We start from the raw sequence: 60948 nt of genomic DNA, 5'->3' as shown, positions 1-60948 counted from the left end.
AAACACAATATAATATGAGATATGAATCAAATAATGTGCAAAAACACGTTGCTTGTACACAGGTAGTCAGCCGATATCAAATATGTGTAAAGCTCATTATTCTTCAGGCGTCAGAAAAGCATTATCACTGGTGTCAAGGTTTCCAGCATCAAACAATGTCGACGGTTGGCGAGCTTGGCGCTGAATAATCGGCGCTCGGAAGCGCGCGGACTCCAGGCACGCGTCGCTACGCGCGCACCTGACGACAACCGCCGCGCTCTGACGTCACCACAGCGTTGACAGCAGAAATGAGTTCGCACGCGCTCACTCTCTCGGCATCAGTTCGTCATCATGCAGACCTGCTTCTACCCTCACGTGTCTTATCTTGCGGTAAACCAGTTCTGCTTTAATAAATACGGATTAGGGATTTTCAGAGGAGTTGCTTGATTCATTTGTTTAATTTTATCAGCAGAATGACGGAGAAGACCCAGTCGACCAATCGTCTTCTGAAGATCTGCTGGACTTCACAGCAGGTGGGACACACTTTATATTTATTATATGTATAGCCTATACAGTACAGGCTACGATAGTTTGGTGCTACACGCCAAAAAATTATTCTGAAAACTGATCACATTTTTCCTGTTAAAGGGATAGTTCATAAAAACAAAAATTCCAGGTTTACTGTAAATAAATACCACGTGGTTCGGCTATTTGCACTGGTTTAAGTATAAAAACCATCGTTTTTGTTGTAGTAAAACTATATTATTACGGTCATTCGAGCTCAAACATGATTCCTTCTTGTTTACAGAGGAATGTCCATCCACAGACACACATTCACTTACATTTGATATTCCAGACCACAGAGACTTGGATTCTTCTCTAGAGCTGAACAGACAGGTGAGCGCACATGAGTTATCAGATAACAGAGTTTTATCATGTTTTTATTGTGTCAGTTAGCAGTATTTTAAGTTATTACAGCGTAATCAAAAACACATTGTAGTTTTATTGATATGGATTGAAAGCACAATAGACAAACATGAATTTCGAGTTATCTCATTTTGAAACCAAACTCTTCATATTACTCCTTAATACTTTATTTATTGTAATTTCTTCCATGTTAAAATGACATCATTCCAGCTCAATGGAAGACGAGTGACCGAAACGTTTTGAAGGCCACAATGGTTTCGAATCTGTATATATTTCTTTGTTCTGATAAACACAGAGAAAGACATTTAAAAGACATGTTCTTGGCCCCCATTGACCCACACAATTGTAGCCAAAGGTGGCCCAGAACTGTTTGGTTACAAGCATTCTTTCGAATATCTTTCTCTGTTCCAAAAATTTGAAAAACGTTATTTTGAACTGTTCCTTTAAATATTTATTGGCATACATGGGAACTGCAAAATCATGAGAAAATCCACATGCCGCAGCTGCTGACTTTTACACTGAAAAATTTCAGATATGACACAACCGACCACAACTTCTGTTTTTATCGATGACTCCCAGCTGAGAAATGATTATTATCTTGACATTGCAAGAGCCCTCAGACACACCGTATCACTGAATCCATATATTTGTTATTTAAATGACCGAGAAATCTGTTCGGATTTATTTCTTGACAATGAGTCACAACATGCCGGAGTAAAGTGCATTACTGAAAACAAGCGGTTTTGTTTCTCCACAGCTTCACGCTCGACTCAGGAGAAAGCAGGAGGAAATCTCGTCCTTGAGGGATGCGAACGCCCAGCTGAGAAAGCTAACTGAACAGGCTGAGCATTACTCCGCCATACTTGATGTAAAGCATCTTTTTCAACAAATTCACTTTGCATGAATTCTGCATAAAAATAAATGTCCAGGTTTTTAACGATCGCAAGTTATGTTCACCCATCCAGGACGTAAACCTGTGAAACTTCAGCATCATTATGGCAACATGATCTCCATATTTTGGTCGATGTCACACCCACCCGTGACGTTTGTTGTATCTATTTCCTCTCTAGATCTTCACAACAGCCCACCAGAGTGAATCAGTCTCAACATCGACACCAAAAACAAATACCGAGACAACAGAGGGTCATTCTACTGGGTCACAACATGCCTGGATCTCTCTGCGGACACAAGAGGACCGATCCGAGCCGTCTTATACATCTTTAACTGACTCGACCAGCACTTACCTGCCATCGGGAGTCAAGCGGCAGCTGTGGTCCAGCTGGAGTGATCTACTCTGTGAAGAAGCTGGAGGAGATGATGCTGAAGAGACAATACCGGACTATGAGACAGACTGCAAGCGGCTCAGACTCGATGATGAACTTGTGGAGCTGGACTTGGAGCAGCTTGAGGCTCAGCTGGACCAAAATGAATGTACTCCTCAACCGCTGGGAGAAGAGTCAGATCTGACACCTGATGAGAGTTTGGAGGTTTATTTGAAGCAGCAGGTCACAGAGAGGGTGAACGTGTTTGGGGCTTTCCGAGGGCTTCGGGTGGTTACAGAAACCCCTTTCGTCAAATCAGATCTTGGGGAGACGAATGGTGTTTGCTTTAAGATCTCAATAAGAGAACACAATACTGTGAAGACTAAGGTTTTCCCTCAAGGAAAGGCATTTACATCCCACACGCCAAGTGGTTCTTGTAGGTTCCTTTGGGTTCCTCATGAGGACTGAACGGTCCTGTGTTCTAAATCACCATCCCTTCAGAGTTCACCTAATATAAAGGATATTTTGAGAAATGTCTCATGTGGATTCGTGAACGTATAATGGTTATCGACAAGGGCCAATGTTGTTTGGTTACCAACATTCTTCAAAACATCTTTTTGTGTTTGGCATGACACGAGGGTCCATTAAATGATTTATGGGTGAACCATTCCTTTAACATTGACTCATATGACACTCTCCAACATGAAGAATAGACTAATAATGATGACATACCTCACGGTTTTTACATGACAACAAGTTTAAATAATACATTTATTAAGGCAATGGATCCAGTGGTGCAAGACTGTAATGACACTATAAATAAATTACATTTTGTAGCCTTTGTAAAGTTGCTGTGTGTAATTTCTGTGCCACTAGCAGCACCAAACTGTCAAAAAAAAAAAGACAATTCCTACATTCTCCATAGGAAGTCCCGAACTAAACTCACAACCTAAAGCCAAAGTCTGTTTCAGGAAGTCGTGCCACTCTGCGGCCATGTTTGCAACGCCTCCGGGCAGCTATTTCAGTCATAGCAAGACCACAGTCCTATCTACTTGAATGGGGAGACAAATATTTCAGAAACGCTGACAAGAATCACAGTTAAATATCATCTTGATGAAAAACTGTTCAGTTTGGTTCCACCAGTGGTGCAGAAATCACACACTTCGGTCTCATTTAATGTCAAACTGTAGATAAAGACAGCAATTTATACAACATTGTTGTTGTGATGTCATCAATGTAGTGAGAACATTCAGTCTTAAGAGAAACTTCGAAACATATTTACACAAGTTTTTTTCATCCAGGGTTAGGCACACCCCTTCATACCAGACTGAAGTATGTTTTTACCACCAGACATAAGGATGCTGGTTTCAACATTACTCATGTGCTCTGTAAGCTCTCTGTGAAATATTGAAGCCTTTACTGTATCCATACCGAGCTGTAGACGGGTTTACGACGCTGTTTTAAAAAAACAAAAATGATTAAAGTGCACTGAATATTTCCTCAAGGAAATCACTGTATTACACTTGACACACAATTTACAAACAATGAAATAAATTGGACCAACATGACATTCCTCCGGCATTCTTACCAGGTTGTGCTCCCATTAGTATCGTATTAGGCTGTAGCCAGGCTCTACACTTGAATATAACGGATCGTCTGGAGGACGACAGACACAATACTCATATAATATGAATTGACTAAACATGCAGAAAAGAATTGAGTTGATATGCTGAAAATGTATTTCATACCTCCTGCAGTTGGTGGTGGCGGTACGCCCGCCCTCCTGGAATAAAAAAACACGGTATGAGGTCACGTTAAAGGTTTATAACGAAGTAAGAAATTCAAATAACATTCGAAGCAGATGTGTGGGTCCGAGCTGGAGCGTGAGGGGCGAGGGGGTCACCTGATAGCTGTTGAAGCCGATCGGGCAGGAGCTGTTCTCTGATTGTTGTAGAAGTTCTCATATGCAATGGGTGCTGCGAAAAGATGAGCGTAAAAACATCAAAGGGCTGACACAGCATTGAAAAAAACGCTCACTTGAAAAAGATATCGTCGTATACGGACCCTCATGTCGTTTCAAACCTGCATGAAGAAAGTCTTACAGTTTAATAACAATGTGAGGGTGAGTAAATAATGACTGAGGAGAGAATATATTTCTATACACAAAAATAAAGTATGATTGTGACTATTACTATTTTTATTTTAGGCTTTTACTGGTTTAGGTTCTCTTCAGGCTTAGCTTTGTAAATTTAGATTTATTTCCAAAACATTCTGGAACAATTTTCTATCTTTCGGTTTATTATTTTTATGAATATTGTGATACTATCTTAACCGTTAGCCAAGTGTCATGTATTGCAATGTATCAGTACGCCCCATGAGTTTTACTATTTGGGTGAACTGTTCTTTTAAAACCAGGGATTAAAGTCACAATAGGCTTTGTCGAATGTCACATTCAGAAGCATGAAAACAAGTCTCAGAGTATCCATCAAATATGCGGACTGAAATCGAATCCAACTATCCAAGTCATCTGATTATCTTAAAAATCATGTTTGTTCGTAGCACTTTTTCCAAAAAGAGAACAAAGATTTCCGTTCTGGTAATGGCACGCTCAACATACAACCCCTAACAAAACACATTGATGGCAATGAGCGGTCGTGATAGGTTCATGCAACAGTACCTGGTGGTTTGTCGCCGGTTCTTCTGAGGTTGACAAAATGCTCGATGTCTTCTTGAATGTTACACTGTTCCAGTGACTTCCTCACTTCCTCATAGATCTGTGTCAGATAAACACACACAGTCAAATGAGCGCCGTAAAGTTAGATTTGGTGTTCAGAAAATGGGGAGTTGAAGTACCTCATCGCTGCTGACGCACTGCTGAGAGAGATGGTTGAGATGAATCCACACTACATTCCTCAAGCTGTTGATCCTCTCTACTTCCTGTTTTTCAAAAAACTGAGAGAACAGAAAAACATTCACTCTCACATATGACTAAGTGGTACAGAAGTGTGGTCTCATAAAGATCACCTGCTTCATATTATAGACAATAAATGACATTTTTCATTTAAATCAGTTAACTTTTTTTAAATGGTCTTTCAACATTCTAAACATTACTGAAATTTCAGACAAAATATGATTGTAATTCAATTTGAGGAAATGAGCCACTTTGTAAATGCAGGATTTTTACTAAAGGAGTTGTGTGATTTCTGTTTGACCTCTAATGAGTTCATATCAGTTTTAAAAGAGCTTGCAGGACGTAAAAAACATGACATGATCTGACATGAGCGTGTATCATGTGTTGCTGGCTGGGGCTTGCTTACCTCGCATGCTTTGACATGCTCGTTCAACCATTCTTCTCTAATCTTCCCCAACATAGACACATTCTGACTATATATTCTGTCTATTATTTAAACAAACAAAAAACATAACATTTTCAATACTTCAAGTCAGCCTTTCAACTATATCCTGTTTGTCTTCTGGCTTGTAAGTTTGTATTTTTTACAAAAAGAAAATACATATATACATTAATAAATGTATATGGGAATATTTCTACCTGATTCCTCTGCGGCCTGCTTGGCTTGTTGCGTTTTGGCATACAGCTGAAAGTATGAGAGAGTGACAACATTACAGCACAACATCACTGTACGGTCATTCACATCAACAGCATACCATCAGAATGTAGGTACTTTTACGGTTGGCCTTGTTCTAAATACAGCGGTTTCCAGGTCCCTATTTTTGTCCTCTGAACAGAATGACTGATGGTTGACTCATTGAAAAGGTTTCTAGTCTTTCAGCAGCTCAAGAGTCTTGTCCTCAGGGCATCACAAATGCAACATTGCCGACATGTTTTACAATGATTCATAGTGTTGTGCATTCTCTGGCAGTCACCCGGACACATAAGTGGCTTGAATGATTTGTTTTGCTGTGATAACTCATTAGCAATGAAAGTCTTGCTCTCTCCAGAGACATTGGGGCCCATTTGACTTTCTGTCCATGTATAATAGTAACTGTTGGAAGTAAACAGCTAAATCTAGGTCAAACCTTAATAATAGTCTTTAAAAAGCTAAAATGCAGATGCATAAAGCCAACGGATACGGCAATATGAATATAGCAACACTGGGGGCGTGAAGGCAAACAAGTAAAATGAGTATAGTTACTCTTTCAGTGGGGAAAATACAGTGAAATATGCATTTTAATGTGCATGTACTGTACATATCTGCAATTGATGGTTGCATGTTCATATACCTTTTCTAAAATAGTAATAATGTTTTTCTTTCTAAAACTTCCACAATCTTCTGGGTATATTTTCCCCATAAAAAAGATTTGTAGCTTTAGTAAAAGATGGGTGGGGCCTTCTTGCTAGCTGTCTGTATATCAGAGAAAAAGCAAACTGAAGCGAGATTTTTGTAACGGTCACACTGGACAAAAACACAAGTCATACTGTTTGATATGTGCACCTTCTCCTGCTGCTTGGAACTGCTGGTGGTGGCGTTTCTGTTCATGTTCTGTTCTGCTTCCTCTTTATCTCGACACTTTTGCTCGTAAGTCTTCTTCGCCTTAAAAAAGCACAGTTGAACATGTCACATTACTTGAGATTTATTACTAAACTAAACTATGTCAGTACACAACAAACATTGTGTATGCACCATAAATACACATTGCAAATGTTTGGCGAATGTACGTTTCTGTTGAGCTCAAAGACTTATTATAAGCGTCAAGTTAAAAGACTTAAGTGTTTGAAAACAGCTTTGTAGACAAACATAAAGTCAAATATAACAAGTTTATAAATGTCCATAAAATTGGGCAGAACTGCGATCTAGTCACAAATTTGCTACTTTTATCTTTAACCCTTTCCCAGGCACTACGTAACTCCCCTTCTTCCATTTCAACTATTTTATAACTTGATGACTTTATTCTTTTACGTAACCTTTCAGGTCGTAAAATAATAAATAATAAATGAACAGGAGTCTCCAATGATTTAACTCAAGAGCTCATTTTTCAATACATGTATCCGTCATGAACTCATCTTGGATCTTATTAAGGGCAAACAATACAGAAACACTAAAACTGCATTAGACAGCAGTACAAAGTATCAATGGAGTTCAATAAAATCCATCTTGAAGTTTCTAGTATTCATTCAAATACACGATTAGCTTATTAACCTGAAAGCGTCGCTATCAAAACTGTTTCTTACGTTTGAATGAGAAGCTTCCATTTTAATGAACAAAGCCATTTAACAACTTACTTCCCATTTAGTAGATCTAAAATCAGGTGCTCATATTCACTTCCCTCATGGCACTGCTTCGGGACATATATACTTCCCTCTAAGGATATAATGTAGCAATGCACTCTTTTATGAATACTTACTTCAGTGGTTTTCTTGTATTGGGCCACCTTCTGCTTGTGAAGAGCATCCATTTGTTGCTCTACCTGGTAAAAAAAAAACATCCTATTAAACATCTATTGGTTAATAGAAATCGGCCAGAGAACACGCTAGCTGTACGTCTTACCTTCTTTCGGGCCTCCTTTTGTTTCTCTCGGAAATCTTCTAATTTTTTGGCTTCTTCTCGCATGGTTTGGGCCAAATGGAGATGAGACAAACTCACATTTTCTGTTTCTGCAAAGATATGCATTTAAAACGTAAATGAGGTGATAGGATAACACACGACAAAGTTGAAATGCTCAAACACATCTGTACTTACGTAGCTTTAAAACGTCGAGCGATCGTTTCAAGGTGCTAAAAGAAACAAAACATTGTTGAGTCACTGACTTCCCGCTTTTGTGTGAACACAGTATGGTCAAATTGCTGACATCAGTCATCAGTTCTTTTATAAGAGAACAAGCACATAACCAACCAACTACAAACATGTCACCAGCACAAAGACTGAGTGGGGTTTCATTGGATAAGAGCTGTTTTTGGCAAGAGCATCTCAGTGCGAAATGATCTCATATGTACACTATACTAATAACTATTAATATATCACAAGGTGTTCTGTCATGTTGCCTTTGTCGGATGTCAGTGCGAGAAAAGGATGTCAGTTCGAAGTGCCTCAGTTTCAGTCAAGAAAACCGAAAGTCCTAAATAATTTCTAAAATCGCTAATAAAATCAGGTTTACAACCAACATTTGTTTCTTAAGCTTAAATCGCACTAAAAACACATTTTTCATGACTGTCCAGTACCTCACAAGACAAAGACCCTTGCCAGAGAATCGTTTTTATCTATTGACGAATGTCGATCTGGTCTTTTTTTCTGAAAAGTGAGACTTCCTATGTTGCAGCATTTCAATTCCCCTTATTTATAGAAACAGCAGTGCCGCATCTTGTTAATATCTCTTATCTGTGGTTATGTGGTTGCTGACATACTGAAGAAAATGGATGGATAGATGGCGGTTCACATGGAAAAGTCATACTGCTCAATGTAACCATGCAAGACGTTATGACATTTGATTTATTCTATAACCTAAATAAGTAGTTTTCACTAAATATGAAAATGATGACAACTCTCTTATATAACTGCATCTAATAATAATAATAATACGTAATACTTACTTCATTTCACTATGTCCACACACTTTCTTGGACAAACCCAGGAGCTCCTTGGCATATTTCTCCTCTATAACAGCTCTGAAAGTCATGTAGTGAACATTTAGTGGCAGTTTCCTGGACAAAGAGTAGCTGAAGACAAGACTATTAAAAAAACATATTATATCCTAATTTAACTACGGCAGTTTCCAAAAACACATTACTGGTGTGCATCTTGAGACAAAACAATTGCACCGATATATTTTAAGATATCTTAGTGAAAGTTATTTTTGATCAAGACACATTTAAGACTGAGACTAGTCTTCAGCCTTGTCTGGGAAACCCCCTCTTAATGTTTAACGGAATGCTAAAAGCTAATTGTCAATGCATATGTATTCACATTCTCAATTTGAGCAAGCTTTTTAGAAAAGATCACGAAGACAAACATTAAAGGAGTCATATGGCATGAATATGTGTTTTCTGTGTCTTTGGTGTTAAAAGTTGCCCATGCATGTATTAGACACGTAAAATTGCAAAAATTAAAGTGTCGGAAAACAAAAAATGCATTGAATCTAAAAGCGAATGCTCACCCAGACCTGCCCGAAACGGCTCGTGTAGCCACACCCCCACAAATCTACATCAGTTCGTGGTATGATTCGACTAAGACCGCCCAAACCTATACGCAAGTAAGGTGGGCATATCCGTCAGTACAATTTCTATTGAACCGGATGTTGCAAACATGGTAAGAGGCGTTACATTTCCGTCACACCCTTGCAAAATTCGACCAATCGCTACGCACTGGGACTGGCCAATCATAGCACAGCTAGCTTTTCATAGCGCACCTAGCTTTTCAGTGCGATGAGCTTTGTAAAAATTCTTTGCAGCGGGGCATAGAGGAGATACAAACTTGCACACGATGTAGAAAATACAGCGTTTTTGAACCTTAAATCGTGTTTACACGTTGCATTACATCTAAAACAAACAACAATATTTGTTTAAGCCGTGTCATTTGACCCCTTTAAAGAAATACTGGAATACCATGCACTAGTGAATCATGTGAATGTTTTAAATGTTTTAAATGTTTTAACTCCGGTATTTGTGGTAGTCAATAAACTGTCACATGCAGTCATTTTCACATGAAAAAATGAAATCTTGCAACAAACACCTTTCTACAGTAGCAAAGATAACGGATTTGATATTGAATCAATGTTAAATTGGTCATTCTCAACACTGATACAACATTGAATCAATTATTTGCTGTTTGGCCAGTTTTTAAGTTGACGTCCAACTTCCTGCGACTTGCAAATACTCATGTCAAAATGCAGTTGTCATTATATCTGCGAGGATATCAACGTTGAGCTGTGAAGAAACTGGACAACATCTCACCTGGCTTTCATAAAGTCCTCGAGTTCTTTGCACGTCCTTTTTCCATCATTTAGGTGCTGGATAATGCTGTCGTATCCTGCCGTGCTGGTAATATCAACATTCTGCAAAGACAATCGTGTGATCCCAGACTAAACACAGTTGTTACAAAACGTGTGACGTTTTTTCTGACCGTGCAACTCTTTGGACTGTTTACTGTCATTATCTGTCATATTTATAGGTCTGAGGAGCAGACATGGCATCATAGGCAAAGCCTCAGTCAACATGAAACATGTCCCAAAATCAAAGTTAAGAAAACTTGCACTTTACTGCGTCCTATGTCAACTAAGGTATTAAACATGTTTCAACATTCCCAGTAATATTGTCTGTAATTCAGTCTGGCACATTAAAAACAAAACATCTGGTTTGTCAGTTTGGGAGCTGTTGATGTTTTTCTTGTGAAACGTGTTGGCAGTTTCCTTTAAGGAAATTAACGCCGTTTCGAAATGTGACAGAAAAACACAAAGAGCTGAATTTCAAGATCAAAACAGATTGTTTATGTTTTTTTATGATACAAATCAACAATAAAACACACGTTCAGCTCTATTCCAAGCAACGAGGGCATATGGCTAAGTAAGAAAAAAGAAGCCCATCTTACCCAAAAGCTGTCTTTAAAATGTAGTTCTCTCATTGCGTCGGTTCAAGTGTTAGTGAAAGTGTCTGTGTAGTTCCGTTTTTGCCTTTAATGAAGATGCTAGCGGCGTTCTTCAAAACTGTCATTATGGTCTGCTGCATGTCATGCTTTATAAAGACACGCCTCTCGGTCTGATCACGTATCGCTTCGCCTCTGTGTTGTCTCATTGGCTAGTGGGCGTGGACATGTTTGGGGCGTATGGAATATGGAAGGCCATTTAGGCAGAAATGTCTTTAGACGTAACGTGGACAGGCGTTATAGCGCCTAAAGACGTAATTTCGTGTACAGACGTTAGACGCGTCGATGCGTTATTGCGTGTAGACGCATAAACCCACAACTTACGCTGTCAAACTAAAATTCACATCAAGAAATGTAGCCCTTACCATATTTCATTTTAGCTACACTTTCCCTTTGACTCTTTTTATTTTGCTTAAAAGCATGGCGAAAATACAGTTTAATATTATTATATAAATAATTAAATTTAGAATTACTAAACATAGCATTTTGTGGAAAAAACTCTGTTTTGTGTACTGGTTAACCAATATCATATGCTGCATTTAGTTTGCATTTCAAAACATATATTTTAACAAAACATATTATTCACACGGCAAAACTGCGTACTGAGCCCCTTTCTCTACTCCCTTTTCACACTCGACTGCAGGCCTGTGAACGGGTCTAACTCCTTCATCAAGTTTGCAGACGATACAACGGTGATTGGTCTCATCAGCAACAACGATGAGACTGTATACAGGGAGGAGGTCCGACACCTGGCCACATGGTGCTCAGACAACAACCTGCTCCTTAACACCTCCAAGACAAAGGAGATCATCGTGGACTTCAGGAAGGCGAAAGGAGGCACACACGGGTCCACATTAATGGGATGGCTGTTGAACGTGTTTCCAGTTTTAAGTTCCTGGGGACTCTGGGGATATTTCAGAGGACCTGTCCTGGACCCCCAACACCTCATGCCTGGTCAAGAAGGCTCACCAGCGTCTCTTCTTTCGGAGGACACTGAAGAAGAACCAACTGTCTTCAACTATCCTGGTGAACTTCTATCGCTTGCCCGTTAGAGAGCATCCTGACCAACTGTGTCACAGTCTGGTAGGGGAACTGTTCTGTTGGTGAGCTCAAGGCACTGCAGCGGGTGGTGAAAACAGCCCAGCGCATCACAGGGACTACACTTTCACCCATTGAGGACATCCAGAAGAAACGCTGTCTGCGTCGAGCTCGCAGCATTCTCAAGGACTCCTCTCACCCTGCTCATAGACTGTTTACTCTCCTGCCTTCCGGTAGGCGCTTCCGGTGCCTCCGGACAAGAACCAGCAGACTTAGAAACAGCTTTTTTCCCAGAGCATTATTGAACTCTGCCCCCCACTGATTCCACTACCTCTCTTACCTTGAACTCCAAGCTGCTATAACATTGTTTACATTGCACTACAGGGCTGCATGCATGACTGAATTGTACACACCAGTACTTCATGTTATCTGCTCTACTGGACTGTTTACACGAGCACAGCCTCATTTGCACTCTATACTGCTCACTTGCACATCTGAAATATGCTCATTTGCACTAATGGACCACTTTCATAACTGCACTAACTTATCTACTGCACTGTAATTCCATTAACTGCATCTACTCATCTATTGCACTGTAACTTCAATAACTACATAACTACATTAACTAATCTACTGCACTGTAACCTAATTAACTGCATTAACTCATCTTCTGGACTGCAACCTATTAACTGCATTAACTAATCTACTGCACTGTAACCTAATTAACTGCATTAACTCATCTTCTGGACTGCAACCTATTATTAACTCTTATACTGCACCGTATCTTTAATAACCGCATTAACTCATCCACTGCACTGTTACTTCAACAATTGCATTAACTCACCTATTGCACTGCAACTTTAACAGCTAATGTCAATAATCTATGCACACTTAAATCACTTGCACTATTGTTTAGTCTAAATTATTATCTGCTCATATCCACCTGTACATTAATGTTCATAGTATATAGTCATCTGTATATATTGTTCATAGTACATACCTACTGTCATATTTTCATAGAACATACCTACTGTAAAATATTTTCATAATCCATGCCCACTGTATAATATTTTCTCAATATTGTATTCTGTATTTATTCAAACTGTATATCCTGCACTTGCTAATTGCACTTCTGGTTAGACCTAAACTACATTTCGTTACACTGTACTTGTATATGTGTAATGACAATAAAGTTGAATCTAAGAAATTTTGGCAAAGACATTGCTTTTCCTTGTCTACTTCTACCGCTTTTATTTTGAAATGCTCTCTTTTTCCTTGTCCTAAAATTACGTATTGCTGACTCATCCGGAACGTATCCAGAACTAGGACCATATGCACTAGGCTTGTTTGAGATGAGCAAAATCTGCGCAGAACCGATCACCGGTGATCACTGCGAGCTGCATGCCGGTTAGAAAAGTGTCCGAGTTACGTCCGCCTTGCTCTGATGTCATGCTGACGTGTGCCAAAAAACTCTCGCAACAGCGAGGCGGCTGTGTCGGATTGAGCAGTCGAGCGCAGTTGCTCTCCTCCGACTGCGCTATTCAAAAGCATGATGGGAAATGACTGACTGACGACACAACTTCAAGCTCATTGGTTGAGAATGTTAACTGATACATTTTCTCTTCATTCTAAGAATTAGATTACCCATCTATTTATTTATATTTACATGCAAACAAAAACAAAACACGGCTGAAGTTAAGAATTAGGACATGCGTTTATTTTATATTTCTCTTCATTAGAATTCTTCCTTGTTGTAATTTTCTCTTCATTCTATTGTATGTTTGTGTGAATTAATAAATCAATCCATTAAAAATATACATGCACGCATACATATCTAAATGGACTGTTTAGTCATTATGCCTCATCTTTGTGTGGTTTCATCTGAGAAGTGTCTGGGTCTTAAAACAAGGGAAGAAATTCTGAAGAATTTTTGCTACAATACAGCTTTGACTTGCATGGTATGGAAAAATACTATGGACGTGAAATGGTGGCAGAAACCTGCTTGTTATTAAATATGATAAACATTTGTTATGACCTCTGTCTCTCAAAAGCAACTTGTTTTTTATTTCATTTACCATTTGTTTATACAATCCTTGAAAATGTCTTACATGTTGTTGTGTAAGCTGTTTATTTGGACATTATTTGACAGTACATTCTGTGATTATTATTGTAACCATCTTCATGTAAAAATTTTATTTCGATTACATCCACTTCGTCTGCGATAAAAAACGCGAACACGATCTCCTCCACTGTTCACGTTTACAAGCGACAAAACAGCGAGATTCACGAAGTGTCCGACTTCAAAGGTCTTTTTTGACCCCTCCCCTTACTGCAGCCGCCTACTCTCACCTACATTTCAGGCGAGGCAAGGCGCATCTCAAACAAGCCGAATGCCACGCATAAGGGCACGTCACGTTTAAATGCATTATTCATGAATGACACGTGGCTACGTTAACGATGACGTCACGGCAATATGTTTAATCAATTTTATGCAAATCCTTCCGTTTTGGGGCTCACCATTGGCTAAACCAAAACGTCTGTACGCGAAATTACGTCTTTGTTATAACGTCTGTACACGTTACGTCTAAAGACATTTCTGCCTAAATGGCCTTCCATATACATAGGGGTGGGGCGTACTGTGTGGTTCCGCCCATGCCCCGTCTGGTTAACGGCTAGTGATGACGTCTAGGGGTCACCATGTTGCCGTTTCCGCTGTTTATCGTGCATGTTGAGAAGACGTGTGGGTTTTGCATCTTAGGTGCAGATTGTAGAATCACATTTGTCGACCGATTATCAAAGGAGATTTATAAATCAGCACGTGAAACTTCGCCATTGCTCGATTCAAGAGACAGAATAAACCCTGATGTCTGAAGGCTTCTCTCTTTGCATTGCTAGCCTTGAGCATTTCACCGGTTTCCTTTTTAGGTGTTTTGTTTTATCAGTGTTTTTATTCTCTATACCTTTCGTTTATTTCTTTTTTTGTCCTGTTCATTTTGTAATGAATTGTTACGTTGCCCCATGCAACAATGCATACAACGGTGTTAACCAAGGGAAAGTGTGACAACTTGTTGAAAGAACCCACTAGTAAGTGCCCATTCTGCAAGTACACCAGCATGCCACCGATGGTGCATTATCATATTAAAAATCACTTGCAGTTGGCAGTGACACATCTAGGTAAGTTTCTTTTTAATGTAATGCACTTATTTTATTATTTCTGAATTTGTAAAGAATGTATGTGTGTATTGAAGATTTGTTGATCTTTTCAGATTTCACCATCGTAAAATGCAACTTGCACTGTCGACCAAAATCCCACTTTCACTGCTGCTATTGTTCAGAGACTGTGATACAGCGGTCACAGTTGCTGCTGCACATCGCTAACCATTCTATTAAGTTTTCACCAAACCAGCCACAGACGCCCGCCACCCTGCAGCCACGGACGCCCGCCACCCTGCAGCCTCTGACACCCGCCACCCTGCAGCCTCTGACACCCGCCACCCTGCAGCCTCTGACACCCGCCACCCTGCAGCCTCTGACACCCGCCACCCTGCAGCCACAGACGCCCGCCACCCTGCAGCCACAGACGCCCGCCACCCTGCAGCCTCTGACACCCGCCACCCTGCAGCCTCTGACACCCGCCACCCTGCAGCCACAGACGCCCGCCACCCTGCAGCCACGGACGCCCGCCACCCTGCAGCCTCTGACACCCGCCACCCTGCAGCCACGGACGCCCGCCACCCTGCAGCCTCTGACACCCGCCACCCTGCAGCCTCTGACACCCGCCACCCTGCAGCCACGGACGTCCACCGCCCTGCAGCCTCTGACACCCGCCATCCTGCAGCCACGGACGCCTGCCGACCTACAGCCACGGACGTCCACCACCCTGCAGCCTCTGACACCCGCCATCCTGCAGCCTCTGACGCCCGCCATCCTGCAGCCACGGACGCCTTCCGACCTGCAGCCACGGACGTCCACCGCCCTGCAGCCTCTAACACCCGCCACCCTGCAGCCACGAACGCCTGCCGACCTGCAGACACGGACATCCACCGCCCTGCAGCCTCTGACACCGGCCACCCTGCAGCCTTTGACGCCCGCCAACCGGCAGCCACGGATGCCCGCCACCCTGCAGCCTCCGAAGCCCACCACCCTGCAGCCTCTGACAACCGCCACCCTGCAGCTTCAGATGGCTGGGACGGCCGCTGCCCCACAGCCTCAGATCCAGCAGCCCGAGACGCCCCCCACCCAGCTCTCACAGTTACCAGATGCACTGCAGCCTGATTGGCTCACTGTCCCGCAACCTCAGTCGCTCGCCGTCCTCCCAAAACACTCTGCAAAAAGGACTGTCAGTTGCAGCCAATGCAATTTAACATTGCTGGCAAAAAATCTAAGAGTTCACATTGCAAGGCATCACACTGACATTGAAAAGCACTTTCAGTCTCAGTGCATTGACTGTAACATCGGTATTTTTGCAGTTCAGAAAGCTTTTCACAGCCAGGCAACACCCATACATGTGATCAAAAATACCCAGGGCCGGAACCAGCGCACGGAATGCGAACTCGAGGAGTGCAATTTAAGTTCACAGTTTGCCCCTAACAGTGGAATACCGCCTTCCGAGTGCAGTCACGTAAAATCACTGTCATTTTGTGCCGAAGTAGACCACCCTAATGTTACACTGACTGAAAACAGTCTCTCTCAGCTGGTGCAGCAGAAGTGGTTTGGCGAGGCGAGGAAAGCCCAGCTGTTACTGCTACAGCAACATGCGAATACTGCAGACACACATTTGTCTGTTCACGTCACTGTTGGAGGGCCGTCATCAAAGTACTTCATTTCTGTTTTTGAACCGGAGAAGTCTTGTTACAGTAGGATGGGAAGGGTGATGGTGACTTTTGAAAAAAATAAAAATAGTTGGTACTGTCCATGTGCAAAAGCTCGCCAATCTTGTATGCATAAAGACACAGCTAAGTGGCATCTTTTCCAAATGCTACCAGGACTCTTCATGAATGTCTCGAGTTCAGAGGAGGTTTTGAACGCGGGCATGTAATGATTCAGAAAAGCGCCTTAATGACTTTCTATGGACTTTTTTTTGCCATCTGGTGGTCAAAGCGTATAACTGCACGTCCTGTCATAATTGTTGGAAAATGTTCACAGCCCCATAACATGTATTGAAATTACGAAAATAGTCCATATCTTAGTAACATTGTTTTTCAATTAGTCATTTAACAAAAACGTAATTAAGTAAAAGTATTGGTTCAAGTAACCTGAATCCTCTAATTTAGTGACATTTTTAAGCTTTAAGTCATAAGTATTCAATCTCTGTAGACCGTACATAAAATGTTAAGTAAAATTTGACATTACATGTTCTTATCTCTGGAGCTAACAACGCCATGAACCAGAATTGGAATTTAACATTTTCATTTACAACAGCCAATGAAATGTAAGCCACCTACAAAACCACAACCTTCTCTGAAATTCATTTAAAATATGTTCATCTTATAGATGTTTATAGCATGAGACAGAGAGATAAATACAGCTGTTGCGTTAAATAGTCCTTTGCGAGAAAGTTCAAAATAAACCACAACGTTGTAATCCATTTCTATGACCTTTATTGAAAATGAAAAGCACAAATTCACTCCCCATCTCTTCCAAGCCAACCCCAACCATGAAATATTAAAACAATACAGTTACCAATTATTTCAATACGCCCTAATCTAAAATATACACACAGAATGTCCTGGTGTACACATTTGCTTTGCAGAACACAGGCGAGGTGCAGAATGAGAATGTTTAAAAAAGATGCAACACATCCTTGTGCAATGCAAACAGGTCTTATATTCTTCTCACAGCCTCATCGATGTCACTCATCTGCTCTTTTAGCTGGTTCCACTGCTCTGGGTTCAGTGAAATACCTGAGAGAATGCAAAAACACCATTTAAAATTAAGCATGATGTGACCTACACGTCTGAATATGCCATCTTCCCAATTCTGCATTAGTTGTTAGTGCATCTTTTAGATGTTATGCACACTGTAAGTTATATGAATTGTTTTTCAGCAGAAGTATGTTATACATTATGTCATCATTTTGTGTCAATAGGCTTTGACTATCCATTTGTTTGTTGTGACGCATGATATATTTAAAAGAATTAACAGGTTACCTTTTCTCCCAGGCTTCATTTCACCCTCCTGGTCCATCCAGTATTCTCTGATATCAATCAGCACTTTTCCTTTGAAATCTCGGACGCTCACATACCTCATCTTTCCTATCTTAACCAAAACAGATTTTCATTATGTGTTCGTTCTGTCAAAGTATCAGGTTAACAGATCATTATGTCATTATACATCTGTTTAACTATTTACCTGAAACATATTATCACTTTTATCACTTTTATTGCTGCTGCTGCTTTTGGAGGCTGCTGACACCTTTGAGGTTTCTCCACCCTTTAGTTTCTTTGAGGGCTTCTCGGGAGTCGTCGGCTTCTTTCTCTTGGCCTGAAACGGGTTTTATTACACCGAGCACACTTCACTTTTTAAGTTTAGAGGTTGCAAAATAAGATGATTGCAAATAAGGTTCTTTTAAAGGGAGGTGATGGATCCAACAACGACATTTGCTCAACTTGTAAAATGGTTATTCTGAGCAGAAATACAAATTTGCAGACACTACTATGGGATACCATGTGCTTGTATTACCAAGTAAGTACCAAATGTGACCCAGAGGTTATTTGCATACCTTGGTGTCAACGTCACTATCAGAATCACTGTTTGACGTAGAGGACAACACTTCCTTGGACTTGGGCATTCTGAAAAGCACAACAAAGCAACTCATAAATAACATAACATACATAAATAAACATAACTATAAAGAGTATACACTGCATACATATTGTTGCTCTTTAATGATTTGTAATGATGCTCTAACATGCAACATCACCCAATATTGCCTCGCTTTGCCGAAATTGTTATTTTCCAAAGCAGCACTTTTTGCAGGAATCTCATACGAGTAACAGAAAAGTATTAAGATCGCCAGTTTGAACTGGTTATGAACTCAGTCGTGATGCTCAGGAAGGCCCGAATATAAAACGCGCAGTAGGGAGCGCTAACAGTTTCGTTTCAATGCAGGAAAAATGTTATTTGAACATGTTTGCTGTTATTACAGTCGTACTCTGCTGCACGTATCAAAGACTTACGTGATGTTGAAAGGTAAAATGATCAGTCTATCCGATGAGCGTTTCTGCAAAAACCTGTACTGATCGCGCTTGACGCTGTAACAGGAAGCGGACTTTAATACGGAATTGTGGGAAATGTAGTTTAGACGGCGCACGAAACCCTATAAACCGTTACTGTATCCGGTTGTACTTTATAGCATTTGTAAATGCATTGGCTGACATGAGCTGACTTACAATGAGCAACATTGTTTTTTTCAGCATTTATTAATCTTTGTCAATGTTAGTTAAAGTCCCAGTGATGTTAAAATGACGGTTCTTACTTTTTCATGAAATTTTGCAGCGTTTATAGTGAATAGCTCATCAATGTGGGTCATTTTCGTTTTAAACTTCACGTACCCTCATAATCTTCAGTTAGAATCTGAAAATACACTTCCACCCTGACTATCCATCTCAAATGACGTCAATTTGACGGCTTGGGCGGAGCACCGGTTAACTCCTCCCTTTCAACTGTCAGTCTGCTGCCAGTTTCGTTTTAAAACACTATTCAATTTTCGTTTACACATCCTATCAATTCGCAGGGGAAAACGCAAGCCGCGCCTCCATGCGTGAGCAGAGCGAGAGCAGCGCGGTTTTTTTCGGCGTGCATGTTGAGGTATATCCAGCTGCAGAAAAATTGGTGTTGTGAAAAATTATCGCATATTTTAAGTTCAGCGTTTATCTGCTAAATATTTAAATTGTGCCAGGCTTTATCATCTTATTGAAGCTTTATTATGTTGTCATACTTTATTGTATTAAAAACAAAATGTATGGATGGTTCGATACATTTTTGCGTGTTGTAAATGGGCCTTGCGGTGACATGGATATTAGAACATAAACATGGTTTATAAGGACATCTGTGTGTCCTCATAAGCCAAAATAAAAAATCTAAAAAATGCAGCGGTCCACTGGCTGAATATCAAAAATATGAACACCACACAAGGGTTAAAGAAGTTTATCTTGTGAAAGTGTTAAAGTGTTTGTTCCAGGTTCCTCTGTTATATCTATTGTTTGTGAGGTAATGTTACCTTTATAGTTGAGTATTTATTTAGACCCGCAGCACCACCAGAGCCCCGCCGCCAGCACCGGAAGTGAGGGGGGAGATATAATTGTCACAGACACCGTAAAAACCAACAAGGGTCGGAGTTTACCGCCGAGTAGCGCCACTTACAGTTTTTGAGCTTTTATTACACACGAAACGTCACACTTTATACATGTTATAATGATACAGTTACAGTACAATAAGCATTTTAACATATTATCTTGTGTAATATAATTGTATAGTTATCAATTGTATTATGAGAGTAACTTCCTGATCACGCTGTTAAAAATAATGCTTGAAACTTATGGGAATTTTATATAAAATATCATGTATTGTACAAGAACATGTGCAGCATGGATTTTTTATTTTAAAAAGCCGACAATTACTTTTTTATTGTTTTAAAAGAAAGAAAAATGTAAATAAAATTGTCAAACGAAGAATTAACTCTGACGCCCATTTTGTCGGCGGGGCTCTGGCGGTGCTGCGGGTCTGCAGCTGGATACGATTGTGCATGTTATCAAATGTGTGCTTTCATACCGGGAGCAGGAGCAGCGCGTCAGCGTCAAGCAGGGGCGTCGCGTGAGAAGCACTGATGCGATGGTTTCAGCGCCGAGTCTATTTTTGCTGCACTGCTCAAGCTCAGTTAAAGTGACAGTACACTTTTAGATGGACAAAACTAATTGTTGCACAGTAAAGATCCTCAAATTGCACAGAATACGCAAGCCTGTTGTGTTTTTTTTGCAAGATGGTAAAAACAAGCACACATTTATATTTCATTTAGGCATACCACTTCATTTGTCTTTAAATATTTCTGTATAAATATAGTCTGTATTCAGGTAGTCTAGGTCTGTCCTATTTTGACTGAAACAACATGAATTGGCCTGTTTATAGTTTACCATTTACGTGGGTGTTGCACACTTGCTAACATAAGTTTATGTGTATCACGTTCACAAATGTTTAAACTTAGAGAACAAATGCATTCTGTGTGGTTGGTTTGCTCACCTTGCACATTTGATGCAGCTGCTGTCACGCTGTGCACAAGAGTCCGGTGTGAATAATACCCTCGCGAGTCTGTAGGTGCAGTGATGATGAAGTTACGTTGACGGCGCTGCTCTCGCTCTGCGGACGCATGCAGTGTGAACTGGGGGTTAAGCGCGAGTGATTTACATGTTAAGTCAATGCAAAAACGCGATTACCTACTTGTGGTGCGATCACGCGAGTTAAAAAATCTGAACTTTGGCGAAAATTCACGCCGCATTAACCAATCAGCAGCTTGCTCTAGTAGGGCCGTGAGCGAGCGGCAGAAGCCCCTCCCATGACGCGCCTGGAAGCAAATTTCACGCGCGAATGAAGTGAGTAAACTCAAAACGTTCAAGCGTCCAACTACACGCGAATAGCGCGATTTACCGCGTTTGGTGTGAACAATCCGAATACGGAAGTTAAAATAATCGCAATTTCCGGTTCACGGGGACTTTAATTTCAACAAATGTGTTCGTTGTTAGTGCATTAACTAATGTTCACAGTTACAACTTTTGTTTTAGTAATACAGCAAATGCTGTCTTCTTTAGTTATAGGCCTAATGTTACTCTGACCCTGTTTTTATTCACTCTTTCATTTGGCAAACTTAGATGGGTGTAAAGTAAGCTTAAAATGAATGTTTATAAATGTCTCTGAGATGTTCCTGTATTAGCAAGATTATTCGTGAGCGTCTGACACTTACCACTGCGGTTTCCAAGTTTAGACTTCTTTAAGGGTGGTGTCTAACCCAGACACACGTACACTATTGACCCACGGTATTGATCAACTGTTAGATCAGACATGTCTGAGGTTATTTATGATGTTATCGGAACTGAGTCTCTGGACGGAGGAGAGAGTTGACATGAGGGTGAACATCTATGAAAGTTTAGATTCTGTAAGAAATCATGAAGCCGTGATAAACTGGGAGAGACAGCAAGCGCTTCATCACACAGGTACTGACACTCATTTCTCACTTGATTTATTGAAGGAAAGAAAGAAAAGACAAATGTAATGTGATGTTGGTTATTTTCAGGAAGTGTTTCAGCAGAGAACAGAAGATACAGATCAGTTCAAGTGTGTTTGTGGTTGTTGTGTGTTCTTCTGTTGACTGCAGTAATGGTGCTCTGTGTGTATTTCACCACGGACAGAAACCGCTTACTAACACACAACTATAACTTGACCAAAGAAAGAGAGAAATTACTTTCAGAATATAATGAGATATTGAATCAGAACAGAATCTTGACTGAAGAAAGAGAGCAGTCACGCAGAGAAATAAAAAAACTACACGGATGTCTTAAAAAACAAGGTAATCTTGCGTTTACTCTCTTTCAATCTTTTTAAACGTAGTGTTTCCATCTTATATTATATAAGCATCCAGCTTCATAAACTAAACAATCATTTTTATTTAAGCAAATTTTACAGTAAAAATATTCAAAATGATGCTGTACTGTAGATTTTGATAATACATCGAATTCGATTTGAACTAACATTAACTAGTAGTTTATCTAGTAGTAATTGTGTGTCAGACCTAACAAAGCTGGTATCGCGCCAAAGCGTGTAACAGACACACTCGAAAATATGTGTCAGTAGCCAGTTTTCCATCACCCTTCTAAATTGTTTTAGTCGACATTTAGAAAACATCGCTTAAATTTTTGCGCAAATCTATAATGGAAACCTTGCTTCTGACATGCATTTTAGAAAACTTAGTTAAATATGTAAACGAGACTAACAACATGTAACCGTGTACAGTCTACATGTTAATATGGGTATATGTGACATTTATGTTCCCTCATGTAGGAATGTATGCAGAACGCTACAGCCGGATATGGATATGATCCATTTTGGATTGGTAAGAGGAAAGAGGAAGGCTTGTGGAAATGGATTGATGAGACCACATTGACAACAAGGTGAGAGATCATTAAATGCAACTGAAGATTTTAAAGCTCATAAACTCTTGTGCTTCATTTGTGTTTTAGTTTCTGGATTCGTGGATACCCCAGATCACACGATCATTATTGTGCTCGAACATCTTCAGCGGGATGGAGCCATTTTCCATGTAATAACACAAATAGATGGATCTGTGAGGAGAGAATGTGAAAATCACTCACCATATAATACAGACGATGGGCTACTTATATGTTTGATCGTTTTGTTTATGGTTATGCAGCAGGTTGAACAAAAAGCAGTTGAAAATAGCCTCCATACATACACAAATACATTCTGTTGTCTATTGAATAGTGTCCAACATCCTTATCATGTTTATGGACAAATCCCATTTATGCTGATATACAGATCTATGATACGACTTAAAGGCACCACATGTAAATTTGGACCACCAGATGGTACACTTTCGAAATAACAACAAGGCTTTCCTCATTTGGCCTACATTTAAGGTTTTTACGATTGTCTTTACTCGCCAACGAGTAATCGTGATCCATAACTGAACCACTAAACAGCTGCGTCCCAGATGCTGTCACAGCGTGTTGCCGTAGTTTCTACAACCGGAAACTGAGGATAGTGCGGATATAAACTCACTGATATGCGACAATTACAAGGGAGACAAGGGACGAGCCAGTATTTAAAAAAGGAATTTCTCTGGATTTGCATTCTTGGGAACATTTGGGATAATGTAAGTACACAACTGCATGAAATATATCACACTGTGGAAGTGGTTTTGGGAACAAAAGGATTACATATTGTGCCTTCAGTAAAAATGGGATTATGAAATGAATATAAAAGTAGCGGTTTGATTTAGTTCTACTTCTGGAAATTTATATTAGCCATGTTACAGTTGTTATGAGAACAAATCATCATTATTTCTAAATAATCAAACAACACAATTTTATAAGTTTAAACATTAAAATGTTAATATTTTAATATACGTTTTTCCTGCTATGTGAGTCAGTTTAATGTTAATGCCTCATTGCACAGAATTAGAAATGACGTCATATAGCCACCCAATGGATGAATGTGGTACTACCTGGAAACTTCCCGAACGTGCTGGTCCTGATGAACAGTCAGTATAAAGCTGAGAGACTCACAGCACTCGAGTCAGATCTAAAAGCTCATCCAGAGAGAGAGAGAGAGAGAGAGAGACCGAGAGAGAGACCGAGATTGACAAGCAAAACAAGAACAGAGAAGCCACTGAAAATGTTGAGTCTGCATGGATACCAGCCTTCACTCAGTCCATTCATGACGATTCACTGGCCAGTGTGCAGTCTGTGTCCAGAGATCACATCTCTTTACAGACACGCAGACGTACAGCAGGAGGTGAAGAAACTTCAGCACCAGATCTCTGAGGACATCGAGCATATCTCAGAATCTAAGGAGATCCAGCCGGTCGCCTGCACGGTGAAGAAAGAGGGACGTGACTTTGTGTTGACACTGAACACTAAAGACTTTTCTCCAGAAGAACTGTCAGTCAAACAGGTGGGAAGAAAGCTGCAGGTCAGAGGAAAGACAGAGAAGAAGCAGGAGGATGGGAAAGGCTGGTACTCTTACAGAATCCAAGAGTTCAGACGTGTGTTTGATCTGCCTGAAGGAGTGAATCCTGAGACAGTGAGCTGCTTCATGACTGATGGAAAGCTCTACATACAGACATCTGAAGCACCTGAGAGGATGAAGATCATTGACTGCAGTGAAACTGAACACAACACAGACAGAGACTGAAAACATTCACAACAACACCACTGAAGACTGATCAGTCACCTGAAAATGTGATGTCTGGGTTGCAGGATATGTTGGAGCTCTTGATTTATTTGAATGTTTGGTCTATAAAAATTGTCCTGTGCACTGTCATTTTGTAAATGAGAATTATTTTAGCTTGTCACTAAATTGGATAAATAAAATATACTGTATTAAATATGACGTTTCACTTTGTTTTGAGTTTTTAATGACCTTGTAAGGAAAAAGATGCCATATGACTAGAGTTTCATGACATGCATTAGAAAAAATTATGAACATAAAGAGAGAATGTGTGAACACATTTGTTAGGTAAATAAGTCAGGGTTTAAATTCTAAAGTGTTGAATGTCATTTTAAACTTTACACCAAAGAAAGATTTCACCACACCAAACACCTTGTTTATTGTAAATGGGGGCGCAACGCTCCACGTGGGACTCGTGACTCAGGCTCTATGTTTGTTTGATCGTCTTGTTTTAAGTGTTTTTCATTTATTTGTAAATTTAGTCTGTTATACATGATGGCTGATTTTTTAATAATTCTGGGCCTGGGTGGTGTTTATTTTCCAACCAGTCTCGGCTTTACGGACAAAGCCGTTAAACACTTGTTGACCATCAGCCACGGAAAACTTGGTTTATTCGCGGAAGCTTTTAATGGACTTGCGTCCGTCTACTGTTCACCCACCTACGGACGTTTTTTTTAAAGATGTCCCAGAATGTCTTCGGGTTGATCTTGGCTGGAAAAAGTATAAAGGGAAACGGAGGAAAAGGGGATCAAGAGGAGGGATACATAGGCTGTAGGCTGCCCTTACCTGCCATCATCTTATCAAATCTCAGATCTTTGAGGAATAAAGGTGACGAGATGTCTGCGTTAAGAGACTTGGTTCTCCCAGGAAACAGAGGACTTTCATCTGGATGGTTTTACTTTGATTCGGTTTGACCGGGATATTCTTAAAACTCAGAAAACAGTTGGTGGGGGGCTTTGCATGGCCATAAATAATCGATTGGCGACGAACTTTACGCTAATGGGAAACAAAGTGTTCAAAACACTATGAAAAACACTATCGTCCACATTATCTTCCACGAGAATTTACCCAAATAACAGTGATACTGGTATATGTCCGGGGACCTGATTTTATGCTTGCTGCTGTGAACATTGCTGACACTTTTAATAAAGCCGTAAACAGAGTTGGTGATCAACCGGTATTTCTGCTTGAGGATTTTAATCGATGCAACGTTACCACATTTTTGCCGAACCTGGAGCAATATGTCACATTTGCAACTAGACAGGATAAAACCTTGAATGTCTGCTATGGAAATATACCTGGTGCTTATATCTCTAAGGTACGTCCCCCTTTGGGTCGATCTGATCATAATGCCGTTATTCTTTTGCCTCGGTATACGCAAAAGCTAAAGACTGAGAAAGTGCAAACCAGGTCTTTTCAGGTATGGGACTTTGATTCCCCTGAATCATTAAAAGGATGTTTCAAAGTAACAGATTGGAATGAATTTTTAAATGATTGTGGAAATGATGTTGATATGTTAAATGCTTCCATTTCCGGGTATGTAGATTTTTGTGTGCACAGTGTTAATCCTGTGAAACGTGTAAAATGTTACCCTAATAACAAACCTTGGGTTACAAAGGATTTCAAACACTGTTTGAACACATCTAAAAAAATAGCTTTTTGAAAATGGAGATAAACATGGTGTTAAAATCTGTTCAATGCTCGTTTTGATAAGAAGTCTGGCGAGAAATGGACTCCCACAGAGCTTCCTGTATGTCGCCTTCTATCAATAGAGGAAAACACAGTGGGAAAGGTTTTATTACGAGTTAAACCTAAAAAAACAACAGGGCCTGATGGAATAATGGGGAAGGTGCTGAGGGAATGTGCAACACAGCTGAAGGGAGTGTTAACACAGCTTTTTCAGCTGTTGTTAGATTGTAATGTCGTACCTCAGGCCTGGAAAGAGAGTACTAGTATACCACTGCCAAAAAAGGCACACGCTAAGGACCCTATTGACTAAATGTATGGAGAGAGTAGTTTGTCAACAACTCTGCCAGGGAATGATTGGGAAATTGGATCCGTCGCAGTTTGCCTATAGAGTTGGGCGTGGAGCTGAAGATGCCACCCTCACACTAATGGATCAATTGTGAAAGTACCCGGATGCGGCAGATTGTTGTGTTAGGATTTTATTTATGGATTTTCCCTCCGCTTTTAATACAGTGAACATAAATATTCTTATGAGGCGTGTGGAGGAGTTGCAGGTGCACCAAACTCTTTAATGGATTCAGAGTTTTTACGGGACCGTCCACAACATTTATTGGTAAATGGCAAAAAGTCTGAGAATGTGGTTTTAAACACGGGCCTTCCACAATTGGGCTTTTTGGTCACACGACCTTCATCAGGAATATTCAAATTCGTCTCTTTTATATTAAACACATGACCAATCAACAGAGCTCCATCTGTAAACAATTAAGCTCATTGAGAGGACATAACTACCACCATATCATAAACAATTACAAGATTTGATAGTTACGGACAAAAGATCAGCAAAAGATCCCCCTATAAGTTAACAAGATCATCAATAACACTTAATCAACATGTCGTCATCCAACATATTATCAAATTGTAATTCTAAACAGTTACAACAAACAGCAAGGTTTCATAGCCACTAAAACTCATTGAGAATATATAGTAGAAAAAAACGTCTTTCAAAACAGTTATAAAATATCACTATAACATTACATGAAATAATGCTTCATCGTTCATACCCCTAGGTGATAAAGTTTGAAGGGTGTAAATCCAAAAAAGGTGTGATTCAAAGTAAAAAAAATGTCCCCCACCTATTTCTTCTTCTAAAAGCTTTGACCCTAACTTTGAATCACGATGTGACCTCTTTACGCTTTTGTGGGATTGAAAAAGTTAGTTTGCCACCTAGAGAGGGTGACATTGAATTGCTCCTACATAGACGCGAACTTTTTTGGATTTACACCCTTAAAAAACTTTATCACCTAGGGGTATGAACGATGAAGCATTATTTCATGTAATGTTATAGTGATATTTTATAACTGTTTTGAAAGACGTTTTTTTCTACTATATATTCTCAATGAGTTTTAGTGGCTATGAAACCTTGCTGTTTGTTGTAACTGTTTAGAATTACAATTTGATAATATGTTGGATGACGACATGTTGATTAAGTGTTATTGATGATCTTGTTAACTTATAGGGGGATCTTTTGCTGATCTTTTGTCCGTAACTATCAAATCTTGTAATTGTTTATGATATGGTGGTAGTTATGTCCTCTCATTGAGCTTAATTGTTTACAGATGGAGCTCTGTTGATTGGTCATGTGTTTATTATAAAAGAGACGAATTTGAACATTTGTATATTCCTGATGAAGGTCGTGTGACCAAAAAGTTGAGTCAATAAATATTTATTTTATTTGCAAGTTACGATTGTGTGCGGGAGTTTCTTATCTGCCATTTATATAACTGAAATGACTTGTGATAATGATAATCTGACGCTTATAAAATATGCAGAATGTATTGCATTATTGGGACGTGTAAAGGATATTCAGTCTTTAGATACGTATCTTAATTTTGTTAACGTTTAGTTCATTGCAGCTTAATATTAGCAAAACTAAAGAAATGATGTGGGGCAAATAGTGTACTGGCACTTTGTGAACCGTTGTTAGTTGATGCAGAGGAAATCGAACAGGTGGGGGCTTTTAAATATTTAGGTACAGAAATGTATTCTCAATTTTCATTTGACAAGCATTCAAATAATGTTTTTTAAAAGGCTTATCAACGTTTAGGGTTATTGAGAAAACTGTTCTTACTTTTAATATTGTATCCTGGTTCAACTCTCTCTCTGTCAAAAGCAAAATAAAACTTCTGAGGATTAATAATATGGCGAGTAAGAGACAAACACCTCTTTCTGATCTTTCAACTGTGGCATTAAAAAGAAAAGCCTTAGCTATTGTGGGAGACTCTTCTCATCCTCTGTATAATTCTTTCCAGTTACCTCCTTCTGGCAGACGGTATAAAGTGCCTTTAGTGAAAAGGCCCAACTATAAGAAGACCTTTATCCCAACTGCAATTATTTTAAATAGAACCTTATTAATTTAATCTATGGTAGCAAATGGGTCTTGATGCGCAAGATAAAGCCTCTCAAAACCAAACGTCAACCTCACCTGCACGTGGTGCTGCTGCTTTGACCAAGAGGCTCTGGCGACAGCGATCAAGGGCGCTGTATAATAACCCACCAATCCAACATGGGCAACTTTGGGATCATGGATTATCAAAGACCTGGTCATGCTGGATGGGATACAGAAGGGTCTGTACAGTATCTGTCGCCTCCCTGTACCTACACTTCGACGACAATGCTGAAGTGGCACACATGCAGACTGGGGAAGAAGAGGAGAATTTTTATCCCCTGGGGTTGGCGCCCCCTCGGGGTATCTAGCCAATTAATCCTATGAAATGCACAACGTTAATGTATTTAGTCCTAATGCTACGGCATAACCGGGAGGCGACGCAAATGTTCCTTTAAATCTATTCAAAGATTGTACCATTGAACATGAGTGCTTTAAACATTCTAACTTTGTTACAAACTGGTAAACAGGCCTTATTAGCTACTATGTCAAGCAACTTGAACATTGATATTTGTTGCTTATCCAAACTTTGCATGCCAGAATCTGGCACATTTAAAATAGAAATACCTGGCAAAACAGACTTTTTCACCTTGTATTATAGTGGAGAAGAGGCCCCAACGACAGGGTCTCAATGGTTTTACAATTTCCAAAACCATCAACAATGCCTTAATGGAATGGAATCCTATTAATGACCGTATTGCCAAACTTCGCCTAAAGGCTAAACCTGCTAATATTACAATCATGTCAGCGTATGCTCCAACATATATAGCCTCAGACGATATTAAGGAAACTTTCTACGAAGCCCTTGACCTCGCAATTGAAGATACTCCAAAGAATGATTACATCATACTGGCAGGAGATTTCAATGCTCATCTTGGACCACCAGTTCAGGATCGCCAAGAGACTGGCCATAACTCCCTAGGAATGCTGACTGATAATGGGGAGCGCCTTCTGTTCCTAGCATCAAATCACCAGCTTATAGTGGCTAACACCCTTTTCAGCCATAAATGTCGCCAACTACAAACCTGGATTAGCCCAGATGGAAAGACCTGTTACCAAATTGACTTTATTCTAATCCGCAAACACTGGCGTCACACTCTATTAGATGCTCGTTCCCACTGGGCATAAATATTGTTACAGACCACGCTCTAGTATTGGCCAAGATAAAAGTGCGAAAAACTAAGAAAGCCACTCAAACAATTCGACATTACACAACTAAAACTCCCAGACAAGAAAACCGAGTTTGTCTCTAAGTATAGTAGTTCTAAACCGCAGCTCGTATCCCACTCAGTCGATGGGATATGGACACAAATCAAGCAAAGCCTCACCACCTCGGCAGAAGCTGTACTAGGACATACAAAAAAGAAGAATGAAGACTGGATTAGCACAAACACCATTTCCCTATCCAATCAAAGGAAGATTGCACGAAATAATAACAATCCCATCCTTGCAGCTGAATTAGCCAAGCAGATAAAACGCTCTGCCAAGCAGGACAGGCAAATCTTTTGGACAAATCAAGCCATAGAACTGGAGAATGCTCAAAATCGAGGAGATTGCAGGAAACTATTCCGATTGGCCAACAATCTGGCAAAAAAATATTCAAAACGTATAAGTGGAACCATACTGGACAAGCATGACCAGGTAATTAAAAGCAATGAACATGGTGCGAATATTTTGGAGAACTGCTAAATCGAAATCCTCCACAGGCAACCCAAGCCATACCCCAATGCAAACCGCCACTAAATTACAACGTAAGTGAAGAGCCGCCTTCCTTGGATGAAATTCAAAAGCCATTAAATGCCTTAAGAGCGGCCGTGCCCCTGGTGTAGATAGTCTACCTCCTGACCTCTTTAAAATCGACCACCCTAGCCTGTTACAGGACCTATACCACCTTTATACCAAAATATGGCCGGATGAAAAGATCCCTACAGATTGGCAAACTGCTATCATAATACCCATCTTCAAGAAAGGTGAAAAGATAAACTGCAAGAACTACCGCGGTATTTCCCTTCTAGCCATTGCCTATAAACTCATGGAACGAATTCTCCTAAATCGGATCCTGCCAATTCGTGAAATGTTTACAAGAGAAAACCAAGCTGGTTTCCGACCAGGTCGTAGCTGTACCGACCAAATATTTTCCCTTCGGAAAATAATAGAACTGTGACATGGATTTAGGCAACCAACTGTAGTCGCATTCCTGGATTTCACAGCAGCCTTTGATAGTCTCGACAGAGGAACTATTTGGTCTCTACTTAAAATGGAAGGAATACCCAAAGAGCTGGTAAATCTATGTGCATCAATGTATAAAAACACAAACTGCAAAGTCAGAGCCTATGGCGAATATGGCCATGCCTTTGCCACTAAAACAGGGGTGCTACAAGGGGGTATACTATCACCTTGCTTCTTTAACACCGGAATTGATCATGTGCTCAAAAAAGCGCTAGATGATAACCCTATTGGAATAGCCATTTAGCCATCAGAACAACTGATCACTGATCTGACATTTGCAGATGATATAGCAGTCCTTGCAGAATCAATGGATTCCATGCAAACTATGATCGACCATATTACCCAAATGGCAGCTTCTGTGGGCTTGAAGTTAAACTGCCAAAAATCTAAATACATGACTGCCAACACCGACCCTATAAACCCCAATAACAGCCTAACCATCGAAAATGAACCAATGGAACAAGTCACCTCATTTACATATCTAGGAAGCAACATTGCGCTTTCAGGAAGCATGGATAAAGAAGTTCAAACAAGAATACAAAGAACTTCCTCAATCTTTACAGAGAATGGGTAGAACATATTCAAACCTTGGCAATAGACCGAGTACAATGGTGGTGCATTACACAGGATATCGTCCAAACCATGCAAGGGTGTCAAGGACGTTAAAAATACATTTGACCCCCTTCACTGAACCCAGTTGAAGGGTTTTGCCTTAGAGGGCCCCCGCGGGCATATTAGGGTCTAAAGGATAGACCCCTACATAGGAAGTCAACTGGTTATCTACTATATGTTGTTTTGTATGTTCACATTTTGTGTATGTTCTGTATTAGTTATACTCTGCTGTTCTAATGCAGGGAAGGGAAGAGCAACGTTTCCATTTGACTGGTTAACCATTGACATATTTACATGTTTAATAGACATATAAAATTTGTATCATTTAACATAAATGGCATACTTAACCCAGTTAAGAGGTCAAAAATGGTACCATCCCAAAAAGGAAAAAAGTCACTCTCCCGTACCTTCACTGGATCTGTTCCACATTGGTGGAATGATCTACCAGCTGCTACAAGATCAGCAGACTCGGTTGCCATCTTTAAAAAACACCTAAAAACGCATCTCTTCCGTCAACACGTTGCTGATTGAGTTTTTCCTAATTCTCTTCCCTTTCCTTCTTTAAAAAAAAAAAAAAAAAAAAAAAAAAAAATTACTAACCTCGCTATTCTTAGCTTTTATACTGTGCTAGGCTTTAATGGACTAGTTTGATGCACTTATGTATTTTTCGTTGCCTATGTTGTTATAATTGCTTCCAATGTTTCCTCATCTGTAAGTCGCTTTGGATAAAAGCGTCTGCTAAATGACTAAATGTAAATGTAAATGTAAATGTTATCTCAACTGAAAAGGGACAAGGTCCAGATAGCATACATACAAGAATACAAGAATGAAAATGCTAAATTAAACAAAATGGGGTACACAAAAGTATATTTCTCCTCACATGAATCAGGTAAACGTAGAGGAGTGGCGATTTTGTTGTGCAGTGCGGTAAATTTCGAATTCATAGCCGAACACAAAGATAAAGAAGGGAGGTACATTATGATAATTGGTAAACTGGAAGGAACCTTAGTGAGTCTGTTCAATGTTTATATTCCACCAGGTAGTGACTGGCCATTTTACAAGCATGTACTTGAAACGATGACAACAAAGAGTCAGGGCGTTCTAATATGTGGGGGAGATTTTAACATTCGACTAATTCCAAAAAACTACAGTTCAAATGGCAAACCCGACACAAATTTTTTTTACAAAAAAGTAAATAATTTCATGAAAGAAGTAGGAATAATAGATATATGGACAGAAATGAACCCAACAGGACGAGATTACACTCACTACTCGAGGGCCCACAATGTTTAGTCCAGAATAGTCTGATTTTTTATGTTTAAAAATTATATGCAATTTCTTCTACGGTAAAGAAATTGAAAAAGCAAAAATTACTAGATCTCGAGATTAAATTTAAAGAATTACAAAAAGAACATTCATCTTCTCTAAAGGATTCAGTGAAAGTAAAAATGATCGAAGTAAAGAAGGAGATAGAAGAAATAAACACACAAGATATTCAAAAGAAGCTTCTTTTTACAAAACAACAATATTATGATACTGGAGGGAAAGCCCTTAAAGTTTTATCGTATAGATTAAGGAAACAACAGGCGGAGAGAACAATTTTCAAAATTAAACACCCTGAAACAAACCAAACCGAAACTAATTTAGAAAAAGATACAACAGTGTTTTGAGGAATACTATAAGAACCTATATTCTCAGCCTCATGTAAGAAGCTGTAGCAGGGGGAGAGATGACACATACACAGAAAGTCGTTTTACCGCCCCGGAGGGGACCTTTTATTTATATGTGTACGTGCAGGGTGCTCGGTGCAACGTCCAATGGGTCCGTGGGTGTGGCGTAGGCGTGTCCCGTGATTAATTCCCCCGCTGGTTCGTGCTCTCCGTGCCCAATGGCGTGTCCGTCCAGTGTGCCTGTGTTTCCTCTGTGCGTGCTTCCAAGCGCGGTGCCGATCGTCAGTCGTCCGAGCCTGCGAGACAGAAGACATAAACATTAATCCTGGCTTGCATGGGAGTGGTAGCTCACCGTGTCTTCTGGCTCGCTGGCTTTTATGCCAACTTGATTGGAGAGTTGACGATCGGCAGCTGTGGCTCGTCCGTTTCCCTGGCGACGCTGATTGCGCAAGGGGTGACTCGCCACATCCCCCCCCCCCTAGGCGTCGACGTGGGAAGTAGAGGCCTTCCGGAAACCTTCGACCTGGGTGGGTGTGGGGGGTGCGGGACTGTGCCTGACCGGGACGTCCAACCTGACCAGAGTCTCGACAGACCGTCGGCATTGCCGTGGGAGGCCCCAGCCCTGTGAGCCACGGTGAAGTGGAAGTCCTGGAGCGCCAGGAACCAACGGGTCACACGGGCGTTTGTGTCCTTGGCTCTTGCCATCCACTGCAAGGGGGCGTGATCCGTGACGAGGGTGAAGCTCCTCCCGAGCAGGTAATACCTGAGCTCCAGGACTGCCCACTTTATGGCTAGGGCTTCCTTCTCCACCGTTGCATACCGGGACTCGGCGGGGGTGAGCCTTCTGCTGATATACACAATGGGATGTTCCTCACCCTCCCGAGTCTGGGACAACACCGCCCCTACTCCCGCATCTGAGGCGTCGGTCTGGAGTGTAAAGGGGCAACCATAATCCGGGGCGTACAACACTGGAGACGATGTCAGGGCTGTCTTCAACGCTTGAAACGCCTTCTCCGTCTCCTGGGTCCAGATAACCTTCTCTGGCTGCCCCTTTCTGGTCAGGTCGGTCAGGGGACTGGCTATTGAGGAGAAGTTAGCGATGAAGCATCTATAATATCCCGCCAGCCCCATGAAAGCTCGTACCTGGGTCTTGGTCCGTGGCTGGGGGGCATCTTTCACTGCCTCCACCTTCCTACTCTGGGGCTGGATTAGTCCTCGTCCAACGCGGTACCCCAGGTACTGAGCTTCGTCGAGCCCTAGGTGACATTTCCGAGGGTTTGCTGTGAGTCCCGACTTCCGTAGGTCAATTAGCACCCTCCGCAACCGATCCAGGTGGTCGTCCCAGCTCTCCGAGTGGATGACTAGGTCGTCAATATAGGCCGCCGCATAGGCCTGATGGGGCCGCAAGAGGACATCCATCATCCTCTGGAAGGTAGCCGGAGCCCCATGCAGGCCGAAGGGGAGGACCCGGTACTGCCAATGACCGGAAGGGGTGCTGAATGCAGTCTTCTCCCGGGCGTCCGGCGCTAGGGGTACCTGCCAGTACCCCTTCGTCAGATCTAACGTACTGATGTACCGAGCCTTCCCCAGGCGGTCCAGAAGTTCATCCACTCGGGGCATGGGGTATCCGTCAAAGAGGGAGACTTCATTAAGGCGTCGAAAGTCATTGCAGAAGCGGAGGGTGCCATCCGGCTTTGGGACCATGACGATGGGGCTCGACCAGGGGCTGCGGGACGGCTCTATCACCCCTAATGTCTTCATGCGGGTGATTTCCTCCTCTATAGCCAGCCGACGAGCTTCAGGGACCCGGTAAGGACGCTGCCTAACGATGGTTCCTGGGGGGGTCCGGATCTCGTGTTTGATGATCCGGGTCTGCCCAGGCCTCTCGGAGAAGACATCCTTAAACTGACTGACCAGAGATCGAAGGTCTTGCTTTTGTATAGCTGCCAGTTGGTCGCCCATGGGGATTACAGCTGGCTCAGTGTCGGCGAAGGCGGCCATCTGGGCCGGCGAGGCTATCCACCTCTTTAGCAGGTTGATATGGTACAGGTTTTCCTCCTTTCGCCGCCCCGGCTGACGGACCCGGTAGTTGACCGGCCCTACCCTTTCCACAACGGTGTATGGTCCATTCCAGGAGGCCAGAAACTTGGATGTGGTTGTCGGAATGAGTACCATCACCCGGTCACCTGGCAGGAACTCTCGAGGTTGGGCAGGCCGATCATACAACCGTTTTTGGGCGCGCTGGGCCTCAAAGAGATGTTCCCTAACGAGGGGCATCACCCGGTCGATGCGGTCCTTCATCTGCCGTACGTGCTCGATGATGGTCCGATGGGGGGCCGGCTGTTGTTCCCATGCCTCCTTAGCAACATCTAGGAGTCCCCTGGGCTGTCGTCCGAAGAGGAGCTCGAAGGGCGTGAAGCCAGTAGAAGCCTGTGGTACCTCTCGGATGCCGAACAGCACGTACGGCAGCATGAGGTCCCAGTCACGCCCGTCCTCCGCCACCACCCGGCGCAACATCCGTTTCAGCGTCTGGTTGAACCTCTCGACCAGACCGTCTGTCTGGGGGTGGTAGACGGATGTGCGCAGCTGTTTCACCTGGAGGAGATGGCAGAGGTCCGCCATCAGCCGCGACATGAAAGGAGTTCCCTGGTCAGTCAGGATCTCCGAGGGGATTCCCACCCGGCTGAAGAGGAGGAAGAGCTCTTTGGCAATGGCCTTGGAGGTGGCCTTCCTCAGGGGGACTGCTTCTGGGTACCGGGTGGCGTAATCGACAATCACCAAGATATGTTCATGCCCCCGGGCAGACTTAGGCAATGGTCCTACCAGGTCCATCCCTATACGCTCGAAGGGCACCTCGATGATGGGCAGGGGGACAAGAGGGCTGGGGGGGGGCCGTTTCGGCGAGGTCTTCTGGCATGTGGGGCAACTCTGGCAGAACCTCCGAACTTCTCCGTCCAGACCAGGCCAATGGAATCGGTCTCGAATCCTCTGTATTGTGTTGGCCGCCCCAAGGTGTCCAGCCATAGGATGGGCGTGTGCCAACTCCAGGATGGAATCCGTCTTTCCCTTTGGGACCACTAGCAACTGTTTTTCCTCCCCCCGCCTCTGACCGACACAGTATAACAGACCCTTTTTAATGATGAAATGAGGGACCGGATGAGGCCCCGGTATCCTAACCTCATCCTCGACGATGCGTACCTGGTCCCAGCAGTTTCGCAACCGTTCATCTTCTCGTTGTTCTCTTCCAAAAGATCCCCCCCCCGTGATCTGTCGAAAGAGGTCAGAAAAGAGGTTAGGATTTTGACACTCACCCTCTGCCTCGCTTCCGGTGGCCATCCAGGCCCGACGCGGGGTCTGGTTCCTCCGAGGGTGGTGTCTCCGGGGTCGGCCCCCTCGGCCGGTTGACTGTAGAGCGGTTGCCAGGAGTTGGTCAAACCCTGGCCAGTCGCGACCCAGCAGCACGGGCACTGGTAGGTCATCCACAATCCCTACATCCAGAGGCCATGACCCCTGGGTGGCGGCCACAGTGACTCGACGGGCGGGGACTTCCCGGGTGTCCCCGTGGACGCAGGTAATGGGGATTGTGAACTTTCCCCCCACACAGGGGGCCACTATGCTGGGCTGGACCAGGGTGATAGCGCTACCGGAATCCAAGGTTGCTGTAACGGCCTGCCCATTTACCTTGATCGCCCGCTGGGGAGCTCCAGGGTGGGCTTGTCGATGTACCGCACAACCGGCCATCCAGGCTCGGGGAGCCGCAGGTCCGGGTTCCGTGGGCATGGGTTCATCCACTGGTGAGGGGGCCGCGGGTCTGTTACCTGGTCGGGAGATGCCCTCCGGTGGTCGCCAGGCTGGGTTCATCCTCCGGGGCGTCAGCACCACTCTCTCTCCCGCATCGCGGGCTGCGGATGCCTCGGCCAGCTCTGCCGACTCGATCACTTCACTCAGCGTGGTGGGACCCCTCATGCTGACCGCAGTGCGGTATCGGCGCGGTAAGGCCCGTAGGAGGCGGTCCACCACCACCCTTTCTGCCACTTGGGAGGCCGTGGGTCCGTCCGAGAGAAGCCACTGGTGTCCCAGGCGAGAGAGTTGTGCTGCCTGGGCTCGTACCGGAGTGTTCTCATCATATGTCCATTTGGAAAAAAGTTGAGCTGCGCTGATGGGGGACAACCCCAGTCTGGCGAGGATTTCCGTTTTCAGCACATCATACTTATCCATTGCAGCCGTGGGGAGAGCATAATAGGCCCGTTGGGCCTCCCCAGTCAGGAAGGGGGAAAGAATCTTTACCCACTCGGACTTGTCCCACACCTCCCTAGCGGCGACGACCTCGAAGGTGTGGAGGTATGCCTCCACGTCGTCCTGGTCCGTTAGCTTTGTTAGGAGGTGGTGGGCCGCCGATCGAGCTTCCGGAAGAGGACTCCGGGCCGTGATCGCCTCTCGCATCTGATCCATGGCTAAGTCTGCACGGTTTTGCCTCTGTGTCATCTGCTCATTCAACTGCTGCTGGCGGACTGAAACCTCCGCAAGCCGGCGCACGATCTCTTCCATCTTGGTTCACTGGCCGATAGAGAGAGAGAGAGAGAGTGTCTGAAAGGCAAGGAAAAAAAAACCTTGTGGGTAATGTCCTGTGTATGCGTCAATCTCTCTAGTATGCCCTCATTCTCCACCAAATGTAGCAGGGGGAGAGATGACACATACACAGAAAGTCGTTTTACCGCCCCGGAGGGGACCTTTTATTTATATGTGTACGTGCAGGGTGCTCGGTGCAACGTCCAATGGGTCCGTGGGTGTGGCGTAGGCGTGTCCCGTGATTAATTCCCCCGCTGGTTCGTGCTCTCCGTGCCCAATGGCGTGTCCGTCCAGTGTGCCTGTGTTTCCTCTGTGCGTGCTTCCAAGCGCGGTGCCGATCGTCAGTCGTCCGAGCCTGCGAGACAGAAGACATAAACATTAATCCTGGCTTGCATGGGAGTGGTAGCTCACCGTGTCTTCTGGCTCGCTGGCTTTTATGCCAACTTGATTGGAGAGTTGACGATCGGCAGCTGTGGCTCGTCCGTTTCCCTGGCGACGCTGATTGCGCAAGGGGTGACTCGCCACAAAGCGCTACGGAAATTGACTCATTTTTATCCTCACTAAATTTGCCCCAAGTCACAAAAGATCAAAATAGGAAACTAATCTCAAAAATTACTAAGGAAGAAACTATATCTGCAATTAAAAGATAAATAAACGGAAAAGCCCCTGGTGCGGATGGTTTCAATTCCGAATGGTATAAATTCATGCAAGATCACTTGGCACCGATATTAATGAGGGCATTTAATGGGGTACTTGAAACGAAGACTATCCTCCATCATGGAAAGAAGCTATTATATCCATTATCCCTAAAGAAAATAAAGACAAGCTGGACTGTGGGAGCTACCGCCCCGTGAGTGTACTCAATATCGATTACAAAATATTAACTTCCATATTATGCAAGCGTCTCGAGGCAATATTACCTGAACTCGTACACAATGACCAGACAGGCTTTATTAGACAAAGGCAGACGCAGGACAATATTAGGAAAGCGCTTCTGATAATGAAGCATGTCAGGCAACGCAAATCAGAAACTCTTATAATAAACTTGGACGCAGAAAAAGCGTTCGATTCGGTACGATGGAGTTTTTTATATAAAGTATTGGATGCATTTGGTTTTCATTCTGACTTGGTTGGGATAATTTCTGCACTGTACAACGAACCCACTGCCAGAGTTAAAATAAACGGGGATCTATCCAAACCGATTAAATTGGAAAGAGGAACCCGCCAGGGCTGCGGAGCATCCACACTACTTTTCTCATTATTTATCGAGCCTTTAGCTCAATGGATTAGGCAGAGCACAGAAATCCAAGGGGTTACTTTAAAATCAGGAGAACAAAGATTAGCTCTATTTGCGGACGACATATTAATATTTCTGACGGACCCCAATCAGTCACTTCCTAAAGCAATGAAAATGCTGGAGGAATATGGCTCTTTTTCGGGCTATAAAATCAATATTACTAAAACTCAGGTTCTAAGGCTGAACTACAATCCGCCGTTGAAGATTAGAAGCACATATAAATGGAAGTGGGAATCGGATAGCATAAAATATTTAGGGGTTGTTCTGACAGAAGATCCGTGTGGAGGGTTTGATGCTAATTACGGGCCTCTAATCTAAAAAATAAAATCAGATTTACAAAGATGGAACAATGTCCCATTTCTAAGTTTGCGCTCTAGGGTGGACTCAATTAGAATGAATATCCTCCCTCGTTTCCTGTACCTCTTTCAATGTCTTCCTATTTGGTTAACCCAGAAACATTTTGATGAGTGGGATAACATATTGGCAAAATATATTTGGCAAAATAAAAGGGGTAGGATAAAATACCAAACAATACAATTGATGAAGGAGAAGGGGGGCTGGGCCTTCCCTGTCTCAGGGACTACTATTATGCTGCCCAAATTAGACCTTTAATCTGTTTATGCTCACCCACTTACTCGGCTGGATGGAAAGATGTTGAAGGGATTACTACAAATACTATACCCATTTTGACCCTTTTAAGTGACAAAAAACTACAAATGAATACCAATATAATTGAAGATAATTGAAGAGTAGTCTCTTCGGAACTCCTGGGATAGAATAATGCAAATATGCAATTTAAAAGAATTGTCTAGACTTTTAGGGTGGTGCGCATATGATTCTGACTTCAGACCAAACTCCCTTGATGGAAGATTAAAGGGTTGGGTCTCAAAAGGAATTACAACCTATTACTCTCTTATGCACAAAGGAACTTTAATGAGTTTCGAATCCCTACAGAACAAATATGGCTTGGGTCAAGACGATTTCTATAGATACTTACAGGTTAGGCATTATTTTGATCAAAATATAAAAATAGCATTTGAAAAACGCAATTTGGGGTTCCTACAGACTTTCTTAGTATTTACCAAGTCAATTTCTCTAAATAAATTAGTTTCTTAGTTATACAAAGCTATTCAGGAAAACAAAAAACCTAACACAGAGTACATTAAGAGGAGATGGGAAATGGAAGGTAATATTCAAATTTCAAATAAAAGTTGGGTAAATATATGTAGAATACAATGGAACACTGCTGGCTCGGACACCTGGCGAGTGTTCTGTTGGAAGAATATGATCAGGTTTTTTATCACACCAGCTCAAAAGAGACACCAGGGTAGTGGAGACTCATGCTGGAGGCTCTGTGGATCTTCAGGTGCCAATCACTACCACATTTTCTGGGACTGCCCATTGTTGAGACCTTTTTGGTCACAAATATGTGACCATATTAATCATGTGTATTAAGAATGTGTATTTGGGCAACGTTGATGTCAACAACTGGAGAAACAAAGACAAGAGGCTGCTTTGGATTTTACCGGCAGCGAGTAAGAAAACTATAACCAGGAAATGGTTAAAGCCGGACCTCCCGACCATTGAAGAGTGGATCAACATAACCCAAGACATTTATAACATGGAAAAGCTTTCATTTACTCTCAGGTCTCAAAAAGACATGTTTTACATAATGTGGACAAAATGGATTTTGTATGATTGTTATAGTTTTAAGTGAAAAAATTTACACATTTTCTGTATTGTTGCTCTTCCCTTAAATGTTCATATTAAAAACGAATAAAAATAAAAAATAAAAATAAATACATGTATTTGTATTTAATATCTTTATTGGATGATTTTAATGTTATATGCTTTAATGAGTACTGTTTGTGTGTCTGAGCATTTTGTCTAAAGAAATTTTTCTACCCCGTTGGGGAAATACGATAAAGCTTTTTGAATTGAATTGAAAATGTGGACTTAGAGCCAGTAAAATTTGCATTGCAACATATCACAAGGAGGAATACAAACATGCAGAAATACGACAGGTTTATGCCACTTTAAAATACTTATCTGTGGCATGCGTTCAGCCAGTCAACAAACACTTGGATCGCTGATAGTTTCTTTTAGACGCGTTCTAAAGCAAAAGCGATTACTTCCACCACATCATGGTAAAACTACAAAAACATTACTCTGGTGTGTAAGCCATACAGTAAGTAGAGAAAATAAAACAGACTCTCCTCCTCTGGCACATGAACAATACTGCTGAACTTAGAGATACTGCTAAATACTGCTTGTATGCTGTGAGACTGTATACAAGGCGTTAAACCACACTATCTTCCCTATGCAACAACTATTCATTTGAATACCACGCTATCAATCTAACTTCACCTACTCCGCTCAGTACTGTCATAGTTTACCGCCCTCCGGGTCCTCTGAACAACTTTGTTGAAGAGTTAGATGTTCTGCTCTCATCATTTCCGGAGCATGGTGACCCTCTCGTAGTCTTTTGGGACTTCAATATCCACCTGGACAAACCCTATGCTTCTGACTTCCACACTATCACTGCCTAGTTCGACCTCACACGCCTCCCACAGCTGGTACTGATCAGGAAACCAGCTTGATCTCATCTACACCCATCACTGCACCACAGACAACATTAAAGTCACACCTCTTCACATTTCTGACCACTTCTTCATCACTTTCAACATGCTCCTCCCTACATGCACTACACCAACACCACCACCTGTTTATTTTAGAAAGAACCTTTGCTCTCTCTCCCCTAGCACCCTCTCTGATAAAGTGACATCCTCTCTTCCCTCCAACTTTGCATCTCTAGATGCTAACACTGCCACCGACACCTTATGCTCTACACTTACATCCTGTCTAGATAATCTCTGTCCTCCAGAACAGCTCGTGCCACCCCCTCCTGCCCTTGGCTGTCTGACATCCTCCGTGAACAACGGAGTACACTCAGGGCTGCTGAAAGGAAATGGCACAAGACCAAATATCCTGCTGACCTAGGGAACTACCAATCACTACTCTACTCTTTCTCTGCTAGTGTTACCACAGTGAAAACCTCTTTTTATACCACCAAGGTGAGCAATGCACCTTACGCTTTGGATAAAAGCGTCTGCCAAATGACTAAATGTAAATGTAAATACTGCACTGAAATGTAACGCCTCTTATCATATTCTGAACATCAGGTTCCAAAACTACTGACATGATAAAATCGCATCGATCCTTCCTTATCAACTCGAGCCCGAATATGACCTGGAAAATGAAGATCAAACCGTTACAACTTTGTTGTCTTATTTTCCACGTTGTGCATGTGTATGCATTTGCAGATCACACAAAGAAACAACAACATCGAACTCAACTTGCGTTAGTCTTTTAAAAAAAAGTATTTTACAATGAAAATATACTTACAGGCTGTGAATCTGGTACAATGGGATTTACAAGACCTCCCACCTTACTTGTATTTAGATTTGGGCGGTCTAAGTCAAATCGTTTTACGAACTGACGTAGATTCGCCGGGGTGTGGTTACACCAGCGCCGGCGTTGTGGTGGGGCATTCGAGGGCCGTGCCCCCCCTAGCGGTCATTGATGCCCCTCCTACAGGCCATGGCGTAGCCCAAAAAAAATATCCCTTTTAGTAATTATTTTTATATTAAATGTTCAAACTGTAACTTAAATAAAATAAAAAGAATGGGGAAAATGCTAAATTTTGGTTGTTCATGGCACGTTACTAGGCTTCGTCATGGTGAATGCTTATTGGTTGCAGAGTAAACTTGTTACGCTTGATTTGCAGCGCGCGCGCAAAATCCATTTCAAGTTGGAGCACAGACGCACAATGCTACACGAGAGAAAGATCAGGTTAGTGCAGCTTGCATTCGGGAAAGACTTGACACGCAAATGCACAAGCGAATGGAAGGACACAGTACTTAAGACGGTTCAGTAGCACTCGTCGCCTGCAACTCTAATGAGGGTAACTCGTTTGTTCAATTCACTTATTGAAGCCAGCCCTGGCTTTCATAAGGCCTACTAAGCAGGTGAATTGTTGATGAATGTTTGTGGGTTCTAACTGCATTTGTGTTTTGTACTTGGCTATCTGTAAAGATATATGGGCTTATATCATTTCTGCTTGGTGCGTGCATAAACTGCTGGGAGGTGTGTAACCCAGGTTAAAAAAACGGTGTTTAAAGAATTAATTTTATTTGTTGAAGCATACTTTGTATTTCCTGTATTTTATTTTATCTTTATTTATTTATCAAGTTCTACAAAATTCTACGCAAATCAAAAACTAAATTATACCTTGTGTGAGTGGCTCATTATTGTTGTGACATCCTTATTTTCTGCAGGCGAATTTTAGTCTTCTGATTTAACTGGTCCATACGCAGACATTTGTCTGATGATGTCCAACTCGTTTTATGAAGAAAAAAGCCTCAAGTTTTCAGAAACATTTATACGAAAAAACGTTGTCTGATAGGGAAAATCTTTTTAACTGATTCAGTGTTTTATTTTTGTCGTCGTAATTTGTTAATTATTTAAGTATAAAAAATATATAGCTATTTATTGTATGCCTATTTATGTTTTTTATTTAGCCTATATTATATTTATATTATTATTTTCTGTCCTGTTCTGTTCTGTTGTTTAGGCTATCTGTTCTGGGCCGGGTTTCCCGATAACGATGTAGCCTAGCCTATCTTGGCTCTTAAGAGCGCTCTCTACGTGCAAGGTTATGAACGTTAGCCACAATTCCTTGCGCGTTTTCCAAAAATGTACATCTTCCAAAAAAAATGTAGGCTACTGAACTCGTAGAACGCGAGAATAGGCTACTACATGCTACTTGAGTCGCTTTCCATTCGCAAAGTGCTGAACTATAGGCTATACTAACCTCATATGGAATCGTATTCTGAACGTTTAACCTAACAATTGTCATCTGTTGTGTATTAAAAAAAATATATAATGACATTCTATATAGATAGATCATTGGAGCTAACATTCTAGTGTAGAATGTTATTCTAGATCATTGGAGCTAACTGACTATTGCCCTATCCGGTCGGCAAAACCGCAAATTTCAGTGCTGTCTTCTGTTCCTCTTTTAGATAAAAGCCCAAGTCTAAATCGTTCATTGTCATTCTATATGGATGGCTACTATGATGTTGCCAATGCGTCAAAAAATATTTATCAAACGACAGTGCCCCCCTGCCAAAGATCCAAAGCCCCTCCAGTAGATCTGCTCTGACGCCGACTCTGGGTTACACGAGGCGTTTCAAGCAGGTCTGGGTGAGCATTCGCTTCTAGATAAAATACATCTTTTGTTCCGAGACTTAAATTTTGGCAATTTTACGTGACCAATACATGCATGGACAAGTTATAACACTTATAAGACAAAGAAAACACATATTCCCTGCGAATCACTCCTTTAAACTACAACTGGATTATATTGGCCTGGATACCTTATCACAGTATATAACAACCAAGACTGTGTCTGCGATGTTTGTGATGACGCGAAAGAGAGACTAGCTTTATAATTATTTTCCTTATCGGATCTCTGGCAATACTCCTGTATCCTTATGTACCCTGCTATTTAAATTACCATGCACGTCGTTGAAAAAAAAAAGCTATTAGTCATCAGGAAGCAATTTATAATCTGACGTTGGATTTCATCAAAATCACTTAATCTGACACAGTGACTATCGCAACAGAAAAAACGATGTTTAATCTGAATTTGGCATTACACCTTGCTGGGAGAAGCTGTGACTGTGTGTTCACATAGAGCGCAAATGAGGCGTCAAAAACGCGCTATTCGCGAGTAGTTGGACGCTTGAACATTTTGTGTTTACTCGCTTCATTCGCGCGTGAAGTTCGCTTCATTCGTGCGTCAAATTCGCGTCATGGGAGGGGCTTTCTGGCAAGCGGCTCCCGTTTATTGCGAAATGGCTCCTGATTGGTTAACGCGGCGCGAATTTTCGGCAAAGTTGATGTTTCTCAACTCGTGCGGCGAACGCTCAATTCGCGCGTTACGCACCGCCTCATTCGCGCAATTCGCGTCATTCGCGCCATTCGTGCCGCAAGCGCGTCTATCGCGTCTTTGCATTGACTTAACATGTAAATCACTCGCGCTTGACGCATCATTCGCGCTCTATGTGAACACACAGTTAGGGATGCACCGATACCGATACCAGTATCGGGCCCGATAGCAAACTCATGTACTCGTACTCGTAAAAATTTCCCGATACCAAAGACCGATACCTCATGTGACGTAACTGTCAGAACGTTCCAGTTAGGGATGGGTACCGAAACCCGGTAATTTATCGGTTCCGGGGCTAAATTGTGAAAGACCGAAGTATCGATAAGCTCTGACGTTAACGGTTCTGCTGTCGGTACTGGAGAAATTAAGAAAAACATTTCCTATTTATTAATGCTAAATAAACGTTACCTATCATTTCTAATTTGCGATAATATTAAAGACATTTACCTGCATTATCGTTATTCGCAATCTCGCACGCGAAATCTCCGTCTGTCCCACACAACAAAGAGCGCGCGCGCACACAACACGAGACCGTGCAACCACATAACACTCAAGCTCGCGCATAATAGAGTGACGATGGCGGGGAGAATCAAACGGTCTAAAGTCTGGTTCCATTTCACTCGAGTGGATGCAGACAATGCTCGTTGCAACAAGTGCAACAAGATTTTTGCTTTTCAGAGCGGAAACACAAGTAATCCGGCAAAACATCTTTCTAATGTGCATTTTTAACTTGCGCGATGCGTGAATCGCACCGCAAGTAGGTCTATCGCGTCTTTGCATTGACTTAGCATGTAAATCACCCGCGTTTAACGCTTCATTCGCGCTTGGTGTGAACACACAGTTATTCGCGCGAGTTGAAAAATCTGAATTTTGGCGAAGATTCGTACTGCGTTAACCAATCAGGCGTCAGCCTGCTCTAGTAGTGACTTGATTATGACATAGCGAGTGGAGACAGAAATCTGAAACAACAATGAAGGACTGCAACTCTGAAGGATCTGGACCCAGACATGGGCGCAGAACGAGTCTATGTCTATCTTCAGCCTTCCATAGCACATAATGCGCAGATACCCTCTTAACAAAACCCATGTCTGCCATTTCGCAATTAGACGGGAGCCGCCTGCCAGAAGCCCCTCCCATGACGCGAATTTCACTCGCGAATGAAGCGAGTTAACTAAAAATGTTCAAGCGTCCAACTACACGCGAATAGCGGGATGTACCGCGTTTGGTGTGAACACTCTATTAATATTTTTGAAAAATCGATGATGACGCAATCTGCACGCTTACGTCCTTGGTTTTGCCCATTGGAGGTTATTGGACACTGTGAAATTTGAAAATTTGTGATAAGCACATAAGCCATGACTTACCGCTGTTGTAGAGTGAAGAGATGTGTTGGACTGCAGATAACACTAACAAATTATTGTGGTGAAAATTCATTGTATATATTAAGGATGCACTTAATGTATTGCTAGCGATTATTCACACTATCGGACAGCCAATGACCAGGGCAGATAATAAAGATGAGCTAAAATACGCTATATCTAAAGAAATCTGAAACGACGTATAAAAAGCATAACCTTAATAATTTTATAATTCTTCTAAATAAAAACCTGCTAAATAATTAAATTATTATTCTAAATATAAACCTGCTAAATAATTCAATTATTATTCTAAATAAAAACCTGCTAAATAATTAAATTATTATTCTAAATAAAAACCTGCTAAATAATTCAATTATTATTCTAAATAAAAACCTGCTAAATAATTAAATTATTATTCTAAATATAAACCTGCTAAATAATTAAATAATTATTCTAAATAAAAACCTGCTAAATAATTCAATTATTATTCTAAATAAAACCTGCTAAACAATATAATAATTCTTATCAATTCTAAATATTTAAATGATTAAATAGCGGTATAATTGAGAATTTGTACGGGTGCATCCTTGATATATATATATATCGTGTGTATGTATGTGTGTCATATAATACGTGAGACATCTCAGAGGGTCTTTCGGGCGATTTCCAAGATTCCTCCGGCTATCAACGTTTCCTTCTTGGGAGTGTAGCACACAGTTTCTGATAAACATGAAAAATAGAGATTCGCGTTAGAAGAGCTCTGACAACTTGTGTCATTTAAGAAAAATGTCTAACAAATGTTCTTGATTTGTTCAAATTAAAACACATTCATACACTCACCTTCGCTGGCGTTTCTCTACACGACATCCAGCTTATCTGGATTTTTGGACATTCCATGACAGCTTTTACACGTCCACCTTCAAACAACAGAACACAACAGATCAAAGTTCTATGAACTGCAGGGAACTTTTTTTCGGGATGCTGGGAAGAATATTCTGGCCCTCAGGTTTTATATCAGGTTGAACACCAGCACCTGCATAACATCCGATTCATTACACATATTAAAACAAGAAATACACACCTTATTACTTTTCCTACATTTAATCTGTGTTGATGAAACATGCTTTGGAAATAAACAAACTGTAGGATGAAATCAGCTTTATATGACATTAACAAGCTCACCTCTGGGGTTTAAGGGAGGAAGGGGTTTGGACTGTTGGGAACTAATGTTCCCACAATCCTTTGAGGTCGCCTCCGATTTCAAGCTCCTATAAGCTGGGGAGGGTGGGTAGTGTCCACCAAGTCCTACAAAACATCAGAGTTATGACATGGAATAAATACCTTATGAATTTCATTCATTCAAGTTTTTTACAACATTAAAATGTCTCAATTTAGATTTTGATTCTCGTTTTAGCAAGTCTGCTTAGTTTGGTTTCACAAGCTCTCCATTGATGGTAAACGGATCGAGGTTGTCGGACTGCTGGGAATCAATAATGTTCCGACAGCCCTTTGAGAGGACGTGCAGATCTTTACACCTCTTACCATGTGGGATGGCCGGCCGAACATCAGCACCAGCATATAACATCAGAGTTGTTACACATTAATACAGTGTAAATGTACCTCTTGTTTTTAACTTCACACACAAGGCTTTATATAAAAAATAATGATTGTGATTCTCACTTCATCATAATATTGGTTTGTCAAGCTCACATGTGGTGTTGATGGAAGGGAGGTCGTAGGATGGCTGGGTAGCAGTTATGTTCCTGTAGGCCTTTGTGAGGACGAGCAGATCTTTACACCTCGTACCCGATGGGTTTGCCCCCGAACACCAGCACTTGCATAACATCCGATTCATTACACATATTAAAACAAGAAATACACACCTTATTACTTTTCCTCCATTTTATCTGTGTTGATGAAACATGCTTTGGAAATCAGCTTTATATGACATTAACAAGCTCACCTCTGGGGTTCAAAATCCATGTCTGCCATTTCGCAATTAGACGGGAGCCGCCTGCCAGAAGCCCCTCCCATGACGCGAATTTCACTCGCGAATGAAGCGAGTTAACTAAAAATGTTCAAGCGTCCAACTACACGCGAATAGCGCGATGTACCGCGTTTGGTGTGAACACTCTATTAATATTTTTGAAAAATCGATGATGACGCAATCTGCACGCTTACGTCCTTGGTTTTGCCCATTGGAGGTTATTGGACACTGTGAAATTTGAAAATTTGTGATAAGCACATAAGCCATGACTTACCGCTGTTGTAGAGTGAAGAGATGTGTTGGACTGCAGATAACACTAACAAATTATTGTGGTGAAAATTCATTGTATATATTAAGGATGCACTTAATGTATTGCTAGCGATTATTCACACTATCGGACAGCCAATGACCAGGGCAGATAATAAAGATGAGCTGAAATACGCTATATCTAAAGAAATCTGAAACGACGTATAAAAAGCAAAACCTTAATAATTTTATAATTCTTCTAAATAAAAACCTGCTAAATAATTAAATTATTCTTCTAAATAAAAACCTGCTAAATAATTAAATTATTATTCTAAATATAAACCTGCTAAATAATTAAATTATTATTCTAAATATAAACCTGCTAAATAATTAAATTATTATTCTAAATAAAAACCTGCTAAATAATTCAATTATTATTCTAAATAAAAACCTGCTAAATAATTAAATTATTATTCTAAATATAAACCTGCTAAATAATTAAATTATTATTCTAAATATAAACCTGCTAAATAATTCAATTATTATTCTAAATATAAACCTGCTAAATAATTAAATTATTATTCTAAATAAAAACCTGCTAAATAAATAAATTATTATTCTAAATAAAAACCTGCTAAATAATTCAATTATTATTCTAAATAAAACCTGCTAAACAATATAATAATTCTTATCAATTCTAAATATTTAAATGATTAAATAGCGGTATAATTGAGAATTTGTACGGGTGCATCCTTGATATATATATATATATCGTGTGTATGTATGTGTGTCATATAATACGTGAGACATCTCAGAGGGTCTTTCGGGCGATTTCCAACCAAGTCCTACAAAACATCAGAGTTATGACATGGAATAAATACCTTATGAATTTCATTCATTCAAGTTTTTTACAACATTAAAATGTCTCAATTTAGATTTTGATTCTCGCTTTAGCAAGTCTGCTTAGTTTGGTTTCACAAGCTCTCCATTGATGGTAAACGGATCGAGGTTGTCGGACTGCTGGAAATCAATAATGTTCCGACAGCCCTTTGAGAGGACGTGCAGATCTTTACACCTCTTACCATGTGGGATGGCCGGCCGAACATCAGCACCAGCATATAACATCAGAGTTGTTACACATTAATACAGTGTAAATGTACCTCTTGTTTTTAACTTCACACACAAGGCTTTATATAAAAAAATTATGATTGTGATTCTCACTTCATCATAATATTGGTTTGTCAAGCTCACATGTGGTGTTGATGGAAGGGAGGTCGTAGGATGGCTGGGTAGCAGTTATGTTCCTGTAGGCCTTTGTGAGGACGAGCAGATCTTTACACCTCGTACCCGATGGGTTTGCCCCCCGAACACCAGCACCTGCATAACATCCGATTCATTACACATATTAAAACAAGAAATACACACCTTATTACTTTTCCTCCATTTTATCTGTGTTGATGAAACATGCTTTGGAAATAAACAAACTGTAGGATGAAATCAGCTTTATATGACATTAACAAGCTCACCTCTGGGGTTAAAGGGAGCAAAGGGTTTGTACTGTTGGGAACTAATGTTCCCACAATCCTTTGAGGTCGCCTCCGATTTCATATCGAAGCTCCTATAAGCTGGCGGGGGTGGGTGCTGTCCACCAAGTCCTACAAAACATCAGAGTTATGACATGGAATAAATACCTCATGAATTTCATTCATTCAAGTTTTTTACAACATTAAAATGTCTCGATTTAGATTTTGATTCTCGCTTTAGCAAGTCTACTTAGTTTGGTTTCACAAGCTCACCTTTGATGGTTAACGGTTCGAGGTTGTTGGACTGCTGGAAATCAATAATGTTCCGCAAGCCTTTTGTGAGGACGAGCAGATCTTTACACCTCTTACCCGTTGGGTTAGCCCCCCGAACACCAGCACCTGCATAACATCCGATTCATTACACATATTAAAACAAGAAATACACACCTTATTACTTTTCCTACATTTAATCTGTGTTGATGAAACATGCTTTGGAAATAAACAAACTGTAGGATGAAATCAGCTTTATATGACATTAACAAGCTCACCTCTGGGGTTTAAGGGAGGAAGGGGTTTGGACTGTTGGGAACTAATGTTCCCACAATCCTTTGAGGTCGCCTCCGATTTCATATGGAAGCTCCTATAAGCTGGCGAGGGTGGGTAGTGTCCACCAAGTCCTACAAAACATCAGAGTTATGACATGGAATAAATACCTTATGAATTTCATTCATTCAAGTTTTTTACAACATTAAAATTTCTCAATTTAGATTTTGATTCTCGCTTTAGCAAGTCTGCTTAGTTTGGTTTCACAAGCTCTCCATTGATGGTAAACGGATCGAGGTTGTTGGTCTGCTGGGAATCAATAATGTTCCGACAGCCCTTTAAGAGGACGTGCAGATCTTTACACCTCTTACCATGTGGGATGGCCGGCCGAACATCAGCACCAGCATATAACATCAGAGTTGTTACACATTAATACAGTGTAAATGTACCTCTTGTTTTTAACTTCACACACAAGGCTTTATATAAAAAATAATGATTGTGGATTCTCACTTCATCATAATATTGGTTTATCAAGCTCACCTGTGGTGTTGAAGGAAGGGAGGTCGTAGGATGGCTGGGTAGCAGTTATGTTCCTGTAGGCCTTTGTGAGGACGAGCAGATCTTTACACCTATTACCCGTTGGGTTTGCTCCCCGAACACCAGCACCTGCATAACATCCGATTCATTACACATATTAAAACAAGAAATACACACCTTATTACTTTTCCTCCATTTTATCTGCGTTTATGAAACATGCTTTGGAAATAAACAAACTGTAGGATGAAATCAGCTTTATATGAAATTAACAAGCTCACCTCTGGGGTTTAAGGGAGGAAGGGGTTTGGACTGTTGGGAACTAATGTTCCCACAATCCTTTGAGGTCGCCTCCGATTTCATATCGAAGCTCCTATAAGCTGGCGGGGGTGGGTGCTGTCCACCAAGTCCTACAAAACATCAGAGTTATGACATGGAATAAATACCTTATGAATTTCATTCATTCAAGTTTTTTACAACATTAAAATGTCTCGATTTAGATTTTGATTCTCGCTTTAGCAAGTCTGCTTAGTTTGGTTTCACAAGCTCACCTTTGATGGTTAACGGTTCGAGGTTGTCGGACTGCTGGGAATCAATAATGTTCCGCAAGCCTTTTGTGAGGACGAGCAGATCTTTACACCTCTTACCCGTTGGGTTAGCCCCCCGAACACCAGCACCTGCATAACATCCGATTCATTACACATATTAAAACAAGAAATACACACCTTATTACCTTGCCTCCATTTTATCTGTGTTTATGAAACATGCTTTGGAAATAAACAAACTGTAGGATGAAATCAGCTTTATATGACATTAACAAGCTCACCTCTGGGGTTTAAGGGAGGAAGGGGTTTGGACTGTTGGGAACTAATGTTCCCACAATCCTTTGATGTCGCCTCCGATTTCATATGGAAGCTCCTATAAGCTGGCGAGGGTGGGTACTGTACACCAAGTCCTACAAAACATCAGAGTTATGAAATGGAATAAATACCTTATGAATTTCATTCATTCAAGTTTTTTACAACATTAAAATGTCTCGATTTAGATTTTGATTCTCGCTTTAGCAAGTCTGCTTAGTTTGGTTTCACAAGCTCTCCATTGATGGTAAACGGATCGAGGTTGTCGGACTGCTGGGAATCAATAATGTTCCGCAAGCCTTTTGTGAGGACGAGCAGATCTTTACACCTCTTACCATGTGGGATGGCCGGCCGAACATCAGCACCAGCATATAACATCAGAGTTGTTACACATTAATACAGTGTAAATGTACCTCTTGTTTTTAACTTCACACACAAGGCTTTATATAAAAATGTTATATAATATTGGTTTGTCAAGCTCACCTGTGGTGTTGAAGGAAGGGAAGTTGTAGGATGGCTGGGAAGCAGTTTTGTTCCTGTAGGCCTCTTTGAGCACGAGCAGATCTTTACACCTCGTACCCAATGTGTATGGCCCCCGAACACCAGCACCTGCATAACATCCGATTCATTACACATATTAAAACAAGAAATACACACCTTATTACCTTGCCTCCATTTTATCTGTGTTTATGAAACATGCTTTGGAAATAAACAAACTGTAGGATGAAATCAGCTTTATATGACATTAACAAGCTCACCTCTGGGGTTTAAGGGAGGAAGGGGTTTGGACTGTTGGGAACTAATGTTCCCACAATCCTTTGAGGTCGCCTCCGATTTCATATGGAAGCTCCTATAAGCTGGCGGGGGTGGGTGCTGTCCACCAAGTCCTACAAAACATCAGAGTTATGACATGGAATAAATACCTTATGAATTTCATTCATTCAAGTTTTTTACAACATTAAAATGTCTCGATTTAGATTTTGATTCTGACCTCTACTGGTAAAGGGAGGGAGGTTTGTGCACCGCTGGAAAGGTACAAATTCGTTTTGTGACATTTTCTCTGCAAAAAAACAACATGTTGTTACTGACAGATGCACAAAAACACCACTTTCACCTAAAAATGAAGTTTTCCATCGTGAAACTATAACATTTAATAACATTTGAACATGTTTGGGTGACTCCAAAGCAAGCGTTGCCATCTGAGAAGTAAACTGGTTGTATTTATCGTATATATGAACACATTTATGGTGATAATATAACCTCACACATTAAATCATGCTAAAAGAGGGTCATTCACACATAATAATGTTTAAAAACAGTAGCGTTAAAACAAACATTTCACTATTAAGTTGTTTTACTAACGTTAGATGCGAATTGACGCCTTTTCGCTTCATTTTTACAGGTTTGTCTACATATTATAACACGATTTGACATTTCTACAAGAAACTGCATGTTGTTTTCACTCACCAAACGCTGATGTCCGAAATCGGTCTCTGAAACTCGTCTAAAGCAGATCCGAAATCACACAAATGTTAAATGTTGCTGTAAAGATTCGAGCAGAGCACTTGTTTTGACAAGTTGTTCACTAATCCAAAGAGATTTCCAATCGAACTGATCAGAAACAGCAAGAGAGCTAAACTCGCGCGGCTGAAGAAAACAACTGATAAGATCTGTGAGCGTGAGCGCGAGTCACGTCATAAAGGACTCTTCAGAGTTTTGTTTGGCTCCATTTAAAGTGACAGAGCTTATTTTTTTTTGTTCAAAATAAACATTGCCAGTTTTTTCTTGAAGCGGGATATCAGAGGGCGTTTTATTATAGAGGAATGGGTGTTTAATCAGGTTAATGGGGTAAAGGGGCGGCTCTAGGGGTGGGCTAGGGGTGTCACGGTTTATGGGTTCACTGTCTCATCTAACACTGTCATTATGTTTGATTTGCATTTTGCTGTGTCAAGCTGATTTCTCACTGGGAACAGCTGTGAGTAATCAGCATGACCAGATTTAAGCTCTCAGTTTTCTGTCCTTTGTTGTCAGGTCGTTTCAGTTCTTACCCGGTGGTAGTGGTGTCCAGTCACCTGCTTCAATTCGGTGCGGACTACTGTGCTATGTTCTGTCTTGGATTACCTGACTTCGTTCCTGTCTGTTGAACTGGTCCAATAAACCTTTATTATTTTCACTTGCAACTGAATTCCTATTCCTTGCCCTGACAGAACGACCTGACCACAAATGGATTCAGCAAGTGCTTCTGATCTACAGGAGTTCCTGACCAACAATGATGCACGTCTCAGTCGACAGGAGGAGCAGACGGTCGCTACAGGCCGAGCCATGCAAGCCCTGGTTGCTCAAATGTCTGAGCTGAACACGCAATTTCAGCGGATGAGATCTCCCACTGTGCCAGTCCCGGGTGACGCTAACCCTGCTGCAGCAAGTACCACCGACCGCCACGAGCCCCGGCTACCGCCGCCTGAACTTTACTCGGGAGAGCCCAATTTCTGTAGAGCATTTTTAACCAAATGCTCCATGTTCTTTTCCCTACAACCATCGACGTTCTCAACCGAGCCGGCCAGGGTCGCGCTAGTTCTTACAAGGTTATCTGGACGAGCGGCTCAGTGGGGAACGGCGGTGTGGGAGAATAGACATCCGTGTGTGTCTTCGTTTGAAGCTTTGTCACAGGAGATGAGACGAGTCTTCGATCGTGCGGCAGCGGGTCGCGAAGCAGCCCGTGTCTTGGCAGGTCTACAACAGGGGAACCGGTCCGTTTCGGAGTATTCCATTGAGTTTCGGACTTTAGCGGCAGAAAGCAAGTGGAATGAAGAGGCGCAGTGGGACATCTTTTTGCATGGTCTGACTGATCGTATTCAAGGGGAGATCGTCGCCATGGACTTACCCACAGAGTTGAATGGACTCATCGACTTAGCTCTCCGAGTAGATGCGCGCCTCCAACGACGTGAACAGCTACTACATCATCCACAGAGGAGTGAGGGTTTGGAGAATGTCACTGCCAGATCTGGGGAACCAGTCTGTCACGCTATGGAGGTTGAACCCATGCAGTTGGGCAGAGCTCGTCTTTCTCAAGAGGAGAGGAGTCGGCGGAGAGCCAAGGGCCTTTGCCTCTACTGTGGTAACATGGGTCACATTCTCAGAAACTGCCCAGTAAAAGACCAAGCCCGGCAGTGGAACTGAGGTTACTGTCGGGTGGCCTATCCCTGGAGAAATCCTCGTCTTCCACACTCCTTCCAGTAAGATTACAATGGGGGAGTAGGTCCTTCGAGTGCAAGGCTTTGCTGGACTCCGGAGCCGAGGGGAACCTTATGGACTATAGACTGGCTCAGAGACTTCAGATTCCTATTGTCCCACTCACTCATAAGATCTCTGTCAATGCACTCGGTGGACAGACTCTGCCTGCCATCACACATTCCACGGGACCTATCACTCTAGTCACCTCAGGTAATCACACTGAGCAACTTACCTTGCTAGTCACGGACTCTCCTCTAGTTCCGGTAATCCTCGGACATCCCTGGCTCGTACTCCATAACCCAAGAGTGAATTGGGGCCGTAGCTCCATCACGGCATGGGACGAGCGTTGTTATGCTTCATGTCTCCTGTCTGCTTGTCCTTTGTTGTGTTCTGTTTCGCAGGATGAGCCGGTGAACCTGTCAAACGTGCCTGAAGAGTACCTGGACCTGAAGGAAGTGTTCAGTAAGTCCCGAGCTGCTTCTCTTCCTCCGCATCGTCCCTATGATTGTGCTATAGACCTAGTGCCAGGTATGTCTCCGCCTAAAGGCAGGTTATACTCACTTTCAGGTCCTGAAAGGGAGGCCATGGAGAAATATATTTCTGATTCTCTAGCAGCCGGGTTCATCCGTCCTTCCTCTTCTCCCGCGGGGGCAGGTTTCTTTTTTGTGGGTAAGAAGGATGGCTCCCTGCGACCTTGCATTGATTACCGAGGGCTGAACAACATCACGGTAAAGAATACCTATCCTTTGCCGTTGATGTCTTCAGCTTTCGAGAGATTACAGGGAGCCTCCGTCTTCACCAAGCTGGATTTACGCAATGCTTATCATTTGGTTCGCATAAGGAAGGGGGATGAATGGAAAACAGCATTCAATACCCCTAGGGGGCATTTTGAGTATCGAGTCATGCCTTTTGGACTCTCAAACTCCCCCGCTGTTTTCCAAGCACTCGTTAATGATGTGCTGCGAGACATGGTCGATCAGTTCATATATGTTTACCTGGATGACATATTGATTTTTTCTTCGTCTCTCCAGGAACACGTGCAGCATGTCAGACGGGTGCTCCAGAGACTGCTTGAGAATGGGCTTTTTGTCAAGGCGGAGAAATGCGCGTTCCATGCACAATCTGTTCCGTTTCTGGGATACATCGTCTCGTCTGAGGGAGTGCGCATGGACCCCGACAAGGTTAAGGCTGTGGTAGATTGGCCCACCCCAGAGAACCGTAAGGCCCTACAGAGGTTTCTGGGGTTTGCCAATTTCTATCGGCGCTTTGTTCGCAATTTCGGCCAACTAGCCGCTCCTCTGACCGCCTTAACCTCCCCCAGAACTACGTTCAGGTGGCACGATGCAGCCAAGGCTGCATTCGCCAAACTCAAGAGCCGCTTTGTTTCAGCTCCCATCCTCATAGCCCCTGATCCCAAACGTCAGTTTGTGGTGGAGGTTGACGCGTCAGAGGTGGGGGTAGGTGCGGTTCTGTCCCAGCGCTCTTCCACGGATGACAAGATGCACCCTTGCGCGTTCTTTTCTCATCGTCTAACCCCCGCTGAACGAAATTATGACATTGGTAACCGAGAGTTGCTGGCGGTTAAATTAGCGTTGGAGGAGTGGCGTCACTGGTTAGAGGGTTCAGGGGTACCCTTTATAGTATGGACCGATCATAAGAATCTAGAGTATATTCGATCGGCTAAACGACTGAACTCCAGGCAGGCCCGGTGGGCACTTTTTTTCGGTCGTTTTGACTTCTCTCTGTCCTACCGTCCGGGTTCCAAGAACATCAAACCGGATGCACTATCTCGTATTTTTGATTTTTCCGCCCGCCCGTCCACTCCCGAGTGTATTTTACCGGAGAGACTCGTTATCTCCTCACTCACATGGGAGGTCGAGTCGAAGGTTCGCAGCGCCTTAGATGGGGTAACGCCTCCGTCCGAGTGCCCACCGAGCCGATTATTTGTGCCGGAGAAGTTAAGGTCCGAAGTAATCAGGTGGGGTCATTGCTCTAATGTAGCTTGCCACCCAGGAGTGAATCGCACTAGATCTCTGGTTAGACAACGATTCTGGTGGCGAACCATGGCTCAAGACATCCGGGATTTTGTATTGGCCTGCACGGTGTGTGCTTGTGGTAAGACTTCCAATCGACCCCCAGAGGGGTTACTTCAACCGCTGCCGGTCCCATCGAGACCCTGGTCCCACATCGCGCTAGATTTTATCACTGCCCTCCCACCCTCCCAGGGGAATACGGTTGTTTTGACTGTAGTGGACCGATTCTCGAAGGCGGCTCATTTTATTCCCTTGCCCAAATTACCCTCAGCCAAGGAGACAGCGGTTACTGTGGTTAATCACGTCTTTCGTATCCATGGCCTCCCGATCGACGTGGTTTCCGACAGAGGTCCCCAATTCATTTCCAAATTTTGGAGAGAGTTTTGTCGCTTACTGGGGGCGACTGTTAGTCTATCCTCTGGATTCCACCCTCAGAGTAACGGTCAGACTGAGCGGGCCAACCAGGACCTCGAACGCATGTTGCGATGTTTGGTGTCTCAGAATCCGTCCTCCTGGAGCCAGCAACTCTCTTGGGTTGAGTACGCACATAACTCATTACCGGTGTCATCTACGGGCCTCTCTCCATTCGAATGCAGTTTAGGTTACCAGCCACCTATTTTTCCCAGTCTGGAATCCGAAGTCGCGGTCCCCTCCGCTCACGCCTTTGTCCAGAGGTGCCGCCACACCTGGAGAAGAGCCCGTGAGACTCTTCTCCGGGCGGGAGCACGCACCAAGGCCCAAGCCGATCGCCACCGGTCGAAGCCTCCCGAATACGTCGTTGGTCAAAGAGTGTGGCTTTCTTCCAAGAACATTCCTCTCCGCTCCGTTTCCAATAAACTAGCACCCAAATTTATAGGCCCGTTTCCTGTCACTAAGATCATTAGCCCAGTGACGGTCCGCCTCAAACTCCCTCCGGCGTACAGGAGGATTCATCCCGCCTTTCATGTATCTAAATTAAAACCCGTGTTTTATTCTCCCATTAACCCGCCGGCCCCGGTTCCCCCACCGCCGCGTCTCGTAGACGGGGAGCCTGCCTATTCGGTCAGACGCATTCTGGATTCTAGACGGAGGGGACGCGGGTTCCAGTACTTGGTGGACTGGGAAGGTTACGGTCCGGAGGAGAGGAGTTGGGTTCCTGCAAGGGACATTCTGGATCACTCTCTTATTGATGATTACAGGCAACAGGTCGGTTCCTTGAGAGCGCCGTGAGGCGCTCATAGAGGAGGGGGTACTGTCACGGTTTATGGGTTCACTGTCTCATCTAACACTGTCATTATGTTTGATTTGCATTTTGCTGTGTCAAGCTGATTTCTCACTGGGAACAGCTGTGAGTAATCAGCATGACCAGATTTAAGCTCTCAGTTTTCTGTCCTTTGTTGTCAGGTCGTTTCAGTTCTTACCCGGTGGTAGTGGTGTCCAGTCACCTGCTTCAATTCGGTGCGGACTACTGTGCTATGTTCTGTCTTGGATTACCTGACTTCGTTCCTGTCTGTTGAACTGGTCCAATAAACCTTTATTATTTTCACTTGCAACTGAATTCCTATTCCTTGCCCTGACAAGGGGACTGAAGCCCCTTACATTCTCAGTAAAGCCCCGAATGTTTTATAACCATTCTTGTCGAATCACTTAAAGGTCTTTTTAGGGTCATGTGCAAATGTGAGTGGGCCCTTGTGCCCAAGAATTGTTTCGCTAAACTGCCCCGACCCGTTACCCATTCACTTCAACGGTCGCGCAAAAACACTACGGATGCAATTCCCTTTCGGCCACTGACGCTCTGTGGCGCACTTCTGCGTCTTGCACCGCAGCGAGATTTATTTTATTCAACAGGGTAAATTACAAAATGTAATAGTACAACAAATAAAGTACATAAGTGCACAATGCAAAATAAATACAAAGCAGGCATACATGTGAAAATACATCTTATTTTATCCGGTCGCCGAGATTTCGTAACAGCTGTTGTTATATTAAGACTCTAGATATGAAGCCGCCATTTTGATTCCGCGTCTGTTTTAGAGAACGAACTTTATTCCTAAAGATGTCTTTGTGATCCTCATCCTCCTCTTACAGTTTGAAAGGGTAAAGGGTCCGTGTATCATCTGATCATTTGATTGTTCCATTCAATAGAAAAACCGGAAAAAGAAAAACACAGCCGATATTTCGTTTTTCCGTTTTACTGTATGCGCAAAAACAAATAAAAAACGACGTTTTTTCTTATTATTTCAGCTTGAAACGGGAATTCCAATAAATAAATCAACAAAAACCAAATAACGACTCTGTTTCTAAATATTTCATTTTGGAATAATTTCCCATGATCTTTTGCGCGCGAACGCTTTGCACGTGCAATGTACAGCCGTCTGCCTTGATCAAGTGCATGCGAACTGCGAAGCTTAATATCTTAATGGAAATGGATGCGTTTGTGCTGTTCACTCCCACTAAAAGAGTCTCACTGAAAGAAGAGAACATGACGGTTGAAAATATTTCAAAAATATTTCAGGTAATATTAAACAATTCCTTATTAACGTTTACATACAATACTTTACAGTCGAAGTTTGTTAACATTAACGTTATTACTTTTAATATGTGACATTCAAGTGTACAGTAAAGTAGCCACAGCTCCTTTTGGCAGCAGCAAATGTGTAAATCGGAAGTTAACCAGTTCATTAGGCTCCCGAATTTTGACTCTCTGCCATATTACAACTCCCCTCGTTGAAACGGCTGGGGTACTAGCTAATCCTAACTAGCTAAATCCTATCATCTAATGCTATTGGATATGGGGAGTCATAATTGGGAAGTCATTTTTCAGCACTACACCCCCAGCTTAAATTACAGTGTTGCTTTATATAAATTCATAAAAGATGTTCAGTTTGTGTTGAAACGGTGAGGTTTTTATATAGTCATTTGCACTATAACTACTGTACATTACAATAGTTTAGCTAAATTAACCCAGTAAACTGCAAAATGATTGTAGTCATGTATCTATGTCTATCTAGGGAATTATTTCAACTATGCAGTTTTTGTTTGCATTACTGTTTTTAGGTAACATGCCAAAGCCTGTACCTCACGGACCATAATAATGTGGCAGTGTTCCCCAGAGAGGATGGCCACTTCAGTTCTTTGGATCTCAGGGACCAGGCCCACTACGAAGAACATGGATCTGGGGCTGCACCCAATGCAAGTGTTGTTAATGTCCCTGCTTTAGGGCCACCTAATGCACCTTCTTCAAGCAGCCAGTTTCGTTTTGCCAGGTCAGCAAGCGTAGCTAGTACCTCAGTGCAACCCAGGGCCCAGTCTCTGAAGTACTTTACAAGGTAATCTATTTATTTTATTGACTTGCCCCTGAAAATAAAAGTTAAATGT

General features: G+C 42.1%; 6 protein-coding genes across 8 annotated transcripts; 3 read left to right on the top strand and 3 right to left on the bottom strand.

Annotated features, from left to right (window-relative positions):
- Positions 1–330: 330 nt before the first annotated feature.
- mcidas (multiciliate differentiation and DNA synthesis associated cell cycle protein) lies at positions 331–3378 on the top strand (the record flags this gene model as incomplete). Its single annotated transcript, XM_079447817.1, has 5 exons — positions 331–369; positions 452–512; positions 788–876; positions 1664–1774; positions 1977–3378. The coding sequence occupies 5 exons, from the start codon at positions 331–333 to the stop codon at positions 2634–2636; spliced, it is 960 nt and encodes a 319-aa protein (XP_079303943.1). The 3' UTR covers positions 2637–3378.
- Positions 2913–10904, bottom strand: pstpip2 (proline-serine-threonine phosphatase interacting protein 2). Its single transcript, XM_079449239.1, has 15 exons — positions 10709–10904; positions 10075–10175; positions 8716–8790; positions 7868–7902; positions 7676–7782; positions 7533–7595; positions 6623–6721; positions 5719–5764; positions 5486–5565; positions 5022–5120; positions 4846–4942; positions 4072–4144; positions 3917–3951; positions 3757–3824; positions 2913–3623 (listed from the first exon to the last, which is right to left on the bottom strand). Exons 1-14 carry the CDS (start codon positions 10739–10741, stop codon positions 3772–3774), a joined length of 996 nt encoding a protein of 331 aa, XP_079305365.1. The 5' UTR covers positions 10742–10904; the 3' UTR covers positions 2913–3623; positions 3757–3771.
- A 3573-nt stretch (positions 10905–14477) lies between these two features.
- LOC306889731 (uncharacterized protein) lies at positions 14478–17386 on the top strand. The gene is made up of 2 exons (XM_079448986.1): positions 14478–14974; positions 15067–17386. The coding sequence occupies exons 1-2, from the start codon at positions 14827–14829 to the stop codon at positions 16836–16838; spliced, it is 1920 nt and encodes a 639-aa protein (XP_079305112.1). The 5' UTR covers positions 14478–14826; the 3' UTR covers positions 16839–17386.
- On the bottom strand, positions 17384–19088 carry sub1a (SUB1 regulator of transcription a). Its single transcript, XM_079448987.1, has 5 exons — positions 18979–19088; positions 18522–18591; positions 18152–18283; positions 17950–18058; positions 17384–17703 (listed from the first exon to the last, which is right to left on the bottom strand). The coding sequence occupies exons 2-5, from the start codon at positions 18588–18590 to the stop codon at positions 17624–17626; spliced, it is 390 nt and encodes a 129-aa protein (XP_079305113.1). The 5' UTR covers position 18591; positions 18979–19088; the 3' UTR covers positions 17384–17623.
- Positions 19089–24061: 4973 nt separating this feature from the next.
- On the top strand, positions 24062–24721 carry LOC306889927 (heat shock protein 30-like; the record flags this gene model as incomplete). Its single annotated transcript, XM_079449324.1, has 1 exon — positions 24062–24721. One exon carries the CDS (start codon positions 24062–24064, stop codon positions 24719–24721), a length of 660 nt encoding a protein of 219 aa, XP_079305450.1.
- LOC306889925 (uncharacterized protein) lies at positions 24256–45040 on the bottom strand. Of its 3 annotated transcripts, none has more exons than XM_079449320.1 (4): positions 28926–45040; positions 25417–25468; positions 24554–24662; positions 24256–24396 (listed from the first exon to the last, which is right to left on the bottom strand). In XM_079449320.1, the coding sequence occupies exon 1, from the start codon at positions 37943–37945 to the stop codon at positions 33773–33775; it is 4173 nt and encodes a 1390-aa protein (XP_079305446.1). In that variant the 5' UTR covers positions 37946–45040; the 3' UTR covers positions 24256–24396; positions 24554–24662; positions 25417–25468; positions 28926–33772. The 3 variants fall into 3 exon arrangements, with proteins under 3 accessions (XP_079305446.1, XP_079305445.1, XP_079305447.1); XM_079449319.1 differs by lacking the exon at positions 25417–25468 and adding an exon at positions 24761–24844; XM_079449321.1 differs by lacking the exon at positions 25417–25468.
- Between the last annotated feature and the right edge of the window lie 15908 nt (positions 45041–60948).

Source organism: Barbatula barbatula (genome assembly GCF_947034865.1).
Source record: "Barbatula barbatula genome assembly, chromosome: 24".
NCBI lineage: Eukaryota > Metazoa > Chordata > Actinopteri > Cypriniformes > Nemacheilidae > Barbatula > Barbatula barbatula.
The sequence above is the reverse complement of the archived record's forward strand: the minus strand, read 5'-3'. Positions and strand labels throughout refer to the sequence as shown.

Bases quoted from the DNA above. Each gene is read 5' to 3' on its own strand.
- pstpip2 (XM_079449239.1), bottom strand. From the start codon at position 10,741: ATGAGAGAACTACATTTTAAAGACAGCTTTTGG. The intron at 8,791-10,074 runs GTGAGATGTTGT...CATGACTTTCAG, and splicing joins GAGGACTTTATGAAAGCCAG to AGCTGTTATAGAGGAGAAAT. The intron at 6,722-7,532 runs GTAAGTATTCAT...TGCTTTTTTAAG, and splicing joins AATACAAGAAAACCACTGAA to GCGAAGAAGACTTACGAGCA.
- LOC306889731 (XM_079448986.1), top strand. From the start codon at position 14,827: ATGCATACAACGGTGTTAACCAAGGGAAAGTGTGACAACTTGTTGAAA. The intron at 14,975-15,066 runs GTAAGTTTCTTT...TGATCTTTTCAG, and splicing joins GTTGGCAGTGACACATCTAG to ATTTCACCATCGTAAAATGC.
- sub1a (XM_079448987.1), bottom strand. From the start codon at position 18,590: ATGCCCAAGTCCAAGGAAGTGTTGTCCTCTACGTCAAACAGTGATTCT. The intron at 18,284-18,521 runs GTATGCAAATAA...AACCCGTTTCAG, and splicing joins ATAGTGACGTTGACACCAAG to GCCAAGAGAAAGAAGCCGAC. The intron at 18,059-18,151 runs GTAAATAGTTAA...GTTTTGGTTAAG, and splicing joins AAAGTGATAATATGTTTCAG to ATAGGAAAGATGAGGTATGT.
- LOC306889925 (XM_079449320.1), bottom strand. From the start codon at position 37,945: ATGGAAGAGATCGTGCGCCGGCTTGCGGAGGTTTCAGTCCGCCAGCAG.